This window comes from Cornus florida, unplaced genomic scaffold, assembly GCF_030987335.1.
Source record: "Cornus florida cultivar Cherokee Brave unplaced genomic scaffold, ASM3098733v1 CherokeeBrave_3.0.0_Hap2_Chr08, whole genome shotgun sequence".
NCBI classification, from domain to species: Eukaryota; Viridiplantae; Streptophyta; class Magnoliopsida; order Cornales; family Cornaceae; genus Cornus; species Cornus florida.
The window spans coordinates 15,740,862-15,812,950 of record NW_026775578.1 but is presented as its reverse complement, the minus strand read 5'-3'; the positions used below and the strand labels follow the sequence as shown (position 1 = coordinate 15,812,950).

At 37.5% G+C, this 72,089-nt stretch overlaps 1 long non-coding RNA gene, 1 other non-coding gene and 1 pseudogene across 2 annotated transcripts; all 3 read left to right on the top strand.

Annotated features, from left to right (window-relative positions):
* The first annotated feature begins 20,894 nt into the window (after window positions 1-20,894).
* On the top strand, window positions 20,895-21,001 carry LOC132272069 (small nucleolar RNA R71). Its single transcript, XR_009469959.1, has one exon. It is a non-coding gene; the product is annotated as a small nucleolar RNA R71 (small nucleolar RNA).
* Window positions 21,002-28,726: 7,725 nt separating this feature from the next.
* On the top strand, window positions 28,727-33,276 carry LOC132268436 (uncharacterized). The gene is made up of 3 exons (XR_009469295.1): window positions 28,727-29,234; window positions 29,446-29,499; window positions 32,820-33,276. It is a non-coding gene; the product is annotated as an uncharacterized LOC132268436 (long non-coding RNA).
* Window positions 33,277-64,801: 31,525 nt separating this feature from the next.
* On the top strand, window positions 64,802-64,900 carry LOC132272194 (small nucleolar RNA R71; annotated as a pseudogene).
* The last annotated feature ends 7,189 nt before the right edge of the window (window positions 64,901-72,089 follow it).

The following is a 72,089-nucleotide window of genomic DNA, read 5'->3' as shown; positions in this document are numbered from 1 at the left end:
ATCCACAATAAAAACAAATATATAGAACAAATAAAGTGCAGGTACAACAGAAATATCAAAGCCGACAGGCCGACTGCAAAAATAATAGTACTGTACAGTGACAAGAATAAAGTATCAATAGTAGAGAGGGATCATGAGATAGAAGGACTGGGAACTCAGGAGGATGAGGTAGGACGGGCAGGTCGGGTTCCGCAAATATCTTTGGATAGATCTCAGAACATAGTCGCGACATCCGTACGGAAGGCAGCAAAATCAGCTCTGTGGGTCGTAAGATCAGCTCGTATGGCAACAACAACATCCTCAAGAGTCTGTAGGAATATTCCAAAATCGGGGGTCAGATCTGGAGCCTCAGGTATAGAAGAGTCAGAAGAAAACTCCTGAGTCTGCTCCTGCTCATGAATGGGCGACCCAGCTGGAGAGTACTGCTCTATGGCATCTGCAGGGCGCTCTAAGTCAATATCTATATGCTCGGTAGCTGGATTGACTGGTGCATCATCCGCTGCGGGATCTGCTGCTGCTGCCTGAGCTGTTGCCTAAGCTGCTGCCTCTGCCTCTGCCTCCTCCTTAGCCTCTAGCTCTTCTACAGCCACTACCGCGTGGTCTTGCAGTCTAGAAAAAATGGCGTTGTAGCTCTTGGTCCAGTCCTTCTTCAGAAAGTGACAGGAAACTCTCTCGGGGTGCTCCCGAGGATGAATAGGGTAGCGCTGGTCTATAAGAATCTGGGTGATGAGGTGGCTGAATGGGAGAGACTTAGCCCGCCCAGGCATCTCCTTGCTAATGTACTCATCATATAGGTTCCTCATCATGCTCCAGATGAGCGCGGGAATGGACACCCAGTGCCCGATGCAGAAGGCATAGAGGGCTGTCAAATATTCGCCCCTCCTCTGAATCTTGTGCCCTGCCATATAGATGTTCTTGAAGAGCACGGAATCAGTGAACCACAGGTCATCTGGAAGGAATGTCCAGGTGGTGAAGGTCTCACCAGCGGCATGGTGACCTGTAAGAAAGACTGCCATGTCGGCATAAGAAGGCCTGTATAGCCTCGGATATGTCTCCTGAAGCTCTGGAGGAAAGCGGTGTAGGCAGTGGCAAGAGTGAACTAGCGAGTCCACTGTGATGGTGATCTGATGGCCATCTACAGAAGTGACCAGCTCTACTATGGTACGCGGGGATGGTCGGAGGTTCTGGTAGAACAACCGTACCAGCCGCGGGTAGACTGGCTCTGTGACTGGGGCAAGAATAGCTGCCAGGTCCCTCTAAATGATATCATGGTAAGCTGATCGGGTCAGCACCGATCTGGAGAAAAAGGCCGTGTCGAACACTGACTCATGGTCGACCGCCATATGCGCATATCTAGGCACGGGCTTATCATGCTCCTGAGCTGGCTGGCGTGGTGGAGATGGTACGGTTGAATGCTCAGCTTCAGCATGTGGTGGAGATAGTGATAGAGTAAATGCAGGATGGGCCGCAAAGGTAGATGGAATACGATCATCCTCAGCCTCATGAGATGGTGACTGAGGTGGTGTAGGCTGTACCGGCTCTTCCTGTGCATGAAAGGGCTCTGCTGGCTCCTCTGTCCGTAGTCTGATATGTCGGTGGGGCCCGTGTTGCCTGTTGGCAATGGTCTTCCTCTTAACCATGGGCTACAAAAAGAAAAAGAAAAACTTGCAATGGGAGTTAGTGCCAGAATAAGAAATTTTAAGCATAATATAGAAACATGTATGTCAAGTAAAATAGACAAAACAGATATGACATGAATCTATGTAAGTGGCAGGATGTGAAACATGCTAAACAATGTAAGTATGAAATACATCCAATGTGGAATATCACAGGCATTGGGCATATATAAGATAGCATGAACACAAGATATGAAGAATGAAGTGTGTGTGTGTGAGATTTGTGAAGTTCGATCAATCAGAAAAAGAAGTGAGATCGATCACAAAAGTTGGATCGATCGAAAATAAGTGAGATCAATCTCACAACTTTGATCGATCTGAGACATGAGTTCGATCGATCTCTCAAGATCGATCTGAGATACAAGTTTGATCGATCAAACTGTGTGACGAATGTAAACAGTCACAGATCTGTGACTTTGGAAGTATGGGGCCCACACAAAAGTGTTCGTGGGCCCATCAACATAACAAATCAATCAATTCCATCACTTTTCAAAGCCCAAACTCCCAATTTAAATCGGAATACATAAATACATAAAGACATATATATATACATGTGCACACAGTGTTTCAAAGCTTCAAAAATGGTGGTTTCATCATCTCAATATCATGGATGCAACAAGTAAAGCATGGATGCAACATCTAAGTCATGTATACACGAGGTTGAAGCTTGAATCACAGAGGATGGATTCGAATCTTACCCAAATCGATGAGAGAAGTGGAGATATGAACGAGTGAAGATGAATCTGAGAAGGGAGAGAGAGATTGGCGCTTAGATCTCACCGGAGAACTCGCCGGAGATGAGGGAGATGAGATTGCACAGTGGCAACGAAGAGGGGTTGGGGTTTGGAGGGTTGGATCGATCTAAATGATCGATCTTGAGACCCTCCAGGTCTATTTTAAAAATATTCCCGATAGAGTTCGATCGATCGAACTTCAACTGAGATCGATCAAACTTTGATGAACTCTCTTCAAAGTATTTTTGGATTTTTGAAATTTTTGAAAAATGCAAAACTAAAATTAAAAATTAGAATTAAAAATAAAATAAAATAAACTAGAATAAAATATTTTTGATTTTTTTTTAATTGAATAATCAATAATAATTAAAACAAAATCTTTTTGTATTTTTGAAATATTTTTGAGAAATAAAATAAAATGAAAATGAAATGAAAATAAAATAAAATAAAAGTGAAAATATTTTTGGATTTTTGAAAATTTGAAAAGTCAAAATAATGAAATGAAGAACGGAGATCGATCGGAACAAGAGTTCGATTGATCAGACAAAGAGCAAAAATATGCAGATTTTTGGCTCAGAAAATTGACTAAGTGTTGGAACTTGAAGATTGATCGAACTTGGAAGTTGGATCGATCGAAGAACTTCAGATCGATCTTAGAATGTTTCGATCGATGAGACAGAGAGGTGAAATATGCAGGTTGATGCAGGCTCAAAATTTTTCTAAGCGTTGAATCATGAGATCGATCAAAGTTTAAAGTTGGATTAATCGAAGGTTTCCTGATCGATCTAAGAATTAGTTCGAACGATGGGACAGAGAGGTGATTTGGATGCAAGTTTTTGCAAGTCGAAAATTTTTCTAAGTGTTGGATGCAGAATGGAGTTTGATCGATCGAACTTAGGTTTGAGATCGATCGAACTATGTAGAATGCTTAATAATGACATGAAAGCTCATGCAATCCTCACCAAAGTTCCTTCCAATGCATATAAGAACCAAAAACAAATATCTAGACTTCGCAAGAAATGAAATGAAAGATAGAAATGAGGGAGGAATAGGGTTTTAACACCCTACGAAATGTTTTTGCTAGTCTTTAACGTCTTTAGTAAGACATTGGGCTCTTTTAGCCTGGATCAAAGATCTTATAATGCATCCCCTCCTTGTTGGGGTGATAGATGCTTTGAACTTCACCCAACAAATGGTTCTTTGAAGAACTTGTTGGATTAAGCTCAAAAGAAACTTTTGATCCTTTGTCTATGTAATTACAACCTTTGGGCTTCCATGCCCTTTCAAAGCAAGAATTTGAAACAACACTTTGAGAATGCAAGTTTGAAGATGATCCTTTGGAAGTTTTGGTCTTACACAAAAGCTCATTTCCTTGACATTGAAGATCATGACATTTATCTATAAAATTAACCTCTCCTTCATATTTGTCAAATGAATTGGGTGTGGAATTAAAGATATTCAATTTCACCTTCATGTAGCCAAATGAAATCTTCATTGTCCCCATCCTACAATTGATGTTGGCATTAGTGGTTGCCGAGAAAGGACGTCCAAGGATAATAGGAATTTGGCTCTTAGGATTGGGGACCAGTTCAGTGTCAATGACAACGAAATCAACGGGGAAGAAGAATTTGTCAATCTTAATCAAAACATCCTCAATTATACCCCTAGTCTTCTTAATAGATCGGTCGGCAAGTTGCAAAACTACCGACGTCGGTTTCAATTCACCTAGGCCCAATTTGACATAAACCGAGTATAAAAGAAGGTTAACACTTGCTCTTAAGTCAAGAAGCACCCAATTAATGATATGATCTCCAATAATGCATGATGTAGTGGGTGAACTGGGGTCCTTAAACTTTGACAAAGTGTTATGTTGCAAAATTGAGCTTACTTGTTCGGTCAAAACCACTTTTCTTGGTGCTTGGCTCTTGTTCTTCCGCTTTTGGGTGCACAAGTCTTTCAAGAATTTGGCATAAGCCAGAATTTGCTTGATTGCATCTAATAGTGGAAGATTAAATTTCATTTGCCTAAACATTTCCATAATTTCATTGGTTTTTGCCTTTTACTTGTCTTTTGAAATGGATCATTTTAAGGCATCCGGAAATGGAACTTTTGGTTCAAACACTTTTTCAGAATTTTCTTTTGAACTCTCTTCAACACTAGAAGTTTTTAAATCACTTTGTTTCAAATCATTTTTCAACAAAAATTTTTCAACATTATTTTTCAAAACTTCTTTTTCAAACACATTTTTCAAGACTTTCTCATTCATAAGATCATGTACATGCAATGAAAGAGGAATGGGATGTGAAAAGGGACGGGTGATAAGCGCTGAATACTGTATATTCAGGCGCCCTAAATTACATTAACAAAGTCCATTAATTGATTATTTTATGTAGATTAACTCCATTTGCATGTTTTTGTGCATTTTCAGGTTAAAGTGCAAAAAGGAAGCAAAAATGATGCCTTGTGGAATTATGAACAAAAAGGGTGCCAATTCTGAATTTCTGGCAGCGGTAGAACCTGACTTTTGTTGCCATTTTCGACCTAGCAAACTCAAGAACTGGACTTCCATCATAACATGAAAGATTTAGAGCTCTGAATCAGATTTCCAAATCTTCAAGCAGTTCATCATTCGGAGTTCGGAACAGAGAGTTATGATCTTCTTAACAGAGGTACGCAGAACTGCCTGGCAGCACTGAAGTACTGCCTTTCTCCCCATTTTCGACCAACCAGACTTGAGAATTGGGTCTTCATCAAAACATGAAGTTTTTAAAGCACTGAATCAGCTCTCTAAATCTTCAAACAGATCATCATTCAGAGTTCAGGGCACAAAGTTATAGCAGTTTTACCAAAGTAGGCCAGTGCTAAGCAAGAAGAGCATGTTGCACATTACACTAATTTAGAGTGCTCGAGACCACTCCAGATTGTAGCTCGGAAATGAACCCCTCTTCAGCCCACTTGTGCATTGGTTTCCACATTTCCACCCTCCTTCTTTATGGAGTGGTTGGGAATGTCTTTGGAGGAGAGAGAGAGCTTGGTTGAAAGATATAAGGCAACTAAGGGCCACATGCATTCTATGATTCATTTTTAGAAGATAAGAGGAGAGAGAGGAGAGAAAAGAAAGGAGTTCTTCAAGCTAACAAAGGGGAGCTCGAAAATTGGAGATGGAGTTCAAGCTTCTTATTCATTCTAAGGCTCCAATGGGTAACTAACTCTTCTTCTAGGGAGGTGATGAAGCCTCCCTTGTAAGCATACTCTAGTTTTGTTCTTAATTTGGGGAATGAAGTATGTATATGGTTTTTTTTCATAATCTAGAGCTCTACACATGTTGTAATGGATCTTAATTTCTATTAATGATTATGTTGAGTTTTATCATCTTGTTTTAGGTTATATTCTCTCATGATTTTATAGCTTGCATCTTCATAGTGGGAATGGAGATGAGATTATGAAATGGTTTTCTTGGCATGTCTTGTGAAGGTTTTGATACTCCATTCCTAGGAACGATGAACCATACTACACCCCTAGTTTAATGTAATTAAGTAGATGGTTCATACCAACCGTGGATGGATTATACTTAGTCTTTGATTACATGTGCATTTACCATACAAAGTAAGGGATTTGATAGGCCATTCCTAGGGATTATACTTAGATGGTTTATACTTAGCTCTTGATTGTATGTACTTCTTGAAGATAGTGTAGTTATCATGCATCTCTACATATCATGGTCATTTACATAAGTAGCTCCCCAAGTTAATTGCAAGCTAGCATGTTTATGAGGTGTGTGGTGGATTCATTTCCCTAGTCCTCTTCACCTAAGTTTCACTCCTTTTAATCTCCTTCCATTTATTATTTTATGCATCTTTACATTTATAGCTTAGTGACAAACCAATCAACAACTCTTTATTACACCTTATCACTTTAAAATGACTCTAGATACTTAGGTTGCCATAGATTAGCGCAGTCCCAGTGGTTCGACTTACCCGACCAATAGCCCTATTCTACAATGATTCGTGCTATTGCGAAGGTTGATGTTAATTGACCAACCGATCAATTTTTGGCGCCGTTGCCGGGGACTTGCAAACGGTTTAGCAACCAAAGTTTAGGGTTAAATTTAGTTTGATTGTGAATACTGTGTTTTGTGAATATTTCTTGTGTGTTTTAACCGTCTTTGTGTTGTAAGTGAGATCCTAGGGACTCGAAGCTCGCCGTGGGAATGCTAGCAAATTGTAAGTCTAGAAGACCCCAGGTAAGCCTCGTGACTTCTAGTTTCGAATTGTGGATATTGTGCATGTGTTAAGCTTAGAAGTAGTTAATTTATTTGCAAGCCCTTGTTGAGGCTATATTATTGTTTTAATTTCGTGTTCAAGCATCGGTCCTTGTCGTGGCCATTTATTTTCTATCTTGATAATTAAGGAGAAAGGGAACATCGTATGTGGAGTTGATGATAAAGATTTGTTGTGATGATGTTGTTGTGAATTGTTGATGTTTGGCCGTAGGTCACTCTCTCTACCCACACTTGACTCGCCTATTGATATAAATTCACTTGAAAGAACTCTTAGACGGAACCTTAGAGAACCCACTCTTACAAGGGATCTTGAAACTGAATTCAATACAATGGGGGATAACGTAGGAAATCCGGGGAATGAAAGGGCTGAAATTCCTAATGTAGAACCAATGACTCTTAAAGATCATTTCATTCCTACCACCTATGCTTCTCCTTCTTGTATAGTGATGCCAAACATCGATGCAGCTCAATATGAGATCAAGTCTAGTACCATTCAAATGCTTCCATTATTTCATGGCTTTGATAATGAAGATCCATATAAGCATCTTGATGAGTTCCTTGAAATCTGTTCGACCATCCGGTTGAGAGGTTTTCCGGACAATGCACTTCATTTACATCTTTTCCCATTCTCCCTAAAGGATAGGGCAAAATATTGGTTGAACTCTCTCGCTCCCAATTCCATTACTTCTTGGGCTCAATTGCAACAAGAATTCCTTAAGAAGTATTGTCCAGTGAGTAAAACCAACCAAATGAGGCGTTCCATTCTAAGTTTTTCTCAAGTTGATGAAGAACAACTCCATGAGACTTGGGAAAGGCTACAAGATCTTCTTCGAAAATGTCCTCATCATTTGATCCCAAAATGGCAATTAGTGCAAGCTTTCTATGCCGGCTTGACCGACACCCATAGATTCATGGTTGACTCTTCATGTGGTGGGATGTTCATGTCCAAGAATGCGGATGAGGCTTGGACCTTACTTGAGAATTTGAGTGAAAATTCAATTCAACACAATTCTCGTAGGGCTCTGACCTCAACCACTCCAAACAACACCAACGCTTGTCAACCAAAATCAATAAGGGAGGAATCATCTCAAGTGGATGCCATCGCTCATAAATTCTACCAATTGATGGCACCACATCTTCCTCCTTCATTGTCTCAAAATTCGGCAAGTTCAGTTTGTGCTTCATGTACTAGTCCATTCCATCTCTCGGAAGATTGCCCCACACCGGAGCAATTTCCCAATCCCAACCAAGAGCAAGCTAATGCCATGTTCTCGCGGCCCGGGAACAATCCATATTCCAACACCTACATTCCGGGTTGGCGAGATCATCCGAATTTCTCGTGGCGACAACAAGCCCCACAAAATTCCCAATTCCAAAACCAAGGGCGGCAAAATCAGCCCTCTTCTCAATATCAAGGTAGACCTTTCCAAGCCTCTTCAAGCTACCGTCCTCCTTACAATCCAAATGTCTCCAATCAACCTCCTGTGTGTCCAACTGATGAGCTAGTAGCTGCAAACAAGCAAATAATGGAATCATTAAATAAGCAAATAATGGATGCCAACAAGCAACTCTTGACATCCTTGCAGCCTACTCTCCAAATGGTTCACTCTCATACTCAATCCACAGCTAATCTCGAAAATCAAGTGGGACAAATAGCTAACTCGGTGAATCAATTGCTTCAAAAGGACAAGGGCAAGCTTCCCTCTCAACCTTTTAAAAATCCTAGAGGAATGCATGTGATTGATGAAACCCCTCCTCCAAGTGGGCCGACTCATGAACAAGATCAAGCTATCACCACCCTTCGGAGTGGTAGAGTGGTTAACAACAAGGTTGATGGAGACACAAGTGAAAAAAACTCTCATTTGAAAAATCCAAATCCAAGCTCTTCAAATCCAAATTCAAGCTCTTCTAATCCAAATTCTTGTCCAAATACCATTCACGGAAATCCCACACATGTCACCCCAAATGTGGAAACTACTTATGAGCCAAAAGCTCCGTTTCCTCAACGTCTTCAAGAGTCGACACATTTTGGGAACAAGAATTGTAAAATTCAAGACATGTGGGAAGTTTTCAAGCAAGTGAAGATTAACTTGCCTCTCTTGGATGCTATCAAACAAATCCCCCCCTATGCAAAATTTCTCAAAGATTTGTGCACTCAAAAGCGCACTTCTAAAAATCATTTGCCAAAAAAAGTGAGGTTGACTGAAAATGTTAGTGCTATCATTCAGCACAGCACTCCTCCGAAGTGTAAGGATCCGGGTGCCCCCACAATCTCTTGCGTCATTGGTGACAGCAAAATCGAGAGGGCCCTCATTGACTTAGGAACTAGTGTGAATTTAATTCCATATTCAGTCTACCTACAACTTGGTTTGGGAGATCTTAAGCCGACTTCCGTGGTTTTGCAACTTCTCGATAGATCGGTCAAGCATCCACGAGGTATTCTCGAGGACGTTATCATCAAAGTGGACAAATTCTACTTCCCGGTAGATTTTGTGGTTCTTGATACGGAAGTCCATGACCCAAAAAAACACATTCCCGTGATCCTTGGTAGGCCATTTTTAGCCACAGCTAATGCATCAATTAATTGCCGAACCAGGGTGATGGGCATTACTTTTGGAAACATGCAAGTTAAACTCCACATCTTTCATGCAACTCAACATCCCTCCAATGAGGATGATTGTTTTCTTGTGGATGTCATTGATGAAGTGGTCGAAGAATCTCTCCCCTTCATTCTAAGCAAAGATCCTCTTGAAACTTGCATGTCCCATTTTGACTTCTCAAACTTTGATGTTGATCAAGCCATTCAAGAAGTCAATTCCTTGCTTGATATTAATGCTATCATGGATGTACCTCCTTGGAAAATTCCAAAAGAACCACTTCCCCAACTTTCCACCACTCCTCCGGTCCCATCATTGTTATCTCCGCCACAACTTGAGCTTAAGCCGCTCCCGGCCCATCTCAAGTATGTGTTCCTTGGTCCAAAGCAAACCCTTCTGGTCATTATTGCCTCGGACCTTCAAAAAGACCAAGAGACCAACCTTTTAGCGGTGCTCCAAGAGTATAAAGAAGCTATTGGTTGGACAGTGGCAGATTTGAAAGGAATTGACCCCTCCATTTGTATGCACCGCATTCATATGGAGGATGACGCAAAGCCTACTAGAGAGGTCCAGCGCTGGTTAAATCCAAATATGAAGGAAGTGGTCATGAAAGAGGTGATCAAATTGCTAGATGCGGGAATCATCTACCCTATCTCTGATAGCAAGTGGGTGAGCCCCACACAAGTTGTCCCCAAGAAATCCGGTCTCACCGTTATTGAAAATTCAACGGGTGAGCTCGTGCCACAACGAACCACCACCGGGTGGCGTGTGTGCATTGACTATCGGAAACTCAATTCATCAACTAGGAAGGATCATTTCCCACTCCCATTTATTGATCAAATCCTAGAAAGGTTAGCTGGCTAAAGCTTCTATTGTTTTCTTGATGGTTATTCCGGCTATAACCAAGTGGCAATCGCCCCCCAAGATCAAGAGAAAACAACATTCACATGTCCCTTTGGTACTTTTGCCTATCGACGCATGCCTTTTGGTCTATGCAATGCACCGGCAACGTTCCAAAGGTGCATGATGTCCATATTCTCCGATATGGTTGAAAAGTTCTTGGAAGTTTTCATGGACGATTTTTCCGTATTTGGCTCTTCCTTTGACTTGTGTCTCAAAAATTTATCTCTTGTGCTCCAAAGATGTAAAGAGACGAATCTCATTCTAAGTTGGGAGAAAAGCCACTTCATGGTCCAAGAAGGCATTGTTTTAGGACATGTCATTTCTAAGCGGGGAATCGAGGTAGACAAAGCAAAAGTTGAGTTAATCTCTAATCTTCCTCCTCCGAATTCCGTCCATCAAATCCGTTCTTTTCTTGGCCATGCCGGATTTTATCGTCGCTTCATCAAAGATTTTAGCAAAATCTCACGGCCCTTGTGTAATCTCTTAGCCAAGGATGTTCCGTTCAATTTTGATGACGCTTGCATGGAAGCTTTCATCAAACTTCGCATTCTCCTCTCATCCGCCCCAATCATGAAACACCCTAATTGGTCTCTTCCCTTTGAGATCATGTGTGATGCATCCGACTATGCATTAGGGGCGATTTTGGGCCAATGTGTGGATAAACTTCCGCATGTCATTTATTATGCTAGCAAAACTCTCTGCGATGCCCAATTGAACTACACCACCACTGAAAAAGAATTGCTAGCTGTGGTGTACGCCTTGGATAAATTTCACTCTTATCTTCTTGGCTCCAAGGTCATCGTTTTTTCAGATCATGCCGCTCTTAGGCATTTGTTAGCAAAAAAAAAGACAAAACCCCGTTTAATTCGATGGATCCTCTTACTTCAAGAGTTTGACATTGACATCCGGGACAAAAAAGGGACCGACAATGTTGTCGCCGATCATCTCTCTCGTTTGCTTATTGAGAAATCTTCAGAATTCACAACCATCCGTGATTCCTTTCCAGATGAGCAACTTCTTCAAGTTTCACATTCTACTCTTCCATGGTTTGTGGATATTGTCAATTATCTTGCGGTTGGCAAAATTCCAGCTCATTGGTCCAAACAAGAGAGGGACCGGTTTTTCTCCCAAGTTAAGCATTTCTTTTGGGAAGATCCGGAACTATTCAAGTATTGCCCGGACCAAATCATCCGGCGATGCATTCCTGAAACCGAGGCCACAAGCATTCTAAATTTTTGCCATACTCTTGCTTGTGGAGGCCATTTTAGTGCCAAAAAGACCGCTAACAAAGTTCTTCAAAGCGGATTCTTTTGGCCTACCTTGTTTCGGGATGCATACAATTTTTGCAAATCGTGTGAACGATGTCAAAAACTTGGATCCATGTCCCGAAGAGACATGATGCCCCTTACCAACATTTTAATTGTTGAAATTTTTGATGTGTGGAGGATTGACTTCATGGGACCATTTCCATCTTCTTATGGCTATGAGTACATCCTTGTAGCGGTGGATTATGTGTCTAAATGGGTTGAAGCCGAGGCTACCAAAACCGATGATCATAAAGTCGTGATCCATTTCATTCAGTCTCACATCTTTAGTCGTTTTGGTACGCCCCGAGCAATCATTAGTGATGGTGGATCTCATTTCCGAAATCGTTATCTAAAATCCGTCCTTGCTAAGTATTCCGTCATTCATAAGGTTGCTACACCTTACCACCCTCAAACGAGTGGTCAAGTAGAGATTTCTAACCGGGAGATTAAGCACATTTTGGAAAAAACGGTTAGACCGGACCGCAAAGATTGGTCATTAAGGCTAAACGATGCACTTTGGGCTTACCGGACAGCTTATAAGACACCCATTGGCATGTCACCATATCGACTTGTCTTTGGCAAAGCATGTCATCTCCCGGTAGAATTAGAGTACCGTGCTTATTGGGCCATAAAAAGGTTCAATTTTGATCTCAAACAAGCCGGCTCTAATCGTGCGTTGCAATTAAATGAACTTGAGGAATTGCGTAATGACGCGTATGAAAGCGCAAAAATTTACAAGGCAAAAACTAAAGCTTTTCATGACAAACACATCGTCAAGAAGTCTTTTGCCCCGGGATAAAAGGTCTGGCTTTTCAATTCCCGCTTGAAACTCTTTCCCGGTAAACTCCGGTCAAGATGGGATGGTCCATACATTGTCACTACCGTCTTTCCTCATAGAGCAATCGAACTTCATGATCCTGCAAGTGGATCACTCTTCAAGGTAAATGGCCAACGGCTTAAGCCTTGCATTGACGGCACAATCCTAACCCGAAAAGTTGAGGAAGTCCTCTTGACGGATCCAATTTATGAGGATTAGTGCCTGCTCTAGCTTTGTCTAGCTATCGACATTAAATTTAGCAACTCAAGGGAAGCAATTCTTCCAATTTCCATGCTTCCCTTGTCTTCAATTGCTCGTGCCTTGAAATTTTCTGGGAAACGGTTTGGAAAAGCCAAAAGTTTAATTTTTCTAGAAATATTTTTAGTTGTGTTCCACAATTTTAGACTGGCCTCTTAGATTATCTCAATTCTCACTTTCATTCCTGGAAGTTTCTATCTTAATGCATTAACATGATTCTTGCAAACTTTGAGAATTTTCTCAAAATCATCCATGTATTGGAGAGATTGTGTGCAATTTAAAAATTTTCTTAATTTCATCCAGGCATTAGAAGAGAGGTTAAGCAATTTAAAAAAAAAAATTTCCAGAAATTTTCCATGCATGGCTTGAATTGAAGCTGCTGCTTGCAATGATTTTTCAATGCATGGGAATGACATGAAAAATTTTCCATGTATGGAATGGCATGCAAAGTTTTCAAATATTTTTCCAACTGCCATGCAAAGCTTTAAAAATCTTTCCATGCATGGGAATGGCATGCAAAGTTTTCAAAATTTTCCTAAAAATCTATCCATGCATTGGATTGGAATAGCATGCAAAGTTTCCAATGATTTTCCAATCCAAAGTCTCCATTTCTTCCCATGCATGCCAAGCTTGAAAATTTCATTTTTGAGAAATTCATCCATTTTGCATCATGTTGCAATGTATCAAGCTTGGAAAATTTTCCATTGGCATAATGTTGCAATTATTCAAGAATCCTTCCCAGTGATTTCATCCGCCTAACATGCTCACTGCCTCCAGTTCGAGGGCTCTAGCACCCATTCCGAGTGCTCAGCATTTCATCTCATAAGCCTCTTCATTTTCCCGAGCTTACTGATCCAATTTCGAGCACTCGAATTGCCATTTCGAGTGCTCGACATCCCTCCACATCTTGGCCATTCTCTCTGCCCCAAGCTCGAGCACTCCAGCTTCCTCTTTGGAGTGCTCGAACCATACCTCACAACCATCTCTCTCTCAAAAACTAACCAACCTTCCTCAACTTGCATGCACCTCACAACCAACATACAACACCACCCACCCTCTCATCGACCCACATCTCTCTCAAACCAACAAGCTCTCGGCATTCATCTTCCACCACCATCAACCCTCACACCATGCAACCAATTTCCTCTCTCTACCCAAACCCACAACCATCCAACCTCACCACTCCAACTTCCTATCTCAGCTTCCTTCCACCTCTAAACCAACCTCATCTTAAACCCACCTCAACTCCTTAAGAACAACCATCTCTGCCACCCCTCTCCATGCAAACCAACCCACCCCATGCATTCACAAACCCACCTGCTCGAGCTTGCTCAACCCTCACCTAAGCAAACCTCACACCCTCCTTCACTAACACCAAACCCATCTCGGCAACACCCCGCCACCTTCCTCCTTACTCGAAGCCCTTATCCCTCTCTCACCCTCAACTCTCTGCCTAGCTTTCGAGCACTCGAAGACTAGTTTCGAGTGCTCGAACCAACGCCAATGCCCCCACTTCGACTGCTCGAGCCTTCCCAACTCACCTTCTCTCCACCTCTCCTCCATGCAAGCTCACACCATTACCTCAACCCCACCCTCTCGGCCATCCACCACCATGCATGAGCATCATGCCCCCACCACACCACTCATCTCTCTCATCTAACCATCCCAACAACCTCTCCTTTACCACCCATCAACACCAAACCAACCTTCCCATTCCCCACCTCTCAGCCACCTCAACTCAAACCCAACCCTTCTCTCTTTCTCTCACAACCCATCCCCAAGCCATGCATGCATGCACCTTCAGCATCAAACCCTTCCCATGCACCCACCTGGAGAGTGCTCGAGCACTCTCCCGCAACACTAACCAAACCATGCATGCACCAAACAACTACAATCCACCACTACCCCACTCAACCTCACAACCCCTCACCTCTCGGCTTCCCTCTTCCTCTCTCTCTCAACCCCAGCAACCAAGCATGCACACTATTCATGCTCCATCAACCCTCACATCTCACACATCAACCTCACACACACATCTCACACACCATGCTTTCACCACCCTCACCATGCACACCACCTCACTCACTGTCAAGACTTCGAGCACTCGAAGTCCCATTTCGAGTGCTCGAAGTGTGGAGCACAATGCACCATCCTCAGCCGAGGCCACTGCCCCAATTTCGAGCACTCGAAGACACCCTTTGAGTGCTCGAACCAAGCTTCCCTCTCTCTCTTTTAGAACCAAGCCTCTCTCACTCAACCCTTTCGGCTCCCTCACACCCATCTCACACCCTTCCCTCCTCTTCTTCATCTCTCCATCAACCCACTCTCCATGCCACCCCTACACCATGCACCATGAAGCAACTTATAAACCCATAAACCCATGCACACCCATGCCTGCCATCAACCTCTTCCTGTCTTCCTTCTTGCTCTCGGATACACTAAAATTCAGGTCTGTGACCTCGTCATTTGTTTTTCTTTTCTTTTGTTCATTCATGGTGTTTTACAAGGAGGATGGGCTTGTAATGTTGGAGTTTGGTTCTGTGTTGCTTGTTGTTGATGTTGCTCTATGCTAGAGCCTTGTTTGTGCATAAAATTTTTGGGCTTCATCATCCACCCCACTCATTTTCACCTTCTCCTTTTTGTGGTGCACGCCAGGTGTTCGCCGAAATTCCTCAACCAAGTCCACCTCTCTAAATGTCTCGTGCCGGTCATTCTCGCCCTCCTAGACCCTCTGCGGGTGCCCGTGCTGTCAATCGTGAGCGACCACGTGATCCTTGGGATCGCAAACAACTCAACTACGAGCTTTCTTTTCCGCTCACCGATGCCTTTGATATTCTACCCACAACTTCGTGGGCTGTAGCCGAATTAACTAACCGGCGTCTGCAGCACATTTGCGCGCCCCTTGCCAGGGTTGCCTACCCCCGTGTAGTGCGCCTCTTCTATCAGAATCTCCAATGCCCTAAAGAGCCACCCATTTCTCTCACTACATCCATTAATGGCACCACCTATGCTTTCACTATGACTGACATCATTCAGGTTTCTGGTTGCCCCATTGAGTGCCCCGATGACATTGTCAATCGTGAAAATCTCCCTTTATATGAGGAGCCGGATACATTAACTGTGGAGCAGATTGTCGCTGCCATTTGTACTGTTGACGATCCCAATAGGCCCCGGTCTTTTATCCGCAAAACCAATCTTCCGGAACGCCTCTGCTTCATTGACACTGATTTTAAGCATAATGTCTGCCCTTTGGTGTATAGCACTGAGCATAGGGGCCTCCTTTTGCAAGCCTTATATGCCATGGACCAAGGCCAATGGTTCTCCATCCCAGAGCTCATTTGGACCACATTTATGAAGTTTTGGCATGACGCTCATAATGCACGGGTTCCGTGAGTTGAAAATCGGAAATTGCCTTTACCGTTTTTCATCACTCGGCTCCTTCAGCACAAGGGTTTCGTTGTTCCTCCCCATGAACCAAAAGGTGAAAAGATTAAAATTTTTACCAAGCGCCGGTGGATCAATGTTCTTAGCCATTCTAGTACCCCTCAGCCTGCTGCCCCCCTGTTCATCCAAGCTCCACCTCCTCCTCCTTCTGAGGATGCTTCCACCGCGGCAGCCGCTGCAAGGGTAGAGCCTCCGGTCGGCTCTCACCAGGACCAGGCTTTCATCCGGGCTAGCATTGCCAGTATTCATGAGCGGCTGGATCGTTTTGAGAATTCTTTGTCCGCGTACACTCGGACTCTGTGTGAGACTTCTTCACGTGCTAAAGAAGATCGTCGTCTTGCTGCTGAAGACCGCCGTGTCGCAGCTGAGGAACGTCGTTTGGCTTCCGCCGAACGGCGTAAGACTCAATCTCTCCTCCATTCCATCCTCGCCCGTTTACCCTCCGGACCGTAGCTTGTTGCGAGTGTTGCACCTTCTCTTTTTGTTTCATATGTACATATTTCTCTTGTATCTTTTGTTTTCCTTTTGAACTTCCGGAATTTGCTATGTATAGGTTGCTCTAGTAGACATGATCTATGTACAGCTCTTTTGTAATCATGTAAAAACTCTTTTTGAAATGCAAATTCTCTCTTTTCTGTTAACTTTATGTACATTATTTTTTTATATTTATGCTTGTGCTATTAATGTTTTTTGTGGTTGTTTCTTTTTGTTCTTCGTGATACTCTCCAGGTTGCGCCGTCCAATTCAAGTTTGGAGGTTTTGTCTCCCCATGCCGTTTCCTCCCCCTGGGTATTTTTGTTCCTTTTTATACTCTTTGTCATTTTTGTCTCTAACTTACATCCATGTCCCACATTGAGGACACTGTGTAGTTTAAGTTTGGGGGTGCATCAAAGCATTCTTGGCATAGTTTTGGTATCATATTTTTGAAAAGCAATGATAGTGTAACTTGGAACTTGTCGGAGACAAAGCATATGTTTAATACCTTGTGTATAGAGGCAATTGAGAAATTTTTGAAAATAAAGAAATTTGAAATTGAAGTGATCATTTCAAATACAATGTAGTCTGTATAAATGCCTCGATTAGATTCTTGCTGGATTTACACTCTTATAAGCTTCACAATGCACAGACGCACATTGGAAACTTAACTGTGAGGCATGCAACTTGATCAACCTTGACCTTGGCCTAGTTAATCTGATTTGATGAACCTGATAGATGAATATCTTTGGCATGATTTAAGTTTGAGTTTTTTAAAAAAAAAAAAAAATGAGAAAGAAAGAAAAAAAATGACCAGTTGACGTTCGTAGCCTTTCCAACTTGAGCTATTAAGCCCTTTGGAGTGTCTCTACACTTAACACCCTAAAGCCGTCTGGTTTGGGAGTTGTTGGCTTAACGCTTGCTACAAGGGTTGGTTAGAAAGCTTAAAGGACTTAAACATTGCACAGTCATTCAAAAAAAAATTGTAATAAACATGGTTCGCTAGAGTTCGTAGCCTTTCCAACTTGAGCTATTAAGCCCTTTGGAGTGTCTCTACACTTAACACCCTAAAGCCATCTGGTTTGGGAGTTGTTGGCCTAACGCTTGCTACATAAGTTGGTTAGAAAGCTTAAAGGACTTCAGCATTGCACAACCATTCTATGTTTCGCTTATGAGTTGCAATAAATTGTCAACAAGCAACAAAAGTTGTCTTGTAAATAAAATCATGCCTTAGGGACCTCATTTAAAGGGGAATTCAATGATTTGAAAACTTGTGCTTTGGAATTGGAAAAGAAAGTAAAAGCCGCATATTGAGAATCCAATTCACTTTCACTGGAGTTTGAGTTATTTCCATTTAAGAGATGACAATTGAATTATTTATATGGACTATGATGTTGATGTATGCATGTTGAAATGATTTTTCCCAATTTTTGTATCAATGCTTCATATATGCAAGGTAGTCTTCCCAATGATCCCGTCTCCAGCTCTTTATCTGTTTCAAGTTGTATTCGAGCTATGTTTATGTTTATTTTTGCCATGGTGAATAGTTTTGTAATAGCATTCCCATGTTTTTATTCCATTGAGCTTTGCATTTTGGTTTTGCAAAGGGACTAGCAAAATGTAAGTTTGGGGGTGTGATAAGCGCTGAATACTGTATATTCAGGCGACCTAAATTACATTAACAAAGTCCATTAATTGATTATTTTATGTAGATTAACTCCATTTGCATGTTTTTGTGCATTTTCAGGTTAAAGTGCAAAAAGGAAGCAAAAATGATGCCTTGTGGCATTATGAACAAAAAGGGTGCCAATTCTGAATTTCTGGCAGCGGTAGAACCTGACTTTTGTCACCATTTTCGACCTAGCAAACTCAAGAACTGGACTTCCATCATAACATGAAAGATTTAGAGCTCTGAATCAGCTTTCCAAATCTTCAAGCGGTTCATCATTCGGAGTTCGGAACAGAGAGTTATGATCTTCTTAACAGAGGTACGCAGAACTGCCTGGCAGCACTGAAGTACTGCCTTTCTCCCCATTTTCGACCAACCAGACTTGAGAATTGGGTCTTCATCAAAACATGAAGTTTTTAAAGCACTGAATCAGATCTCTAAATCTTCAAACAGATCATCATTCAGAGTTCGGGGCACAAAGTTATAGTAGTTTTACCAAAGTAGGTCGGTGCTGAGCAAGAAGAGCATGTTGCACATTACACTAATTTAGAGTGCTCGAGACCACTCTTCGAGTGCTCAAAAATCAGCCAGATTGCAGCTCGGAAATGAACCCCTCTTTAGCCCACTTGTGCATTGGTTTCCACATTTCCACCCTCCTTCTTTATGGAGTGGTTGGGAATGTCTTTGGAGGAGAGAGAGAGCTTGGTTGAAAGATATAAGGCAACTAAGGGCCACATGCATTCTATGATTCATTTTTAGAAGATAAGAGGAGAGAGAGGAGAGAAAAGAAAGGAGTTCTTCAAGCTAACAAAGGGGAGCTCGAAAATTGGAGATGGAGTTCAAGCTTCTTCTTCATTCTAAGGCTCCAATGGGTAACTAACTCTTCTTCTAGGGAGGTAATGAAGCCTCCCTTGTAAGCATACTCTAGTTTTGTTCTTAATTTGGAGAATGAAGTATGTATGTGGTTTTTTTTCATAATCTAGAGCTCTACACATGTTGTAATGGATCTTAATTTCTATTAATGATTATGTTGAGTTTTATCATCTTGTTTTAGGTTATATTCTCTCATGATTTTATAGCTTGCATCTTCATAGTGGGAATGGAGATGAGATTATGAAATGGTTTTCTTGGCATGTCTTGTGAAGGTTTTGATAGTCCATTCCTGGGAACGATGAACCATACTACACCCCTAGTTTAATGTAATTAAGTAGATGGTTCATACCAACCGTGGATGGATTATACTTAGTCTTTGATTACATGTGCATTTACCATACAAAGTAAGGGATTTGATAGACCATTCCTAGGGATTATACTTAGATGGTTTATACTTAGCTCTTGATTGTATGAACTTCTTGAAGATAGTGTAGTTATCATGCATCTCTACATATCATGGTCATTTACATAAGTAGCTCCCCAAGTTAATTGCAAGCTAGTATGTTTATGAGGTGTGTGGTGGATTCATTTCCCTAGTCCTCTCCACCTAAGTTTCACTCCTTTTAATCTCCTTCAATTTATTATTTTATGCATCTTTACATTTCTAGCTTAGTGACAAACCAATCAACAACTCTTTATTACACCTTATCACTCTAAAATGACTCTAGACACTTAGGTTGCCATAGATTAGCGCAGTCCCAGTGGTTCGACTTACCCGACCAATAGCCCTATTTTACAATGATTCGTGCTATTGCGAAGGTTGATGTTAATTGACCAACCGATCAATGGGTGACAACTTGAGGTTGCGCCGGTTCACTCTCTTCATTAGACATTTTAACTTGATTGTCCACAATCCTACCACTCTGTAAGGTAGTCACCGCATTAACATGTTCAATGGTGTGGCCTTCCAATGAGGAATGGGTTTCCACAACACATTATTGCTTAGGTGGGGCATTAATAGGCATCTTTCCCTTCTCTCTTGCATTAAGAGTGCTTGTTATTTGCCCTACTTGGGTTTCTAGCTTCGCAATAGATTGAGAGTGAGAATGAAGCAATTGTGTGTTAGCCTCTAAAGTGCCCAAAGCATTCAAAACTTTTTCTTTAAAGGCGGGACTTCTAGTATTTCCTTGGGAATAAGATTGGTTGGGAAAATGAGAATTAGCAACTTAATTTCCTTATGATTGATAAGGTCTATAACCTTGGGATCTTTGGTTTTGAAGTTGAGGTGGAATGTACTTTCCTTGAAAACCGCCTTGGGAAGGGTTTAAGCCCTCTCCTTGGTTTTTCCAAGAGAAATTCGGATGATTCCTCCAACTTGGATTATAGTGAGTACCATAAGGATTGTTCCCTTGGTTCACAAAAGCTGCATTGACTTGTTCATTAGGTTCATTTTGCACTTGTCCATGAGGACAATGAGAAGTAGAATGAAGAACACTAGAACAAGTCATACATGTTTCATTTGATGCACGATGAGAATGGTTAGGGAAGGAAGATACTTGGTTCGCCGAGTTTTGGTTAATCAAAAATTGATCAAACCTTTGAAATAAAGACTTCATTTCGGCGGCTATTTCATTTGAATGGTCGACTTGGTGTAAGCCAACACTCTTCCTACCTTGTGAATTTCTACTATTCTTGGATAATAGTGTTCTATGCAAAGAATTTTTACTCATGCTCTCATAAAGACGCCGCACGTCATCCTCATGCCTATCAATGTATGAGCCACCCATGGAAGCATCAACCATACGCTTATAGTTATCCGATAAGCTCTCAAAGAAATATTGAACTAATTCCCCTTTGGGCATGTCATGATGTGGACACTTCCTAAGCAATTCATTGAAGCGTTCCCATGCCTCATGAAACGTTTCTCCATCCCCATGTGAAAATTCTCAAATTAAGGTTCTCATGGCATTGGTCTTAGAAATCAGATAGTACTTCTTCAAGAACTCTTGTTGCATTTCTGCCCAAGAAGTGATTGAAAAAGGCCTAAGATTGTTAAACCAATACTTTGCCTTGTCTTTTAAGGTGAATGGAAAAAGTTTGAGTCTTAAAACCTCTTCCGACATGTCCGTATATTTTACGGTGGAACATACTTCAAGAAACTCATCCAAATGCTTGTAAGGATCTTCACTTGGAAGTCCATGATAGTCAGGAAGCATTTGAATGGTTTGTGACTTAATTTCATAATGATGTGATCTAAATGGGGGCAATTGGATGCATGTAGGTGCATTATACTCGTTAGGCACACAATGGTCCCTTAAAGCAAGAGGTGGATTAGCTACTTGAGGTACAACATAAACACCTTGGTTTTGAATTCCTTGATTGATGATGGGAGGTTGTGGAGCATACATTGGCCTTGGCATTCCATATGGAACTTAGCCTTGTTGTTGTGGTGGTTGGTGAATGTATGGCCTAGGCATGCCTAATGGTACTTGTATGTTCTCATTGTGCACATTAGGATGAATGATATCTTGTTGGTCTATATGACCAAGGTCCTCAACATAATCATCATTACGGTCATCCATTGATAGATTGGTTATACTTGAACTTCCTCTTCCCCTAGGATTTCTAACGATGAATTCAAGATGCAAATCAAGAGGGATAAGAGTTGGTCTCAATGAACGACATCCATGCATGCATAATGCAAAACACAACAAGCACAAAGAATGACAAACACTATGCCTTCACAACAATGCAATTAGACTTCTTCCACAAACACTTAATTCATACTCCCATGCTTTAACAACAATGATGCAAGAACAATTAAAAATAAGCCTCCATGCAGGCCGACGATTTAACTAAAGGATTGAATAAAGAAAGTCTCACAAAGGTCCTTTAACACTTCAACTCCAAATTTAAAGCTTAGCTTAACAAATTTTTAGAATTTTTAGCTTTTTACTTTCTTTGTTTGCTTGTATGCTCCTTTGCTTGCTTCCTCTCTAACAATGCACCTAGTTAAGTAAGAACAACACAATAAGTAACCAAAAAGAAAAATAAAAATAAAGTAAAGACACGATCAAAAGAGTACTAATCCTAATTGATTCCACAAATCCAACGTTGCCAAATCTAATCAATTAATCCCCAGCAACGACGCCAAAATTTGACGTATGTAAAGCCGCTTGATATACCCCAAAATTGATGTAATGAATGTGCGGTTCAAGAAATGCCTTTTGGGTTAAGTTTAAATTTATAAAAACCACTACCAACACTACTACTAAAGTAGTAAGAGTGAGTACGGATCGTCCCAAGGGATTGTGAGGATCTAGCAAGGTCGTGGAATTGTTATTAGGGCTAGTAGGTCGAGTGATCAAACAATTGGTTGGTTGGTTGATTAGAGAACAACTAAATTAAACTAAGTGATAACAAAGAATGCAATTAAGAGTAAGTAAGAGAGAGAAAGATCTTGGGGTTTAGAGATCACCACCAAGCAATGCATTTCTATATCATTGACAAGTGATTACGAGGGCAAATGATGTGTTGCAATATTGGTATGTGTATGTGTTCGGTTGATTCAACAAGTAAGGATGGCTAGTTAAGCATGTATTGTCTAAACATCATGTGAAAGGCACAATATATCTAGGCAATGAAGTATATATTGTCTAAACAACATGTGAAAGGCACAATAGATCAAAATAAGTCATTAATCCTTTCATTAAGCTCACAATCCAAATACAACACAAGGATAGAGACATATGCTACTTGTATTCAAAAGCTTGGATCATCAAACAACAAGTATAGATTGTCCTCCCATTTAACACTATACTACAACTACACTACATTTACACTACTAGCATGAAAATAAACTAGGGGAGAGGCACAATCTATCAAGGAATAAGTATGAACCATCAAAAGAATCATAGGAGCATTCCTTTAAGCACTATATTTTGACAATCTCTAAATCTATAGCATCAATACACATAGACATGCATCAATAACACAAAATCTAGAGACAAGTACATGAACATCTATTCTAGCATATATAAATATATGATAGAATGAAATGATCAATTGGAAGCATTAAACCACATAAATCATTGAATAAACAAGATCTATATATATCAAAGTGTCAAAACATTAATTACAACACTAATCCCTCAATAATACACAAGATTAAGATATAGAAAGCATGATTGGGGCTAACTCTCTAGCCCCAAGAGGATGTCTAGCCACTCATGGTGATGTTGCTCCAACCTTCAAGGGCTAACTCCATGGAAGAGATTTGCTCCTTGGTTAATGAAGAGTCTCCAATGGTGTCTCTAGCCTCCTCCTCCTCTAAGCTTGCTCTCCAAGAGATTCAGCCCTAGAATAGTCTATTAGCTCCCCTTATAAAAAACAATCCTTATCCTTATATAGGTAGGTCAAAATGACACCCAAAATGAGCTGGGGTCGTGTACACAATATTCTCTAATGATTAGATAAAGGACAACTTTCAATGAGATGGAAATTTAACTTTTTCGCACTGGAGGAAGTTCGATCGATTGAACCTTGGACTTAGATCGATCGAACTTTACTACTTATCACCTTTGGCTTCATTTGCTTCCTTTTTTCTCCACTTTGCTCCTTTCCTTGTTTAATCCCAGAATTGCTTCAATTAAGCTCTTATTTGGCTAAGTTAGCTTATTTTCGGGATAAGTGCCTGAAAATGGAAATAATACGAAATCAATCTAAAATGGTAAAGTAAGATAGATAAAGATATTGGAATGCCTAAGCTTAAGGGGTTTAAATACGCACTTTTCAGTGCTCATCATACCCCCAAACTTAAATATTGCTAGTCCCTAGCAATGAACTAGAAAGTAAAGGAATGAAATAAACAACTATACAACTATGAACTAGAAAACAATAAATGGATAACGCTACTTTCGTAGGGAACACGATTGCACTTAGCATATGCAACAAACTTTTTAAACCCCTAGGTTACTCCTAGTGGACGAATGAAGTCTCGTGAGGGTTTCCAGAAATGGTACCCATAAACATTAAGCTCATTCTTTCTAAAGAGGCACCAATATTGCAAACAAGTATTGGGAGAAAACTACCTCAAGTATGCAATTTTTCAAACATTTCTAAGCAATCTCCCAAAATCTCAACATCAAGCAAGCAAATATGGTCCTTCACACATCAAGAAAATGATCATGCAAATCAAAACAACTCTAGAATCCTTTTTGAGTGGACTGGCATTAAATATGTTTTTATCTTAGCCCACTAAAGAATTAATCACATCTTTACCCTCAAACTAGCACACAAATCTAGTACCGATCATCAAGACAAAAAGTGGACTTTTTATTAAAGCTTTATTATTCTAGGTGCACTTATTCTTTTCACCCGATTTTTTTATTTATTTATTTTTTTTTTTTTTTATGGTCAAAGATGGAAATATGGTGCAATGTGTTGATCTATTAAGCTTTTTAGTGATTCATGAGGTCGAGCGTTAAGTCAATGACTCCCAAACCAGACGACTTTAGGGCATTAGGCATTCAAATACCCCTACAGACTTACAAGTTCAAATCAACTAGGTTACAAATCATGACAACAACAATCTAATCATTTCCCACTTCTCACCTTTTGGGAGAAGTGCTCACTTTTTATTACTTTTGTAACTTTTTTTTTTTTTTTTTTTTTTTGAATAGAATTCAATTATTAACCTAGAGTTTGGGCCCTCCACCTTTCGGCACGAGAAGTTCAGTGTTTGATGAGACTAGAATCCCGGCTACTTAGTGAAAAGGGGTTGTTATCCACCTTTATCAAGAATGAAAGCTTTCAATGCACTACTAGCTCAATTGGGATATAACCAATTCAATAATCAACAAAGCATGTACCCTACAAATGAATGCTAGTGTGCGCTGGTGCTAGTGTAGAATCCTAGAATGAATCTCAAAACAATCATAAAATCAAGATGATGTGGACCACAAGTGCAAGCAAGATATCAATCTTTCGAAAAATTTACTCCTAAATGGCATCCATAAGGCATATAAGGAGTATTGGACTCTCAAGTTAAGCAATTTTTAAATTTTAAGTAATATAGTCCTCAAAAGATCAAAATTATAGCTAGATATGGACCAATCATAGAAATATCCCTCAAATACACAAGTCATGCTCAAAATTTTGAATTTAAAACTAACACTGCAAAGCACCATTCCCCCCAAACTTAAATGGTACAATGTCCTCAATGTGCAAGAAAACAAGAGAAAGAGTATACCAGTGCAAGTAAGCAAGAATGATCGGGACTGAAGTATCCGAAGTAGGTGGCATGGCCCCCCCAAACTTGGGATGAACTGTGGTCCTGAAAATTGGCACTTGGATAAACTCATCAGATAACAAAATGGGATTATCAGTGCACAGTGGACATGGAAGTGTAAATGGGATAAACAGATAAATAGATGAGAGAGGTATAAGGGTGGTTCTGAAAATTGGGTAGCACTCTCTCACTAAAGTCACTGTGATGCACCTGATGGAGTCAAACATACAGATATGAGAATATACTCATATGACATCCACAATAAAAATAGATATATATAAAACAAATAAAGTCACTACAACAAATTTGGGCTCTTGCCACGAAATTTTTTGCCACACGTAAAATTTTGTGGCAAAAAGTATCTTTTGGCCACAAAATTAACTTCTTGTGGCTAATATATGAGTGTTTGCCATGGAATAAATTTTTTGTGGCAAATATTAGTTCTTGCCACGAATATTTGGGACGACCTAAAAATTTATGGTAAAATGCCAATTTTGCCACGACGAAATAGGGACGACATACAAAGTTGTGGCAAAATGCTATTTGTGCCACGGAGTTCTATTCGTGGCAATTGTATGTTTCTTTTGCCACATATATATTTTCATGGCAAATCGCTTTACAATTTGCCATGATATTATTCTCGTGGCAAATATAATTTTTTGGCACGAAGTTTTTTTCTCGTGGCTAAAAGATGGATCTTGCCATGAATTATCAATTGTGGCTATGATATGCTCTATTGCCACGTAACCATTTTCGTGCCAAATCTATTAGTTATTCACAACGTTGCTTTATTCGTGGCAAGTAGTATCTTTTGCCACAAATTTTTAATTCTTGTGGCGAAATGTCATTTTTACAACGAATTTGTTTTCGTGGCAATTAGGAACTATTTTGCCACGAATTTTCAATCCTTGTGGCAAAATGCCATTTTTGCAACGAATTTGTTCTCGTGGCAATTAGGATATCTTTGATGACTATTATTATTTAGTTAGTTTTTGTAATTCCTTAAATAAGAGGCCTAGAACATCGAATCCCTAAGCAAATTAATTAATTGTTAATAAAAATCCAAAGTGGCATTTCCTTTAAATTTGACCTTTTTAAATACCATGGTGTTATTCGTTTGGCAAAAAATGAGAAAAGTGTAATTAACTATTTTCGAGGCAACGATGTTATTCATTTAGCATAATTGTGATTTTTTGTAGTTATAATTTTCTTCTGTTGTGAAATTTTAATATAAAATAACTATGTTTATTTTAATTGTTATATGAGAAAAGTGTAAAGAAATTTATTTGTTACAACTGTTTTGATATAAATAAAATATTTTAACTTATACTAACGATAAACTTATTTATATTCAATTGCTTTAATATTTTTTCTTCATATATAAAAAAAATCTAATTAGAGATGAAAATTGACAGAAGTTTACATAAATTTTCAATGGCCAATCTCAGATAATTTTTTCCACTTTTCTTTATTAGCTTTCCTAGCAATTATTTTGATATAATATAAAAATATTATATCTTATAGTGAAAGATAAACTTATTTAGAAGTAATTAATTTAATATAATTTTTTCTTTATTAGAGAAATTCATATTGTCCAGTTTACTCGATCATTCTAATTAAATGATCTGCCAATATGTTTCAAGGTAACAAATAATTATTGTCCTAAGGTATACCTAGGGGTGTTCAAATAATCCGTCAATCTGGTCTGAATCAATCTGATCCGTGTGATTCGGTTCGGTTTTCATATCTCATGGTTTGGTGATGATTTAGAAAAATAACAATTTGCTATTTGCGGTTCGGTTAACAGATTGGGTCCTGAAAAAATCGATCTGATCCGTTAACTGAACCGACAAATCCGTTTCCTTAATTATATATTAATATATTATATATACACTTACTGTCATTTATTACTGTATTTCTATTTTTTGTTTTTATTCGTTATTTAAGTTAACCCTAGGTCACTAGTTATCTCATTAGTCAATAGAATTTATACTCATTACAGGCCTTGTGCGCCTTACTCCTTAGCCCCATAGTCTTCACTCTTTGCCTCTCTCTTCCTCCTCTTGCCTCCCAATCTCTCGTCTCTCAATCCAGTACCTCTCAATCCATCGTTCACCCTACAATACATCAAAACAACGGTGACCTCTGCGTATCGAAGCAACGACGACCTCTTCGACTGGATTGACCTCTTTTCGGTGAGTTCATAAGATTTTTTTATGGATTTTCTTATTCTTCTCTTATCTGAACAAATCATATTGTTTTTTGTAATGTCCTTACTGATTTCTTCTGTTTGTCTTATTTTTCTAATATTTTTTGAAAAGATTTTATTTTGATTTATTATTTATTTATATAAAGACGTAATTATGATGATTTTTTGGTAGGTTAGGTATTCAGTTATAAAGACGTAAATATAGTTTGATTTTAATTTGTGATTTTTTTTTTTTTTTGAAAGTTATATAATTGGTTTAGATGAGGAATATTAGAATAGGTATTAGTAGCTGAATCTAATGTAACAATTTTTGTTCTTGGCAAATGACAACTATAGAAGATACTAATGTTCCAAGGTTTAAAAAGCTCAATCTGTGGGAACTGAACCGATCTGATATGTTATTTCACGAATCGGCTTGATTCGGATTGAAAGTCCCCACGGATCGGTTAGGTTTCAAATTTAATCAATCCGTGGGGATCGGATTAGATTGAACTTTACCCCCAAACTGAACCGAACCGATCCGTGGTCAGCCCTAGGTATACCAAGGTTAAGTCTCCAGTTCATATTTTGTTGACCAATACTCCCAAGTTCACATCTTTGTTTTAAATTTTATAAAAGGGGTCAAAAAATACACAATCCCCGCCTATTCTAGCAAATTAATTGTTGATGAAAATTCAAAATGGAATATTCTTAAAATTGATCATTTTTAAATCACTCATTGTCATTAAAAAAAGGGTCAAGTGCAAAAAAGCCTAAATGATATACAAAATGTGCAATTAACCCCGTTGTTTCAATTTGTGCAAATAAAGGATATGATAATTTTATCAAACCCGCCCCAACTTCGCCCCGTTACCATCCATATAGAATTGACAAACAATCTTATAATTTTAGGACTCAATTATTCTTTATTATAGCTTTTTAATATATTTTATGTCTATTCCTAATGTATATTTATTACACTACGTAGTGTTGAGTACAATTAAGTAAAAAAATTGAAGTAAAACTACCCCATGATTTTTGCAAGTAATATTAACAAGGGAAAATTACCATCAAGTCCAATTTTTCACATTAAAAAATAAATGTGTCTTAAATATTATCTCTAAGACAAGTAAATCCTACTTTTGAGATTATTTTTTTCCTAAATGACTAAATTTTCCATTTATACCCTTACAAATTAGATATATTATTGCTAAATTAGACATACATTCAGATTCTAACTTTCATACATACCTTTATACATAAATTTGAATAAAAATAAAAGAAAATAAATTTTTTTGAACTTCCCTCCAAAAATTTTCGCTACCGCGCCAAAATGGCTCAGCCACAATTGAAGTCACTTTAAAAATACATATAAAAAAAATAAAAAAGCCCTCAAGCGATATACGAAGCACATCAATTGTATCGATCGGATAGGGATTCCTGCGTCCTATGAGAGAGGTCTCCTATTCGTTCCTATTTAATTCGTTCCAAAAAAGCTTCTGTTCACGTCAAAAATAGGGATCCATTTTTGATCTCGTTGAAAACTTCTGATGATGACCCCGTTAATGGAGATCATGGGGCTGGTCAGGTATGGGGTCTTTTTCTGGGGAAAAATTGGAAACGACGACCTTGCCTCTCTTTATGGGGCCATGTCCACTTAATCAATTCTTTCTATTAGCGTTTCGGGGTGACGAAGTGAGCAGCGAGTGGAGCATGGACGAAGGTACCTTGTTACAGCCGCCTTTCTATGTGATTTTCATCCTTATATCTAACCATTTCATCAATCTCCATCTATCTATAGGGCTAGCATTCTAAACTTTTTCACAAGTTTTTCTCTTACATTTTTTGCACATATGTTTGTGCATATATATATCTATTTGTTTTTGTGTATCAATGTGAATTGATTCGTGATTTGTTTCATTTGAGAAATACAGGACTCATCTGATGCAATTTTGAGGTGAGCTGAGCCAGAGGAGTTAAAAAAACAGGTTAGGGTTTTCAATTTTTCTGATTTATTTATGAAATTAGGGTTTTCAATTTTTCTGATTTATTTATGAAATTGGGTTTTCAGTTTTTATCTTAATGGACACTTCTTAGATAGTCTTAAACTATTGATGGGCTTGCTCTGGTGTTTTTAGGTTGTGTTCCTAGTTCTGTCATCTCTTGCATTAGCAGAGTCGCAATATTATCTCTTAGTCTTGCCAAGAATCAAGCTCCACCACGTCTTCTCATTGGGCTATTTCATTTAATCAGATGGTTGAGATCATTTTGGGCATTAAGTAATTCTTGACTGCAATTATTTTGTCCATTTATTTATATCATGACAAGATACTTGACCTTGGATTTTAATTAAATGAAAAGTGAATTTTAAAAATAAACTATTTTATTATTAACAATTATAACTCAATTAAATTATAAATTTTTGTATCTTAATTACTAGATGATTCGTTCTATAGTAGAAGATATGACAAAATTTTGAAATAATTGCATGCTGAGCCACCTACGTGAAACTTAATGAAAATGTGTACATAACAAATAGTTTTAAATTATTCAATCATGTACATTAAGTCTTTGTACAAGATTTGGATTCAAAATTCTAATTTTAAATAAGCAAACCATAAAGAAATGCTTGAATTCAACTTTTAGAGACAAGCATTTTGATTATTTTACATCACATGGAAGAATTCATGGGACAAAAAAGGGCTGAAAGATTATTAAGAAACCTTTCTTTTAAATTATTACTTCAAGTGCTGGCCATGGTTTTTAAATTATTACTTCAAGTTAAAAGTTGCAGATTTCTCGTACAACTTAATTTGTTGGGAGCATACCCAATGCTTGCTTGGAGTATCTTATCTGTGCCTTCCATCTTTTCTGTTAACCTTCTTTGCTTAATTAATTAATTTGTTTACTCACTAAATACTCAACTACTACTCTGTTCTTGTACATTTTTGTACTCTTACAATGCTCTTTTTATCTTTATGTTTATATATATCAACAAAATCAAAGATTTTACTGAAATCAAAGTCAATTGCCTGTGACATTTTATTAAATTAAATCTTACACAAAGCATAAAACATCTAAAATAAAAATGTATATTTAAATAAAAATAGAAGAGATGAATTTCATAAGAACTAGTATGAGTTACATCAACGTCAATTATATAATTTAAAACTACCCTTCCTCATTAAGGAAACATGAAGGATAATTTATATGAAAGATTCGACTTTTTGCATTACTTTTGCAGAATTGACACTAATTTCAGGACTAATTTTTTATTTTTTATTTTGTTGATTCATTGTTTCGGGTGAATTCGTATTGAGTCAAATTTAATTAAATAATGAGTGATTTGATGAAGTCAAATGTATCCAAATTCTATTTCAAGTCAAATAGTTAACTCTTGAAGAATTGGAGTGGAGACATGAGACAAGTCTTATCATGTATTTGTTAAACAGTTATATCATTGTTCCACATCCTTTTTATTTTTCAATGATTTGGTCTCAAAATTTATATATCAAATTGTTCATTTAGAATTACTTGGTGTCGGGAAAGTAATGGTGAATTGAAAGAGGAATAAATGTTTAGTTGCAGCATTGTGTTTAGGTAACAATTGTACTTTCATATCTAAAACTTAATTTAAAAGATAACAGTTCCAAGTATAGAGATTTCAGTTCTAAAATCAGCATTTTTGATTTCATTTTCCAATACAACTCTTCATTTAAATTTTAACAATTCTTCAACTAATTTAATGCAAATATGAAACCAAAACAAGGCAATAAAAATTAGTAATTCATAACCAAATCTAGAGAAATGAAACTGAGAGCATATCACAATAAACTTAACATACAATACTCTAAAATATTAGGGCAAATCATGAAATTGAATATAGCATTAATCAATTTTATCATTGCACATTTTTAATGCTTTTTACTCATGCTCAAGGGGGTCACGTACTTTTAAATGACCAATTTTGCGGTGTATAGGGGGTCATGTGCCTTAAGTGACTATTTTTTTTTTGTGCATAAATGGAGGTTGGGAAATAGTTGTGGAAGGAGTTTGGTTATCATTTATTGCATTTTAATATAGAATGAGGTAACTGTCTTATGGTCGATCACATGCTACAGAAGCTGACAGATATAAAATTAAATTTAATCATGCTATAAAGCCAAAATCTCTCTATATACACACACACTCCATAAGTCGTGATAGAATTTAAACATTACATGTACTTGTAACTGTCTTCATAAGTCGTGACAAAACATTCAAAATTCTTAGTTTTCTTAGAGTTTTTTTTTCCCTTCAAATTTCAATTTGCACTCATATGTTTAGTTTGAAAGAAACATAGTTACACTAGAAGGGGTTGATGATTTTTTCAATGTTCTAAGAAAAATCATTAAAAAAAAAAAAAATGTTTTAAGAAAAATCAAACACAGATAGTTCTCATAAGATACAAGAAATAAAATGTTTTATCCTGTTTTTTATTGTGATTATATGAAATTGAATTAGAATAATATAAAAGTCCTTATCCTAAAGGATGTACAATAGCTTTAATTTCGCTTTCTTTAATTTGTTTAATAGTTGGATGGACTGTCTAAGGCGTAATGCAAGTTGAGGAAAGTACATTGGTGAAGTTACTTTGAAAAATATACATATGAGTGACATTTTTTCAATTTTTTTTGTAATGTCATGTTCTTTGACAGACATAGGTTTGATCTCCTTAAATGTAAAACCTTGTTTTGCTTGTTATATTATATATGATATAATTTCAGGCCACTCTTTTTTGTTTTGAGTTTCATTAACAGGATGCAAAGCCACAAAAGGTCCGTGATTTATTTCGTGATTGGCTATGAATGCAAGAAGCATGTTTTCTTTTCATGGACGAAAATGAATTCATTTTTATACCAATACTAGGGCATTTTCTGTATATGCCTTAAACACAGTGGTGGAAAGAAGAGTTTTATGGGAGAACATGAGACACTATGGCTCAATTTTTGTGCAGTGATTTATTATACCTACATCCTCTTGTTCATCTTTGTAGGCAAAAACCTACATGGAAATATCAAGACGGAAAAATAAAGAAATATAGGAAGAATTAGTATCTACTTAAGTATTTGATTTTATTAATTTAGTTCTCTCAAATTCTACTAACTTTTCTTCATTTCTCTTTGAAAAAAGTATTCAGAATTCTAAATGAATTTTGTAGTAGCATAACTTTTTTTTGGATTTTTTTTTTTTTTTTTTTTTTTTTTTTTTTTTTTTTTTTTTTTTTGACTTAGGCACTAATTATATCTATTCATTGTTTGTTTTGCAGATTTTTGAATGAGCTCATGTTACAAGACTTGAAGCTCTTTTTGTTTAAGATGGTTTAAGTAGTGTATGTCTAGGTCTTTGAACTCTTTGTTTAGGAATCTATAACTCTTTTTTGTCTAAGATCTTGAAATATTTTATTTAAGATAATAGCTTGCTTTGGTCCAAATTATTGGAGTTGAAATTGTTTTAGATGTTAAGATTTATTTATTTTACGCGATGAGCTTTATTATTTATGTTGTAAACAATACATTTTTTTGTTGGTGTAACTTATGCAATATCAAGTATTTATTTGTTTGCATAATCGTGTTGATGTGATAATTTTTTTTTTTTTTTTTTTTTTTGATATTATTTCTTTTGTTTATAATGTTAATAATTTACAGGTTTGCCACAAATTCTTATCATGTCACGATAAATATGTGGTTTATTTTTGGTATTTGACACAATATATATTTTTGGCTATTAAATTAAATTTTATTTTATTAATAATAGAATAGCTACGGATAAACTCCTTGGCCTATTTTGGATAGTTGTCACAACATATATTTGTGGGCAATTAAAATTATAACCACGAATAAATTCTGTGGCTTATTTTGGGTATTTGCCACGACATATATTTGTGGGCAATTAAATTTATAGCTACGAATAAATTTCGTGGAAAAAAACCTATTCTACCATGATAAATATTTTTGTTGGAAAAGGATTGAATTAGCTACGATTAATTCTTATATCGGGATTGCTACTTGTCACGAAAGTATTGTTATTTAGCGACGAAATAGTTTGTGGCAATAGAAGATATTTTATCACGAGTTCAAATTTGTCGCAAAAGGTCCACATTTTGCCACGAAATTTTTTAGTCGTGGTTATTGGCATTCTGTGACGGGGCTACGTCCACGACCGAGCCACGAGCTATTTCTTGTGGCTAAAAGGCTTTATCCATGAAATTTGAAAGTTTTTGCCACAAAGTGTCTTGTGGCAAGAACCCAAATTTGTTGTAGTGAGTACAGGTACAATAAAAATATGAAAGCCAACAAACCGGCTGTAAAAATAATAATGTACAGTGACAAAAGTAACGTATCAATAGGAGAGAGGGATCGTGATATAGAAGGAATTGGGACTCAGGAGGATGAGGTAGGACGGGCAGGTCGGGCTTTGTGGATGTCTCTGGATAGATCTCGGAACATGGTCGCGACATTTATGCAGAAGGCAGCAAAATCAGCTCTGTGGGCTGTGAGATCAGCTCGGATGGCAACAACAGCATCCTCAAGAGTCTGCAGATGTACTCCAAAGTCGGGGGTCAGATCTGGAGCCTCAGGCATAGATGAATCAGAAGAAAGCTCCTGAGTCTGCTCCTGCTTATGAATGGGTGACCTGGCTGGAGAGTATTGCTCTGTGTCATCTGCAGGGCGCTCCAAGTCAATATCTATATGATCTGTAGCTAGATGGACTGGTGCGTCGTCTGCTGCGGGACCTGCTGCTGCTGCCTCTGTTGGTGCATGTGCCTCGGCCTGTGCCTCCTCCTTCTCTAACTCCGCTACAGCCACTACTGCGTGGTCCTGCAGGCGAGTAATGATGGATCGGTAGCTCTTGTCCCAGTCCTTTTTCAGGAAGTGACATGAACCTCTCTCGGGGTGCTCCCGAGGGTGAATAGGGTAGCGCTGGTCTATGAGAATCTAAGTGATGAGGTGGCTGAATGGAAGAGACTTAGCCCGTTCGGGCGTCTCCTTGCTGATGTACTCGTCATATAGCTTCTTCATTACGCTCCAGATGAGCGCGGGAATGGACACCCAGTGCCCGATGTAGAAGGCATAGAGGGCTGTCAGATAATTGCCCCTCCTCTGAATCTTATGCCCGGCCATGTATATGTTTCGATAGAGAACGGAATCAGTGAACCATAGGTCGTCGGGAAGGAATATTCGGGTGGCGAAGGTCTTGCCACTGGCATGGTGACCTATGAGAAAAACTGCCATGTCGGCATATGAAGGCTTGTATAGCCTCGGATATGTGTCCTGAAGCTCAGGAAGACAGCGGTGTGGACAGCGGCAAGAGCGGGCTAAAGAGTTCACTGTGATGGTGATCGGATGGCCATCGACAGAAGTGACCAGCTCGACTGTGGTACGTGGGGATGACCGAAGGTTCTGGTAGAACAACAGTACCAGCCGCGGGTAGACCGGCTTTGTGACGGGGGCAAGAATAGCGGCCAGGCCCCTCTGAATGATATCACGGAAGGCAGATCGGGTCAGCGCCGATTTAGAGAAGAAGGCCGTGCCAAACACTGACTCATGGTCGATTGTCATATGCGCATATCGAGGCGTGGGCCTATCACGCTCCAGATGAGCTGGCTGAGCTGGTATAGGTGAATGCTCAGCTCTAGTATACGGTGGAGATGGTGATGGAGTGAATGTAGGATGAGCCACAGAAGTGGATGGTATATAGTCATCCTTGGCCTCTTGAGATGGTGACTGAGGTGGGGTAGTGACGACGGCCGTTCCAATACGCCAAACTGAATGTAGTGAATGTGTGGTTCAAGAAAAGCCTTTTATGTCAAATTTAAATTTATAAAAACCACTACCAACACTACTGCTGACGTAGCAAGAGTGAGTAGGGATCGTCCCAAGGGATTATACGTGTTGGAATTTCAACTTCGACTCTAGCGTACCAAATGATTGCAAAAGAGAATTGGGTTGGTTGATTACTTCTAGAAAAGAATTAATTAAAATGCATTAAGATAAAGAGTAAGTAAGAAGGAAAGGTCTTGGGGTGTAGAGATCACCACCAAACAATACTATTCCAAACCATAATCAAGTGACTAATGAGGGAAATGAATGCGTTGCAACAATATTGTGTGTATAAAAGACATTCAATTGGTAAGGGTGACTCAACAAGTGCAAATTGTCTCAATCAACATGTGTGAGGCCACAATACATCTATTGGTAGAGGAATATATTGTCTAGACATCATGTGAAGAGAACAAAATATCAAATCAAGTCATTGAACCTTTCATTAAGCTCATAGTCCAAGCAATCCATAAGGATGACTTAGTTTAACATGCATTATCTAAACATCATGTGAGAGGCCACAATTTATCTATTGGGAGAGGAATAAATTGTCTAAACACATGTGAAAGATACAACATATCATAACTAGTCATTAATCCTTCATTAAGCTCACAATCCACATACAACACAATATTAGAGGAATATGCCATTTGGACTCACAAGCATGGAACATCAAACATCAAGAGTAGATTGTCCTCCCATCTAACATTATACTACCACTACACTAAATCTACACTACTAGCATGAAAATAAAGCTATCTAGACTAGGGGAGAGGCACAAGCCATCAAGAATAGGCATAAACCATCAAATGAACCAAAATAGCATTCATTAAGCATATCATCTTGATAATCTCTAGATCTATTGCATCAATACACATAAACATGCATCAAAAACACTAAATCTAGAGATAAGCACATGAATATCCCACTCTAGCATACATAGACATATGGGTAGAATAGAATAGTCAATTGGAAGCATTAAACCATACAAACCATGAAATAATCAAGATTTATATATACATGAATATCAAGATGTATCATACAACACTAATCCCTCAATAATACACAAGATTAAAGTATAGAAAGCATGCTTGGGGCTAACTCTAGCCCCAAGAGGATGTCTAGACACTCATGGTAGTGATGATCCAACCCTCAAGGGCTAACTCCATGGCTGCTCCTTGTATTTGGTGAAGATCTCCTCCAATGGTGCTCTAGCTTCCCTCCTTCCTCCTCTCCAAGGAGAGCCTCCAAGATGATTTTCAATGTGTGACAAGAGACTCTAGACTCCCCTTCTAAAAAGTGTATCATATTCCTTATATAGGTAGGTCAAATACACCCTATGATGAGCTGTGGTCGTGCAAGGCATATTCTCCAATGATTGGGTGAAGGACGGAATAAATGAGCTGGACTTTAACTTTTTCTCGCTGGAGGAAGTTCGATCGATCGAACCTTAACTTGGATCGATCGAAGATGGGTTCGATCGATCGAACTGCATCTTGGATCGATCGAAGTGGTCTGACTCCTCCGGATAAGGACAAGGCTGAGATATTTCGAAGATATTTATGGGAAAAAGGACAAAAGTGGTTGGTAGGCGTACAGCTGTGGATAAGATCAATCATTTGAATAGGACAAAATAGGGTTCGATCGATCGAAGGTGATGTTGGATCGATCGAACTTGGAATTTCAGCAAAGGCCAAGGTTGGATCTATCGAGAAGTACTGTGATCGATCATAGATGTTCGATCGATCGAACTCTAAGTTGGATCGATCGAACTTTTCAGCTGCACAACTTTGATTCCTTTTTGCTCCTTTCTTTCTCCACTTTGCTCCCTCCTTTAGTTTATCTCAGGATTGCTTCAATTAAGCTCTTATTTGGCTGAGTTAGCTCAATTTTGGGATTAGTGCCTGAAAATATAAATAACACGTAATAAGTCTAAAACGGCAAAGTAAGATAGATAAAGGTACTAGAATGCTTAAGCTTAACGGGTTTAAATGCGCACTTTTCAGTGCTCATCACACCCCCAAACTTAAATATTGCTAGTCCCTAGCAATGAACTAAGAAGTAAATGAATGAAATGAATAACTAAACAAGTATAAACTGGAAAGCAAGTAAAATGATAGCGCCACTTTCGTAGGGAACACGATTGCATTTAGCATATGCAACAAGCCTTTTAAACCCCTAGGTTACCCCTAGTGGACGAGTAATGTCTCGTGAGGGTTTCCAGAAATGGAACCCACAAACATTAAGCTCATTCTTTCAAAAGAGGCACCAATATTGCAAACAAGCATTGGGAGAAAACTACCTCAAGTATGCAATTTTTCAACCGTTTCTAAGCAATCTTCCAAATTTTCAATATCAAGCAAGCAAGCATGGTCCTCCACACATCAAGAAAATGATCATGAAAATCGAAACAAGTCTAGAATCCATGTGAGAGGTCCGGCATCAAGTGTGTTGCTATCTTAGCCAACTAGAGAAGTAATCACATCCTTACCCTCAAACTAGCACACAAATCTAGTACCGATCATCAAGATAAGAGAGTGGACCTTTTATTAAAGCTTTATTGTTCTAGGTGCGCTTATTCTTTTCACTCTATTTATTTTATTTTATTTTATTGAGGATCAAAGATGGAAGTATTGTGCAATGTGTTGATCTCTTAAGCTTTCTAAAAGATTCATGTAGCGAGCTTTAGGTCAATGACTCTCAAACCAGATGGCTTTAGGGCATTAGGTGTTAAGACACCCCTACGGACTTACAAACTCAAATCAACTAGGCTACAAATCAAGACAATAACCATCTAATCATTTCCCACTTCTCACCTTTTGGGAGAAGTCCTCACTTTTATTGCTTTTTTGCAACTTTTTTTTTTTTTTTTCAATTCAATTATTAACCTAGAGTTTGGGCCCTCCACCTTTTGGCGCGAGAAGTTCACTGCTTAATGAGGTAAAAATCCCGGCTACTCAATGAAAAGGGGTTGTTATCCACCTTTATCAAGAATGAAAGCTTTCAATGCACTACTAGCCCAATTGGGATATAACCAATTCAATAATCAACAAAGCATGTACCCCACAATTGAATGCTAGCGTGCGCCGGTGTGATCGGTTGGTCAATTAAACATCAACCTTCGCAATAGCACGAATCATTGTAAAATAGGGCTATTGGTCGGGTAAGTCGAACCACTGGGACTGCGCTAGTCTAAGGCAACCTAAGTGTTTAGAGTCATTCTTAGGATGATGAAGGGGTGTTCATAGAGGTTGTGTTTGTTGTCACTTAACTACAAATTCAGAATGCATACAACAATAAATTGAAGGAGATTAAAAGAGAAGATTTAGAGAAGGAAGTCTAGGGAAGTGAATCCGCTCCATCCCTAAACACATGCTAGATTAGAGCTAAATTGGGGAAACAACATAAATATGTGACCATGGAATGCTACAACCAAAATTGCTACATTCCTTCAAGAAATTCATGAAATCAATGGCAAGTATAACCTATCAAAGATGCACATGTTTGAACTACCTAAACTAGTGTGTAGCCTTGGACATGCTTACTAAGTTAGAGATTATCAAGCCTTTAATCACATGATAGGAGCACATGAAGTCAAGAGTCAAGAATAGTCCATCAAAGGAGGGTCCTAAGCTATGGAATATCAAGATTCTCATACAACATGCCAAGAAACCCATTTCACAATCTCATTTCCAATGTCACTATAGAAATGCAAGGCATACAATCATGAGAAAATATTATCTAAGACAAGATAATACATTCATCATAATCATTTATAAGAAATTATGTTCATTACATCAAGTGTAACTCTAGATTGTGAAATAATCACATATATACATCATTTTCCCCAAAATAAACTAAGGCTAGAACATGCTTACTAGAGAGGGCTTCATCACCTCCCTAGAAGAGGGTTTAGTTACCCATGGTGGCCCTAGATTGAAGAAGAAGCTTGATCCTCATCTCCATTTTCGTGCACCCTCCTTGAAGCTTCAAGAACTCTCCTTCCTTTGCTCTCTTCTCTCTCCTCTAATCTTGTAGAATGAAGCTCAATGATTGTGTGGCTCTTATCCCTCTTATCTACCACCAAAAGGCCACCAACCAACATCTCCAACCACTTCATTAAAGAGGAAAACAAAATGAAGAAACCAAGGTGCAAGTGGGCTGAAATGAGCCATTTCTGAAGGGCATTCTGCCCAAAATTCGAGCACTCTAAGCAAGGCCTCGAGCACTCGAATTTAGTGTAAAAAGCTCCATGCTTCACTTGCTCCGCCTAGACCTACTTTGGTTAAACAGCCATAACTTTGCGCTCCAAACTCCGAATGATGAACCGTTTGAAGATTTAGAAAGCTAATTCAGAGCTCTAAATATTTTATGTTTTGGTGGAGATCCAATTCTCAAGGATGGTTGGTCGAAAATGAAGATCAAGGCAGAATTTCATTGCTGCCAGGCAGTTCTGCGCACCTCTGGTAACAAGGCCATAACTCTCTGCTCCAAGCTCCGAATGACAAACCGTTTGAAGATTTAGAAAGCTAATTCAGAGCTCTAAATCTTTCATGTTATGAGGGAAGTCCAGTTCTCGAGTTTGGAAGGTCAAAATGGCGAGCAAAGTCCAGGTTCTACTGCTGCCAGAATTCAGCATTGGCACCTTTTGTTGCTCAAGATTCCACAAGGCCTTATTCTTGTTCCATTTTGGCCAATGAACCTGAAAATGCATAAAAACATAGAAATGAAGATAATCTACATAAATTAACATACAACGGACTTTACTAATGCAATTTAGGGCGCTTGAATATGTAATATTCGGCGCTTATCACACCCCCAAACTTACATTTTGCTAGTCCCTTAGCAAAACTACAATGAAAAACTTAATGAAAAGACAACCATGGGCTTGCTACTACAAAAATATCATCCATGGTAAAATAAGATATATACATTGCTCAAAAATAACTTGAAATAGAAAAAGAGCTGGAGATGGGGTCATTGGGAAGACTACCTTGCATATATGAAGCATTGATACAAAAATTGGCTAAATACATTTCCACATATATGCATCAACATCAAAGTCTATATAAATAACTCAATTATCATCTCTTGAATGGAAATCAACTCTAGCTTCAGTGAAAGTGAATTGGATTCTCAACATGCGGCTTTTACTGTCTTTTCCAATTCCAAAGCATAAGTTTTCAAATCATTGAATTCCCCTTTAAATGAGGTCCCTAAGGCATGATTTTATTTACAAGACAACTTTTGTTGCTTGTTGACAATTTATTGTAACTCATAAGCGAAACATAGAATGGTTGTGCAATGCTGAAGTCCCTTAAGCTTTCTAACCAACCTATGTAGCAAGCGTTAGGCCAACAACTCCCAAACCAGATGGCTTTAGGGTGTTAAGTGTAGAGACACTCCATAGGGCTTAATAACTCAAGTTGGAAAGTCTACGAACTCCAACGAACCATGTTTATTACCAGTTTATTTTTTGAATGACCGTGCAATGTTTAAGTCCCTTAAGCTTTCTAACCAACCCCTGTAGCAAGCGTTAGGCCAACAACTCCCAAACCAGACGGTTTTAGGGTGCTAAGTGTAGAGACACTCCTAGGGCTTAATAACTCGAGTTGGAAAGGCTACGAACGTCAACTGATCATTATTTTCTTTCTTTCTCAGTTTTTTTTTTTTTTTTTTTTTTTTTTTTTTTTTTTTTAAGATTCATGCCAAAAGTATTCATCCATTAGGTTCATCAAATCAGATTAACTAGGGCAAGGTCAAGGTCAATCAAGTTGCATGCCTCACAGTTAAGTTTCCAATGTGCATCTGTGCATTGTGAAGCTTAAAAGAGTGTCAAATCCAGCGAGAATTTAATTGAGACATTTATACAGACTAATTTGAATCTACATGATCATTTCAACTCAAATTTTCTTTATTTTCAAAAATATCAGCTGCTTCTATGCACAAAGTTTTAAACATATGCTTTCATCTCCAACAGGTTTCAAATTCCATTATCATTGCTTAGCAAAAATGTAAAACCAAAAATACATAAATGCACCCCCAAACTTAAATGTCACATTGTCCTCAATGTGAGAAGATAAGCAAATGAAAATAAGAACAGAGAGGGTTAAAGAACAATAATACCAAGCGGAGTGAGGAAGGCAAAGGTTTCCATCTATGTGAATATGCAAGTGCTTCCCCCAAACTTGGACATGAAGACCTAGCAAAACACAACTAATATACACATGTAAAAGCATAGGCTCTTAAGAAAAATTAAAACAAAATTAAAAACACTAACCTGAATTGTAGTGCAAGATAAAAATCCAAACAAAACACAAATGCAGACATTAGCCACAAGTGTAAAATGGATAGCAAAAGAATGCCAAAAGTGTGCCAATTTTTTTTTTTTTTTTTTTTTTTTTTAAGACATGCATGAGGGTGTTGTGGAGGAATTGAGGATGGGGTTGATTGAGTGTGAAGGGTGGTGGGTGGTTAGGGAGTGAAGGTGCCGAGAGAGAGAAGGCTGGTGTGAGGGTTGGTTGGTGAATGAGAGAAGGGTGAAGGTTGGGGTGGTGGTCGGTTTGGTTGGTGTGTGCATGGTGTTGATGTGAATGGTTGGGATTGTGTTGGGAGGGTGGCCGTGGAAGACATGCATGGTTGAGGATGATGAGGGGTTGCCGAGAGGTTAGTTTGTGGGTTGAGGTGGTGGAAGTTGAGGGAAATGAGGTGTGGGTTGATGATTTGCCGAGAGGGGTGGTGTGGTATGTTGCCGAGAGAGAGGGAGTTTGGTGGTGAGGTTGAGCAATCTCGAGCACTCCAAATAAGAGCTTGGGGTGCTCGAAATTTTGGCAGAGGGCTCGGCTGTTGAGTGAGAGAGCTTGGGTGAGGTTGAGCAATCTCGAGCACTCCAAATAAGAGCTTGGGGTGCTCGAAATTTTGGCAGAGGGCTCGGCTGTTGAGTGAGAGAGCTTGGGTGAGGTTGAGAGGGGGTTCGAGCACTCGAAGTTGGACTTCGAGTGCTCGAAAAACTGGCAGTGGCTGTGGAAGGAGAGGGAGATGCCGAGAGTTGGGTTGTGGGGATGGTGGCATGATTGCATGCATGGGGAAAGGTTTGTGGGTTGGAGTTGAGGTGGTTGTGTGGTTTCTGGGTTGATGGTGGTTGGGTTTGCATGGTAGTTGAGTGTTGCAGAGAGATGGTGTTGGATGGTGGGAGATGAGGGAAGATGGAGGTGCATGCATGCATGGGGCTTGCATGCATGCATGCAGGTCGTGGGGATGGGATCATGCAAGGGGAGTAAGGTGGTTGTTGGGATGGTTGGTTAATGCTTGTTTTGTTGCAGGAGGTTGGTTTGGTTAGTCGAGCAGGTTTCGAGCACTCGAAATGCCTGCTTCGAGTGCTCGAAATACAGGCAGAGAGGAGAATGGTTGCATGGTTGTGTGGGATTGGCGAGCACTCAAAATGGAAGCTAGAGAGCTCGAAGGGAGGGCAGTGAGCTTGGGATGAGATTGGTTCACATTTCGAGCACTCGAAAATGGACTTAGAGCGCTCGAAATACAAGCAGCAGCCTCGGAATGGTTTTGTGCAAGCTTCATAGAGCTTTCGAGCACTCCAAAGAGGAAGTAGAGTGCTCGAAATGAAGGCAGTAGCATTGAGGTTGAGAGATGAATTTTTGCATGCATTGTAACATTATGCAGTGAGGTTGAGAGATGAACTTTGCATGTCATTCCATTAGGTGCCTCATTCTTATGCATTGTGAATGTATACATGATCAACTGAGAGCTGAAGAATTGATAAAACCTTGCAACATGCTTCCAAATCAATGCATGGATGGATTATTTTCACCTTGCATGCATGTAAAATAATGAAACTTTGCATATTAATACAATCCAATGCATGGATGGATAATTGTCAAACTCTACACTTCATTGCAATGCAAGGAAAATTTTGAAAATTTTTCAGATTGTGCAATTTTCCTCCAATGAACTTCATTCCATTCCATGGAAAATTTTGAAAATTTTGTTTTTAAACTTTGCAATTTTTTTTTTTCAAACTTTGCAATCATCTCAAATGCATGGAAATATTTTTTTTTTAAAACTTTGCAACTCCATTTTAATTCAATGCATGGAAAAATTTAAACTTTGCACTTTCATTCCAATGTAATGCATGGATGGAAAATTTTGAAAACTTTTCAACTTCTTTCTAATGCATGGACAATTTGGAAATTTTTTCAAAATGTAGCACCTTTCCAACGCATGGATGATTTTGAGAAACCATGATCCAACAATGCATTGAAGATGAGAGGCTATGCATGTGAGTGCCATGTCAAAAGTCCGAGAAAATTGCCTGATAGAGCCAGAAACTTCCGGGAATGAAAACAAGAGTTGAGAAGGTCTAAGAAGTCAGTCTAAAAATGTGGAACACAACTTAAGATAGTTCCAGAGAAAGTTAAATTTTGGCATTCCTTAACCATTTCCCATAAAATTTTATAGCTCAGGCAATTGAACATTAGGGAGGCATTGAAGTCGAAAGAATTACTCCCCATGGGTGCTAAATTTAACGTCGATAGCTAGATGCACCGAGATCAGGTTAGTCCTCCTTACCCTATACCATGTCTCTCTAGAGAGTCATAGGTCCCCAAATAGGATAGTTCTTTTAAAAGTGGAGGAGGAAGACTTTGAAGACAAAAGTGGAAAAGAGGTAACGGAAAGACCTCAACCCACTCTTCTTTCTCAATGAAGAACTTTGAACTATGGGGATGATTTGGATTATAGGAAGATGGATTAGGTGAGGGTGCACCAAGCAACGACTTATGAAGGGTCATATTGAGCACGGGAATGCTCAATAAGTTATCCTTCAGAATTTCAACATCCTCCCCACACTTATCCGGTGGTTCGGGCTCAACAGTTTGAGATAACTCAAGTGAGGGAATGGGATGAGATGCAAGCTCCCAAGAAAGAGATACATTTGATGTTGACAAAGGAAGAGAATGAATAGGAGGAATATCAAGCAAAGAATTGACCTCGCAAACAGAATTGGCAACATCAAAATCCTCATAATTAAAATGAGCTAAGCATGTTTTTAGAGGATCCTCCATTAAAGGAGGTGCATCAAGCAAGGGATTATGTAGGGGCTGTTTTGGAGTAGGGTAGACAATCTCTACATCATTATTTTTCCCATTTTGAGCCACAATTGCTTCATTTTGATGTGGGGCAACAATTTGATCTTCAACCACCATTTCATCATTTTTACATGTAATAACCACTTGATCATTCTCATGATGAAAGTTACTAGGAGTAATCTCATCATTCATAGAATTTTCTTTTGGATTGGCCATAAATTCAAATGAAAATGTTTCCTGCTCTTCATGATTTTTAGCATTAATCCTTTGTTGAATTTGAGATATTTGGTCATCTATCATTGCACTAACTTGGGAATGAGAATGAGTAGTGGATTGCATGCCAACAATGTCATCCAACATTTGCTTATTGGACTCCATCATTTGCGTGTGGAAAGACTCCATCATTTGTTCATTGGCAGCAATAAATTCATCCAATGAAGACGGTGGACAAGGAGAAGAGGGCGAGAAAGAATGATCATTGGGTTGAAAAGGTTGCATATGAGATTGTGGGGTTGAATTTCCTATGTCATGCCACAAGAAGTTTTGTTGGTCTCCCCAACCCGAGTTATAACCATTGAAGTATGGATCACTACCCGGTTCAAAGAAATTTTCATTTGGTTGCTCTAGATAGAAGTCCGAGAATTGTCTCGTTGGAAGACATTCTCTTGTATGATGTGTATGACTAGAGCAAAATGCACAAAACTCATGTGGTGTGTAGAATTGAGTTGGAAGATAACTACCCTCCATCTAGGACTTAAACATCAACAACACACAACATAATCAACACAACAATTCTTTATCATCAACTCCACATACAATGATATTCCCTTTCTCCTCAATTATCAAGACAAAAATTAAAATGGCCACGACAAGGACCGATGCTTGGAATTGAAAATACACAATTGAAATAGCCTCGACAAGGGTTTGCAATTTATCTACTTCTAAGCTTAACACATGCACGATATTCACAATTCGAAACTAGAAGGTCAAGAGACTTACCCGGGGTCCTCTAGACTTACAATTTGCTAGCATTCCCCATGGCGAGCTTCGAGTTCCTAGAATCTCACTTACAACACAAAAATGGTTAAACCACACAAGAAATATTCAAAAAACACAGTATTCACAATCAAACTAAATTTAACCCTAGAACTTTGGTCGCTAAACCGTTTGCAGTCCCCGGCAACGGCGCCAAAAATTGATCGGTTGATCAACTAAACATCAACCTTCGCAATAGCACGAATCATTGTAAAATAGGGCTATTGGTCGGGTAAGTCGAACCACTGGGACTGCGCTAGTCTAAGGCAACCTAAGTGTTTAGAGTCATTCTTAGGATGATGAAGGGGTGTTCATAGAGGTTGTGTTTGTTGTCACTTAACTACAAATTCAGAATGCATACAACAATAAATTGAAGGAGATTAAAAGAGAAGATTTAGAGAAGGAAGTCTAGGGAAGTGAATCCGCTCCATCCCTAAACACATGCTAGATTAGAGCTAAATTGGGGAAACAACATAAATATGTGACCATGGAATGCTACAACCAAAATTGCTACATTCCTTCAAGAAATTCATGAAATCAATGGCAAGTATAACCTATCAAAGATGCACATGTTTGAACTACCTAAACTAGTGTGTAGCCTTGGACATGCTTACTAAGTTAGAGATTATCAAGCCTTTAATCACATGATAGGAGCACATGAAGTCAAGAGTCAAGAATAGTCCATCAAAGGAGGGTCCTAAGCTATGGAATATCAAGATTCTCATACAATATGCCAAGAAACCCATTTCACAATCTCATTTCCAATGTCACTATAGAAATGCAAGGCATACAATCATGAGAAAATATGATCTAAGACAAGATAATACATTCATCATAATCATTTATAAGAAATTATGTTCATTACATCAAGTGTAACTCTAGATTGTGAAATAATCACATATATACATCATTTTCCCCAAAATAAACTAAGGCTAGAACATGCTTACTAGAGAGGGCTTCATCACCTCCCTAGAAGAGGGTTTAGTTACCCATAGTGGCCCTAGATTGAAGAAGAAGCTTGATCCTCATCTCCATTTTCGTGCACCCTCCTTGAAGCTTCAAGAACTCTCCTTCCTTTGCTCTCTTCTCTCTCCTCTAATCTTGTAGAATGAAGCTCAATGATTGTGTGGCTCTTATCCCTCTTATCTACCACCAAAAGGCCACCAACCAACATCTCCAACCACTTCATTAAAGAGGAAAACAAAATGAAGAAACCAAGGTGCAAGTGGGCTGAAATGAGCCATTTCCGAAGGGCATTCTGCCCAAAATTCGAGCACTCTAAGCAAGGCCTCGAGCACTCGAATTTAGTGTAAAAAGCTCCATGCTTCACTTGCTCCGCCCAGACCTACTTTGGTTAAACAGCCATAACTTTGCGTTCCAAACTCTGAATGATGAACCGTTTGAAGATTTAGAAAGCTAATTCAGAGCTCTAAATATTTTATGTTTTGGTGGAGATCCAATTCTCAAGGATAGTTGGTCGAAAATGAAGATCAAGGCAGAATTTCATTGCTGCCAGGCAGTTCTGCGCACCTCTGGTAACAAGGACATAACTCTCTGCTCCAAGCTCCGAATGACAAAACGTTTGAAGATTTAGAAAGCTAATTCAGAGCTCTAAATCTTTCATGTTATGAGGGAAGTCCAGTTCTCGAGTTTGGAAGGTCAAAATGGCGAGCAAAGTCCAGGTTCTACTGCTGCCAGAATTCAGCATTGGCACCTTTTGTTGCTCAAGATTCCACAAGGCCTTATTCTTGTTCCATTTTGGCCAATGAACCTGAAAATGCATAAAAACATAGAAATGAAGATAATCTACATAAATTAACATACAACGGACTTTACTAATGCAATTTAGGGCGCTTGAATACGTAATATTCGGCGCTTATCACGGTGCTAGTGTAGAATCCTAGAATGAATCTCAAAACAATCACAAATTCAGGATGATGTGGACCACAAATGCAAGCAAGATATCAATCTTTTGAAAAATTTACTCCTAAATGGCATCCTCAAGGCATACAAGGAGTATAGGACTCTCAAGTCAAGCAATTTTTAAATTTTAAGCAATATAGTCCTCAAAAGATCAAAATCATAGCTAACATCAATCTCAAATCTCAATCATGCATTTAAAGCTCTAATCTTAAGTAGAATGCAACAAGACACCTTACCCCCAAACTTAAACCACACATTGTCCTCAATGTGCAATGAGAACAATGGAAAAAAAAGTGGAAAGAGTATACCGTGGTGGTGTAGACATGAAGCCCGGTCATGATCCAATTCGAAAGACGTCTCCCCCAAACTTGGATCAAACAATTTACTTGAATAACCACGCTAGCAAACTCACATCAAATATCAAATGGGATAAGAATAATCAAATCAAGCATTCTAAGGCAATGTAACACATGATGCAAGAGAGATATAAGATCAAGCCCTAACTAAAGCATAAAGTATGCATGACTACACATAAGGGCACAATGATGAATCTTTTTATATTTTTCATTTAATGAAAGCAAGTATATACAAAATGCAAGAAAAACAAAGAATAAAATGCATGAACAAAATATAAAAAGAAAATTAAATAAGGCAAAATGTAATGAAAGAATATGTACAATGCAAGAAATGAAAAAGGAATATGTACAATGTAAAATAAATGGAAAGAATATGTACAATGCAAGTATATACAAAATTTTCTTACTTTTTTTTTTCATTTTTATTTATTTATTTTTTTTATTTATATATATGTGAAAATATGCAAAGAAAAATGAAAAATGTAAGAAATATGCAAAATGGGTGCTAAGTTTAACGTCTCTAGCAAGACGGAATGCTTCTTCGAAAAATCGTCTTTTTTTTATTATTATTTTTTTAGACAAAACAAATATGTACACAAACAAAAATAAAAAGACAAGTGAATAAAAATAAAAATAAAAATGCAAGAAGTAAAAATGTCAGGAAATAAAGAATGCAAATTTTTTTTTTTTTTTTTTTTTTTTTTTTTTTTTTTTGAAATTAAAAATTAAAGTTAAACAAAATATTTTTTGGATTTTTGGAAATAAGATAAAAGGAAATAAAATAAAAGAAAAGAAATATTAGTATTATTTATATATATATATATATATATATTTTTAATACCAAGATAGAAGTAACTAAATAAAATAAAAGAAAATAAAAAATAAAATAAAATAAAAATAGAAATAGAAAAAAGTCAAAAAGTCAAAGGGTCAAAGGGGCAAAGTTGTGATCGACCGGAGATGAAATTCGATCGATCGAACATAGCTGTGATCGATCCGAGATGAAATTCGATCGATCGAACATGTAAAATTTTGGAGATCCCGAGAGCATGCATTTTGGAATTTGGATGCAGGTCCAAAATTTTTCTAAGTGTTGGGACTCAAGTGGAGTTCGATCGATCGAATCCATAGTTGGATCGATCGAAGAACAATTCGATCGATCGAAGGTGCTCTTGTGATTGATCGAATTGGCACCAAATGCCTAATTTTGAACTGAAAGTGCAGAAAATCCTATGCTAAGCCCCAATGATGGTAACAAGAATGAAAATTTGAAAAATAGATGGAAGAATGTACACAAGAATGAAAAATAAAAAGAAATGAGGGAGGAATAGAGTTGTGAAACTCTACGAATACTAGTGTTTAACGTCTCTAGCAAGACGTTAGGTCAACTCACTAATCAAATGAATCAAAAACTGGATATGAAACATCCTTATTGACCCTCTTTTCACTTTTCTCATTTAATGTCCCACTTATGACAATAAAATTATCCTCCAAAAGAATGACTTGAAAAGAAATAAAAGAGATGATATTGTTCCTTTCATCCACGGTCTTGAAAACAAAATCAATCATGGTTAGGCTTGCCTCTTTGTTGTGTTCTTGAAACACATTCAAATGATCATCCATATTGATAATTGGTGAGGCATTGTCTTTCAAAGACTCATTTGGATTAAGAAGAAACACCCTCTCTTCATCCCTCTTATCCTCCTCATAAATTACCATTTCCTCACCTTCTAAGTAAGCTAAGGAGTCCATTAGAGAGTTTATTTCATTTTTAGAGCTTTTAAAGTCAAAACCACAATTTTTATACATTTCCAAAAGACATTCCTCAAGAGGGTCATTAGAGATAATAGAAGGAAGGCCCTCTTCAACAAGTTCCTCCTCCTTCTCTCCTACCTCGAGTGTGGTCAACATCTCCTCACTCTCTAGAGTAGCCATATCATAGATAAAATCATAATCAAAACAAGGAAAGTCCTCATTAATCATGTTATGTTCTATTGGATTAGCCACTAACTCACTTGCCACTTCCTCCTCTATACAAGATAGAGTGCTAGGCATTAGCTCACTTGTTTCATTCTCCTCACTCTCATCATCCTCATCTATATACATTGAAGTTCTTGCCATTTTTTCATTTGCCTCTTCCTCATCCTCTTGATGAGAAAGAGTACTTGCAATTTGCTCAACTTGAGCTTCTAAGTTGGCTAAAGTTTGAGAATGAGAATTAATAAGTGAAGTGTGTGAAATATGCACATCAAGTAAAGCTAACACTTTTTCTTCAAATCCGGGTGAGTACTTAGAAGGTGGTGGAATTGATTCATCATAAAATGGTGGGGGAGGGTAATAGTCACAAGAAGGATTAAATGAGTGATCAAGTCCATAATAAGATGATGCATGAAATGAATTGGACTCAATCTCATAAGGATTAAAACATGATGGAGGAGCATAAGGTGAAGGGATGTAATTCCCCCCCAAACTTGGATCAAACAATTCCTCCATTCACAATTAAAACCCAAATGCAAGAAAAAATTGGCCTCAACAAGGGCCTATGCTTGGACAAAAATTTAGCAATAAAATGAGCCTCAACAAGGGCTATCACAAGCATACAAAGAAGTGAAACAATTAAAATACAAGAGTGCCAAGAATTGCTCACAATGGTCCTTTAGCACTTCAACTCCAAATTTAGCTTTTAAGCTCCAATGATTGCTTTAAGTTCCAAAGTTCACCTTCCTTGTAGTCAAGTACCTAATTGAACAAATAATAATGAGAATCAAGAGAAAAGAATATAAAATGGAAAATAAAATAAAAATAGAAGCAATCTAATGAACACTATTGTCTTGTTTAATTCCAACAAAACCGTTAATCCCCGGCAACGGCACCAAAATCTGACGACGGCCGTTCCAATACGCCAAACTGAATGTAGTGAATGTGTGGTTCAAGAAAAGCCTTTTATGTCAAATTTAAATTTATAAAAACCACTACCAACACTACTACTAACGTAGGAAGAGTGAGTAGGGATCGTCCCAAGGGATTATACGTGTTGGAATTTCAACTTCGACTCTAGCGTACCAAATGATTGCAAAAGAGAATTGGGTTGGTTGATTACTTCTAGAAAAGAATTAATTAAAATGCATTAAGATAAAGAGTAAGTAAGAATGAAAGGTCTTGGGGTGTAGAGATCACCACCAAACAATACTATTCCAAACCATAATCAAGTGACTAATGAGGGAAATGAATGTGTTGCAACAATATTGTGTGTATAAAAGACATTCAATTGGTAAGGGTGACTCAACAAGTGCAAATTGTCTCAATCAACATGTGTAAGGCCACAATACATCTATTGGTAGAGGAATATATTGTCTAGACATCATGTGAAGAGAACAAAATATCAAATCAAGTCATTGAACCTTTCATTAAGCTCATAGTCCAAGCAATCCATAAGGATGACTTAGTTTAACATGCATTATCTAAACATCATGTGAGAGGCCACAATTTATCTATTGGAAGAGGAATAAATTGTCTAAACACATGTGAAAGATACAACATATCATAACTAGTCATTAATCCTTCATTAAGCTCACAATCCACATACAACACAATATTAGAGGAATATGCTATTTGGACTCGCAAGCATGGAACATCAAACATCAAGAGTAGATTGTCCTCCCATCTAACATTATACTACCACTACACTAAATCTACATTACTAGCATAAAAATAAAGCTATCTAGACTAGGGGAGAGGCACAAGCCATCAAGAATAGGCATAAACCATCAAATGAACCAAAATAGCATTCATTAAGCATATCATCTTGATAATCTCTAGATCTATTGCATCAATACACATAGACATGCATAAAAAACACTAAATCTAGAGATAAGCACATGAATATCCCATTCTAGCATGCATAGACATATGGGTAGAATAGAATAGTCAATTGGAAGCATTAAACCATACAAACCATGAAATAATCAAGATTTATATATACATGAATATCAAGATGTATCATACAACACTAATCCCTCAATAATACACAAGATTAAAGTATAGAAAGCATGCTTGGGGCTAACTCTAGCCCCAAGAGGATGTCTAGACACTCATGGTAGTGATGATCCAACCCTCAAGGGCTAACTCCATGGCTGCTCCTTGTATTTGGTGAAGATCTCCTCCAATGGTGCTCTAGCTTCCCTCCTTCCTCCTCTCCAAGGAGAGCCTCCAAGATGATTTTCAATGTGTGACAAGAGACTCTAGACTCCCCCTCTAAAAAGTGTATCATATTCCTTATATAGGTAGGTCAAATACACCCTATGATGAGCTGTGGTCGTGCAAGGCATATTCTCCAATGATTGGGTGAAGGACGGAATAAATGAGCTGGACTTTAACTTTTTCTCGCTGGAGGAAGTTCGATCGATCGAACCTTAACTTGGATCGATCGAAGATGGGTTCGATCGATCGAACTGCATCTTGGATCGATCGAAGTGGTCTGACTCCTCTGGATAAGGACAAGGCTGAGATATTTCGAAGATATTTATGGGGAAAAGGACAAAAGTGGTTGGTAGGCGTACAGCTGTGGATAAGATCAATCATTTGAATAGGACAAAATAGGGTTCGATCGATCGAAGGTGATGTTGGATCGATCGAACTTGGAATTTCAGCAAAGGCCAAGGTTGGATCTATCGAGAAGTACTGTGATCGATCATAGATGTTCGATCGATCGAACTCTAAGTTGGATCGATCGAACTTTTCAGCTGCACAACTTTGATTCCTTTTTGCTCCTTTCTTTCTCCACTTTGCTCCCTCCTTTGGTTTATCTCAGGATTGCTTCAATTAAGCTCTTATTTGGCTGAGTTAGCTCAATTTTGGGATTAGTGCCTGAAAATATAAATAACACGTAATAAGTCTAAAACGGCAAAGTAAGATAGATAAAGGTACTAGAATGCTTAAGCTTAATGGGTTTAAATGCACACTTTTCAGTGCTCATCAGGTAGCCTGTGCTGGCTCCTTCTGTGCGTAAGAGGGCTCTGCTGGCTCCTCTGTCCGTGGCCTAATATGTCGCTGGGGCCCGTGTTTCCTGTTGGCTACCGTCTTCCTCTTAACCATGGCCTGCAAAAAGAAAAAGCAAAACTTGCAATGGGAGTTAGTGCCAGAATAAGAAATTTTAAGCACGATATAAAAACATGTATGTCAAGTAAAATAGACAAAATGAATATGACATGAATCTATGCAAGTGACAGGATATGAAATATGCTAAACAATGTGAGTATGAAATGCATCCAATGTGGAATATCATAGGCATTGGGCATATATGAGATAGCATGATCATAAAATATGATGAATGAAGTGTGTGTGTGAGATCTGTGAAGTTCGATCGACCATAAAAAGAAGTGAGATCGATCACAAAAGTTGGATCGATCGAAAATAAGTGAGATTGATCTCACAACTTCGATCGATTGGAGACATGAGTTCGATCGAACTCTCAAGATTGATCTGAGATATAAGTTTGATCGATCGAACTGTGCGACGATGAAAACTAAAAGGTTACAGATCTGTGACTTTGGAAGCATAGGGCCCATACGAACGTGTTCGTGGGCCCTTCAACACAACAAATCATCCAATCCCATCACCCAATCATGGCCCATACTCCCAAATTGAATAAAATCATCAAAAATATATACACATATATATACATATATACACAAATGCTTCAAGCTTCAATAATGGAGGATTTTGTCATGTATAAAGCATGTATGCATACGATTGAAGCTTAAATCATGAGGGACATTCTCGGATCTTACCTCAAATGATGAGAGAAGTAGAGATGTGGTAGAGTGAAGATGAATCTGAGAAGGGAGAGAGAGATTGATGCTTAGATGCTCGCCGAAAAGTTCACCGGAGGTGGGAGAGGTGATGGGATGCGGGGGCAATGAAGGGGGTTAGGGTTTGCATAGAGGGTGAGATCGATCTAAGGTATCGATTTAGGGAACCCTCGGTTCTATTTTTAAAAACATTCCCGACAGAGTTCGATCGATCGAACTTCAACTGAGATTGATCGAACTTTGATGAACTCTCTTCAAAGTATTTTTGGATTTTTGAAATTTTTGAAAATTACAAAATTAAAATTAAAAATTGGAAAATAAAGTAAAATGAAATAAATTTTTTTTGGTTTTTTTTTTTAATTTAATTTTAATTAAATGTAATTTAGTAAACAATAATAATTAAAAACTAATTAAAATATTTTTGAATTTTTGTAAAATTTTTGAAAAATAAAATAAAATAAAATGAAATGAAAATAAAAATGAAAATATTTTTGGATTTTTGAAAATTTGAAAAGTCAAAATAATGAAATAAAGAACTGAGATCGATCGAAACAAGAGTTTAATTGATCAGACAGAGAGCAAAAATATGCAGATTTTTGGCTTAAAAAATTGGGTCAGTGTTGGAACTTGAAGATCGATCGAACTTGGAAGTTGGATCAATCGAAGAACTTTCAGATCGATCTTGGAATGTTTCGATCGATCAGACAGAGAGGTAAAATATGCAGGTTGATGCAGGCTCAAAATTTTTCTAAGTGTTGAATTATGAGATCGATCGAACTTAGAAGTTGGATCAATCGAAGGTCTCCTAATCGATCTAAGAGTTAGTTCAAACGATGGGACAGAGAGGTGATTTGGATGCAAGTTTCTGCAGGTCGAAAATTTTTCGAAGTGTTGGATGCAGAACAAAGTTCGATTGATCGAACTCAGGTTTGAGATCGATCGAACTATGCAGAATGCTCAGTAATGACATGAAAGCTCATGCAATCCTCACCAAAGTTGCTTTCAATGCATATGAGAACCAAAAATAAGTATTTAGACTTCGTAAGAAATGAAATGAAAGATAGAAATGAGGGAGGAATAGGGTTTTGACACCCTACGAAATGTCTTTGCTGGTTTTTAACGTATCTAGCAAGACATTGGGCTCTTTTAGCCCGGATCAAATATCTTATAATGCATCCCCTCCTTTTTGGGGTGATAGATGCTTTGAACTCCACCCAACAAATGGTTCTTTGAAGAACTTGTTGGATTAAGCTCAAAAAAAACTTTTGGTCCATTGTCTATACAATCACAACCTTTGGGCTTCATGCCCTTTCAAAGCAAGAATTTGAAACAAGACTTTTAGAATGCAAGGTTGAAGATGATCCTTTGGAAGTTTTGGTTTTACACAAAAGCTCATTTCCTTGACATTGTAGATCATGACATTCATCTACAACATTAACCTCTCCTTCATATTTGTCAAATGAATTAGGCATGGGATTAAAGATATTCAACTTCACCTTCATGTGGCCAAATGAGATCTTCATTATCCCCGTCCTACAATTGATGTTGGCATTAGCGGTTGCCAAGAAAGGACGGCCAAGGATAACGGGAATTTGGCTCTTAGGATTGGGGACCGGTTCTGTGTCGATGACAACGAAATCAACCGGGAAGAAGAATTTATCAATTTTAATCAAAACATCCTCAATTATACCCCTAGGCTTCTTAATGGATCAGTCGGCAAGTTACAAAACTACTGATGTCGGTTTCAATTCACCTAGGCCCAATTTGACATAAACCGAGTATGGAAGAAGGTTAACACTTGCTCCTAAGCCAAGAAGCACCCGATTAATGATATGATCACCAATAATGCATGATGTAGTGGGTGAACCGGGGTCCTTAAACTTTGGAAGGGTTTTATGTTGCAAAATTGAGCTTACTTGCTCGGTTAAAACCACTTTTCTTGGTGCTTGGCTCTTGTTCTTCCACTTTTGGGTGCATAAGTCTTTCAAGAATTTGGCATAAGCCGGAATTTTCTTGATTGCATCCAATAGTGGAAGATTAACTTTCACTTGCCTAAACATTTCCATGATTTCATTGGTTTTTGCCTTTTGCTTGTCTTTTGAAATGGATCCTTTTAAGGCATTCGAAAATGGAACTTTTAGTTCAAACACTTTGTCAAAATTTTCTTTTGAACTCTCTTCAACACAAGAAGTTTTCAAATCATTTTTCAACAAAACCTTTTTAACATCATTTTTCAAAACTTATTTTTCAAACACATCTCTCAAAACTTTCTCATTTACAAGGTCATGTATATGCAATAAAGGAGGAATGTGATGTGAAACGGGACGGGTGACAACTTGAGGTTGCACTGGTTTACTCTCTTCATTGGACATTCCAACTTGATTGTCCATAACATTACCACTCCGCAAGGTAGTCACCGCATTAACATGTTCAATGGTGTGGCCTTCCGATGAGGAATGGGTTTCCACAACACATTGTTGCTTAGGTAGGGCATTAATGGGCATCTTTCCCTTTTCTCTTGCATTGAGAGTGCTTGCTATTTGCCCTACTTGGGTTTCTAGCTTTGTAATAGATTGAGAGCGAGAATGAAGCAATTGCGTGTTAGCCTCTAAAGTGCCCAAAGCATTCAAAACTTTTTCTTCAAAGGCGGGACTTCTAGTATTTCCTTGGGAATAAGATTGGTTGGGAAAATGAGAATTAGCAAATTGATTCCCTTGTGATTGATGTAATACCCCTAATTTTAAAAGGATAGTCTCGGTATTTATTTATTTATTTTTATTGTATTTTTTTAATTGTTTAATTGATTATTTGACTAACTGTTTATGTGTTTAATTGAATTAAGTGTTACTTGATTAATTGGCTACTTATTTATGTGTTATTCGTATTTTGTCTAGGTGTTATTTGTATTATTTGTTTAATTAGATTGTGTGCTTAAATGATGTATTTGATTAATTGTAATTAATTGTAAATTAAATGATTAAATGTTTTATTTTATTTTATTTTATGGTTATGGTTAGTGGTAATGGGCTAACTAATTGGGTCTTATGGACTACTTGGATAGGAGGTTAGATGGGTATGGATAATTACCCATAGATAGTTCTATATGTATATATATAGATATTTATGTATATACATATATATAAAAAGGAAAGTAATTTATTAATATTATAGTAACTTTAGTATTAATAAATAATCTGATGTATATATTTTATATATTTATATAATAAGGATACGTAACATGTTTTAAGTTACTTTTTTTTAATATTATGGTAACTTTAGTATAAATAAATAATCTGATGTATATATTTTATTTATTTAATGAGGATATAGATAGATTATATACGTAACATGTTTTAAGTTACCTTTTAATATTATGGTAACTTTAGTATTAATAAATAATCTAATGTATATATTTTATTTAATTAATAAGGATATACATAGATTATATACGTAACATATTTTAAGTTACCTTTTTAATATTTTCATTTTTTATTTTTCTTTATTAAGTTGACTTGGATTGGGAAAAGGAATAGGGTTATTATTTAGTCTATAAATACACAACTATAGGTTGAAAAATGAGTGAAAATATATCACGTAATATATTCTAGAGAGAGAGTTAAAGAGAGAAGGAGAAAGAGGAAGGAAGGAGGAGAAAACCCTTTAGAGAAAAGATCAAGGAAGAAGAAGTTTAACTTTCAATCCGAAAGTTTAAGGCAAGTTCTTCTTCTATCTCTTTCCCTTTGATTCGTGTTTCTGTACATGCCTAGAAAATTCCAGGATTTATTAAACACATAAAATTAAATAATTATGCATGTTTAATTGGGTTAGAACATAGGTTTTATGAAATTGGTTCATATCTGTTCTTGTGTTATGAATTGATAAAATGCATGATTTTGATTTGATTTCTTATGTGAATTTTTACATGTTTAAATTATGTATTTTTCATATCTGTGGAATGATGGAACGTAGAAACATGCCTAAGATTCCTGAACATTAAATAGGGACTATGTTTGGGTTTTAATAAATTTAAATAGACCCAATCATAATGATACTTACTATTTGAATGTTTTAAACAAACGAATGGATTTAATCTTTTAAAATATTTTAGCAATTGAGATTAAATGTGTAGGATGAATTGGATATGGAGAATCCTTATTTAACGGTATAATAAAATATCATCATGTATAAGATTCAGTTTGTGTAGGACATATGATATAGGAAGTTTAAAGAAATAATAAGTCATTCCTATTATGTGATAACTTGATATCATATTTATCATAGTTATTTATGGAATGTTTGATGTATTTCCTTAATTGTTACATCAATTGTTGGATTGTGTGATTTAATGCACCGGTATGGGACGGTGGCATTCTAGGGATGGTTTAACTTATTAGTTAAGTCCTACCTATTTTATATAAGGGAATGGATTAACTAAAATGTTAAGTCCTACTTATATTTAAGTCAGGTCAGCTGAACAAGTTGAATGACTTATGGATGATTAATTTATTATATAAGGGAATGGATTAATTAAAATGTTAAGTCCTACTTATATTCAAGTCAGGTCAGCTGAACAAGTTGAATGACTTATGGAGAATTAATTTATACTGGATAGGATGGTTACTAGATTTTATATATATAAGTATGGTGCCATGATATGAGCTTGAGTCTCAGGATCAATGGTTAGGGCGCGTATATCGCCAGGGATGTGTAGCTAGATATAGTGTAGTTGTGTACCCTGGTAGGTCTAGGTACTCATGCCCACTATACGTGCGTTTTGCATGTTGCCTACTATTCAGGTTGAGACAACCCTATAGTCTAGTGAGGTTCCTTTAGTGTGTATATATATATATATACGGACTACTAGTTACTGTTGGATTGACTAGGATGTATACGTGTATCGGATCTCTGCTTGGACTGTAGTAGAGTAGAACTTGTTTGTGGGCCTGACCCACCATTATTTTTCAGGTGTTCGTCACGAGTAGAGGTTGTTCGTGCTGAGCGGGGATCAGTCTACTTCATTCTTCCGATGCTACATAGGAGTTCCTTTATGATTCAGTTTCCTGTTTTAGATTACTGTCATTTGTTTAGTTTGGATTTTCTAGGGGTCCACACAGTATGGATTCTCGAGTTGTATTTTGGAGGATCAGTTGTATCAGAAGAGTTTATTAATTAATGGAAGTATATTATGAGGTTTATTATCAGATTATCATTTTAGTTTCTTGTCAGCATTTTATTTATTCTTCTTTATTCTTTTGTACTCTGTGTTCGTTTATTATCAATTTGTTTTGATATCCTCGGGTATTCGGGCGTAGGCCTGGCCAACCCGCATTCGGAAATTCGGGGGTATCACAGTTGGTATCAGAGCACTCCAGGTTCAAGTGTCCTTAGGAGTGTCTTTCGTTATGTGACTTCCGCGTTACGTCTCTTAAAACTTAGAGCCCGTATTAGGATTCGTTGTACTCTATTTACGGTTTGTTGGGAAGGAGCTGATGTCAATTATATTCTGTAGTCATAGAATGGTTGGCACTAGGAAAAGGATGGGTTCAAGGCGAAAGCGGTAAAGACCCAAAGGAGTAAAGGAGTACGTTATCGATTTCGTTACCAGAAGGCAAAGTTAGGGATCGATGGTTTAGGTTCATTATGTTGCACATGGAGGAGGAAACTAAGTCTCTTCATTTCCATAAATAAAATGGAATTATTTTTTTAGTCACAATTTGCAACAATTAGCTGTTGCAAGGAAATTGATGACTTATGTAGAGGATGGGAAGATTTCATATTCTTTTGAAGTTAGATAAAGAAGTCGGATTGTCATTAACTTGTCTTAAAAAAAACAAGGTGTGTCAAAGACAAGATGATGAGACCAAATACTTATATAAAGATGAGGTGCATGGTATGTATGGAAATGTCGTAATTTGTTGACTTTTGTTGAGTTAAAGTCATAGTTAACTATTAATAAATTGAATTACCGATTGATTTTTAATATCGGCAAGTTTATCACGGATCAGTGGTGGATAGATTTAGTTACATAATTTGCTTTTGAAGATGCTCCAATTTAAACAATGGGTACAGACGAAAGCTGGTGGTACCGGACTAATGGTACTTTCTGTAGACAAATTTGATGGAGGATGCAAGGATTGAGTTTCACAACTCTTAGTTCTTTATTCACCTTAGTAGAAATATGATGCTTCACAGTATGAAGCAGATGTTTGGAGGACAGGCAGGAAGAGGAATATAGTGTTTTTTCGCTAAGTCTAATATTTATTAAATAGTAGAGATGGACCATCAGAGATCACTGGATTTTTGGAGCTATTTTCTATACTGAAGTGGAAATGACAGAGCATGGTCACGGATTTAGTTGAGGGATTGCTGATTTGATGCAAGGGTCAGGATTCTAGATGGGATATTGGTTGACTGATAAAATTAAATCAGTTTCATTTTGTCTATTTTGATCGAGCTGGTAAGATATCAGTTCATACGAATATAACGGATCACGAGACGGCTTAGATGGATGCAAAGTGTGAATAATAACACTTGTTATTACCAAGGTAGTTCAGGAGGTCAATTTTGAATATCGGAGCTGACCCTAGAGAAGGTGTTACCTTACTCAGATGGAGTTTAAGGTACTGGAGGAGGAGTTAGTAGTTTCTATAAATAGTGATATGACTGTCGGGCGACTGAGATGGAAATTTATAATTTTTCTTGGTACACCCAGACGGTTAGAAGGTACATCATGACATCAAATGTCAGTTTTGGTGTACAGGTACGGATAGGGACGTGTATATAATTGCCCCAAGTGTAAAACCTGCTAAAAAGGTGGAAAGTTGATCATTAGATATCATAGGAATCTTTAGCCACTTCCTATAACAAATATGAAAGTTGAACTAAACAGGAGTGATAGTTGGTGGGAAGGATCGACATTGATTTGGAATTTCAATTTTCCATATGGAATCCGAGTGGTGGATTGAGAAAGATCGCTTGAGGACATAAATTTGAGTGATGCTTATTTTAGAACTTCATAGTAGTTATATAGTTCAGTGATAGTGGTGTTATAGCATGTGGATGTCCATATTAGTGGATGCAAAGTGCTATTTCGAAGGAGCTTTATGAAGATTTTGGAGCAGCAGCTCTACTTCATATATATAGACGGAGGAATTAATCGAGAGATTAAATTAGACCATAAAAGATATGTTTGAGGCGTATATCCTAGATTTTCATGGACTATTGGAAGTGTTTACTTCACTTGTCGAAATTTTGTCTATGATATTATTGGCACAAGGAGGTTAGTGTGACAACTTTGGAGGTTTTGTATTTTTCACAATGCATACCTCTTATTTGTTGGTTGGAAATGGAAGTAAGGGTTGTACAATCAGATCTCGACTTCATTTAAAAATATGTCGGAAATAGATACTTCCCTTTATATTGAACTGCGCGCGGTTGGGAGGCAACAGTAGGATGTTGTAAATAGTTGAACTCGTATACTAGAGTTTTTCTATCAGGGAGTAGTTTGCTCGTTCTGTTTTCTATATAGGAAGAAGGCGATTTTTGGAGAAAGGTAAATTTTACTTATTACATTGACTTTTAGAAGATTATGTTTCGCAATTGAGGCAATCGCCTCTGAATTAGCTTTACCAAATTATCAGCGCTGGGTGCATAGGAGTTTGTGCGTATATTCTATGACACTTGGAGGTCTGTAGATCTTTCCCTTGTCGACATGGGCGGATTACGTTGTTATTTGATACAACCTACGCATCGTATGATTATTGTGTTTCTTAAAATATAGGAACCTTGTCTACCACTTGGTATATTGGAGTTAAGTGGAGCCCTTATAGTGAGGTTGCGTCTACTTGGGAATAGGAAGATGTTTTTCGCTCACAGTTTTCAAACATAATGAAAGAATAATGGAAGGAAGTAAGGGCGAATTCCGAGGACGGAATTCCTTTTGTTAGGGGGGAAGAATGTAATACCCCTAATTTTAAAAGGATAGTCTCGGTATTTATTTATTTATTTTTATTGTATTTTTTTAATTGTTTAATTGATTATTTGACTAACTGTTTATGTGTTTAATTGAATTAAGTGTTACTTGATTAATTGGCTACTTATTTATGTGTTATTCGTATTTTGTCTAGGTGTTATTTGTATTATTTGTTTAATTAGATTGTGTGCTTAAATGATGTATTTGATTAATTGTAATTAATTGTAAATTAAATGATTAAATGTTTTATTTTATTTTATTTTATGGTTATGGTTAGTGGTAATGGGCTAACTAATTGGGTCTTATGGACTACTTGGATAGGAGGTTAGATGGGTATGGATAATTACCCATAGATAGTTCTATATGTATATATATAGATATTTATGTATATACATATATATAAAAAGGAAAGTAATTTATTAATATTATAGTAACTTTAGTATTAATAAATAATCTGATGTATATATTTTATATATTTATATAATAAGGATACGTAACATGTTTTAAGTTACTTTTTTTTAATATTATGGTAACTTTAGTATAAATAAATAATCTGATGTATATATTTTATTTATTTAATGAGGATATAGATAGATTATATACGTAACATGTTTTAAGTTACCTTTTAATATTATGGTAACTTTAGTATTAATAAATAATCTAATGTATATATTTTATTTAATTAATAAGGATATACATAGATTATATACGTAACATATTTTAAGTTACCTTTTTAATATTTTCATTTTTTATTTTTCTTTATTAAGTTGACTTGGATTGGGAAAAGGAATAGGGTTATTATTTAGTCTATAAATACACAACTATAGGTTGAAAAGTGAGTGAAAATATATCACGTAATATATTCTAGAGAGAGAGTTAAAGAGAGAAGGAGAAAGAGGAAGGAAGGAGGAGAAAACCCTTTAGAGAAAAGATCAAGGAAGAAGAAGTTTAACTTTCAATCCGAAAGTTTAAGGCAAGTTCTTCTTCTATCTGTTTCCCTTTGATTCGTGTTTCTGTACATGCCTAGAAAATTCCAGGATTTATTAAACACATAAAATTAAATAATTATGCATGTTTAATTGGGTTAGAACATAGGTTTTATGAAATTGGTTCATATCTGTTCTTGTGTTATGAATTGATAAAATGCATGATTTTGATTTGATTTCTTATGTGAATTTTTACATGTTTAAATTATGTATTTTTCATATCTGTGGAATGATGGAACGTAGAAACATGCCTAAGATTCCTGAACATTAAATAGGGACTATGTTTGGGTTTTAATAAATTTAAATAGACCCAATCATAATGATACTTACTATTTGAATGTTTTAAACAAACGAATGGATTTAATCTTTTAAAATATTTTAGCAATTGAGATTAAATGTGTAGGATGAATTGGATATGGAGAATCCTTATTTAACGGTATAATAAAATATCATCATGTATAAGATTCAGTTTGTGTAGGACATATGATATAGGAAGTTTAAAGAAATAATAAGTCATTCCTATTATGTGATAACTTGATATCATATTTATCATAGTTATTTATGGAATGTTTGATGTATTTCCTTAATTGTTACATCAATTGTTGGATTGTGTGATTTAATGCACCGGTATGGGACGGTGGCATTCTAGGGATGGTTTAACTTATTAGTTAAGTCCTACCTATTTTATATAAGGGAATGGATTAACTAAAATGTTAAGTCCTACTTATATTTAAGTCAGGTCAGCTGAACAAGTTGAATGACTTATGGATGATTAATTTATTATATAAGGGAATGGATTAATTAAAATGTTAAGTCCTACTTATATTCAAGTCAGGTCAGCTGAACAAGTTGAATGACTTATGGAGAATTAATTTATACTGGATAGGATGGTTACTAGATTTTATATATATAAGTATGGTGCCATGATATGAGCTTGAGTCTCAGGATCAATGGTTAGGGCGCGTATATCGCCAGGGATGTGTAGCTAGATATAGTGTAGTTGTGTACCCTGGTAGGTCTAGGTACTCATGCCCACTATACGTGCGTTTTGCATGTTGCCTACTATTCAGGTTGAGACAACCCTATAGTCTAGTGAGGTTCCTTTAGTGTGTATATATATATATATACGGACTACTAGTTACTGTTGGATTGACTAGGATGTATACGTGTATCGGATCTCTGCTTGGACTGTAGTAGAGTAGAACTTGTTTGTGGGCCTGACCCACCATTATTTTTCAGGTGTTCGTCACGAGTAGAGGTTGTTCGTGCTGAGCGGGGATCAGTCTACTTCATTCTTCCGATGCTACATAGGAGTTCCTTTATGATTCAGTTTCCTGTTTTAGATTACTGTCATTTGTTTAGTTTGGATTTTCTAGGGGTCCACACAGTATGGATTCTCGAGTTGTATTTTGGAGGATCAGTTGTATCAGAAGAGTTTATTAATTAATGGAAGTATATTATGAGGTTTATTATCAGATTATCATTTTAGTTTCTTGTCAGCATTTTATTTATTCTTCTTTATTCTTTTGTACTCTGTGTTCGTTTATTATCAATTTGTTTTGATATCCTCGGGTATTCGGGCGTAGGCCTGGCCAACCCGCATTCGGAAATTCGGGGGTATCACAATTGATAAGGTCTATAACCTTGGGATCCTTGGTTTTGAAGTGGAGGTGGAATGTACTTCCCTTGAAAACCGCCTTGGGAAGGGTTTGAGCCCTCTCCTTGGTTTTTCCAAGAGAAATTCGGATGATTCCTCCAACTTGGATTATAATGAGTAACATAAGGATTGTTCCCTTGGTTCACAAAAGCTGTATTAACTTGTTCATTAGGTTCATTTTGCACTTGTCCATGAGGACAATGAGAATTAGAATAAAGAACACTAGAACAAGTCATGCATGTTTCATTTGATGCACGATGAGAATGGTTAGGGAAGGAAGATACTTGGTTCGCCGGGTTTTGGTTAATCAAAAATTGATCAAACCTTTGAGATAAAAACTTCATTTCGGCGGCTATTTCATTTGAATGGTCGACTTGATGTAAGCTAACACTCTTCCTACCTTGTGAATTTCTACCATTCTTGGATGATAGCGTTCTATGCAAAGAATTTTCACTCATGCTCTCATAAAGACGCCACACGTCATCCTCATGTCTATCAATGTATGAGCCACCCATGGAAGCATCAACCATACCCTTATAGTTGTCTGATAAGCTCTCAAAGAAATATTGAACTAATTGCCATTTGGGCATGTCATGATGTGGACACTTCCTAAGCAATTCATTGAAGCGTTCCCATGCCTTATGAAATGTTTCTCCATCCCCATGTGAAAATTCTCGAATTGAGGTTCTCATGGCATTGGTCTTAGAAACCGGATAGTACTTCTTCAAGAATTCTTGTTGCATTTCTGACCAAGAAGTGATTGAAAAAGGCCTAAGATTGTTAAAACAATACTTTGCCTTGTCTTTTAAGGTGAATGGAAAAAGTTTGAGTCTTAAAACTTCTTTCGGCATGTCCGTATATTTTACGGTGGAACATACTTCAAGAAACTCATCCAAATGCTTGTAAGGTTCTTCACTTGGAAGTCCATAATAGTTAGGAAGCATTTGAATGGTTTGTGACTTAATTTCATAATGATGTGCTCTAAATGGGGGCAATTGGATGCATGTAGGTGCATTATACTCGTTAGGCATATAATGGTCTCTTCAAGCAAGAGGTAGATTAGCTACTTGAGGTGTAACATGAACACCTTGGTTTTAAATTCCTTGATTGATGATGGGAGGTTATGGAGCATATATTGGCCTTGGCATTCCATATGGAACTTGGCCTTGTTATTGTGGTGGTTGGTGAATGAATGGCCTAGGCATGCCTAATGGTACTTGTATGTTCTCATTGTGCACATTGGGATAAAGGATACCTTGTTGCTCTATATGACCAAGGTCCTCAACATAATCATTATTATGGTTATCCATTGATAGATTGGTCCTATTTGAACTTCCTCTTCCCCTAGGATTTCTAATGATGAATTCAAGATGCAAATCAAGAGGGACAAGATTGATCTCAATGAACGACGTCCATGCATGCAAAATGCAAAACATAACATGCACAAAGAATGACAAACATTATGCCTTCACAACAATGCAATTAGACTTCTTCCACAAACACTTAATTCATACTCCCATGCTTTAACAACAATGATGCAAGAACAATTAAAAATAAGCCTCCACATGGGCCGATGATTTAACTAAGGGATTGAGTAAAGAAAGTCTCACAAAAGTCCTTTAGCACTTCAACTCCAAATTTAAAGCTTAGCTTAGCAAATTTTTAGAATTTTTAGCTTTTTACTTTCTTTGCTTGCTTGAATGCTCCTTTACTTGTTTCCTCTCTAACAATGCACCTAGTTAAGTAAGAACAACACAATAAGTAACCAAAAAGAAAAATAAAAATAAAGTAAAGACACGATCAAAAGAGTACTATTCCTAATTGATTCCACAAATCCGACGTTGCCAAATCTAATCAATCAATCCCTGGCAACGGCGCCAAAATTTGATGCATGTAAAGCTGCTTGATATACACTAAAATTGATGTAGTGAATGTGCGGTTCAAGAAAAGCCTTTTGGGTCAAGTTTAAATTTATAAAAACCACTACCAACACTACTACTAAAGTAGCAAGAGTGAGTAGGGATCGTCCCAAGGGATTGTGAGGATCGAGAAAGGTCGTGGAATTGTTATTAGGGCTAGTAGGTCGAGTGATCAAACAATTGGTTGGTTGGTTGATTAGAGAACAACTAAATTAAACTAAGTGATAACAAATAATGCAATTAAGAGTAAGTAAGAGAGAGAGAGATCTTGGGGTTTAGAGATCACCACCAAGCAATACATTTCTATATCATTGACAAGTGATTAAGAGGGCAAATGGTGTGTTGCAATATTGGTGTGTGTATGTGTTCGGTTGATTCAACAAGCAAGGATGACTAGTTAAGCATGTATTGTCTAAACATCATGTAAAAGGCACAATATATCTAAGCAATGAAGTATATATTGTCTAAACAACATGTGAAAGGCACAATAGATCAAAACAAGTCATTAATCCTTTCATTAAGCTCACAATCCAAATACAACACAATGATAGAGACATATGCTACTTGTATTCAAAAGCTTGGATCATCAAACAACAAGCATAGATTGTCCTCCCATTTAACACTACACTACAACTACACTACATCTACACTACTAGTATGAAAATAAACTAGGGGAGAGGCACAATCCATCAAGGAATAAGTATGAACCATCAAGAGAATCACTGGAGCATTTCTTTAAGCACTATGTTTTGACAATTTCTAAATCTATAGCATCAATACACATAGACATGCATCAATAACACAAAATCTAGAGACAAGCACATGAACATCTATTCTAGCATACATAGACATATGGATGGAATAAAATGATCAATTGGAAGCATTAAACCACATAAATCATTGAATAAACAAGATCTATATATATCAAAGTGTCAAAACATTGATTACAACACTAATCCCTCAATAATACACAAGATTAAGATATAGAAAGCATGCTTGGGGCTAACTCTAGCCCCAAGAGGATGTCTAGCCATTCATGGTGATGTTGCTCCAACCCTCAAGGGCTAACTCCATGGAAGAGATTTGCGCCTTGCTTGATGAAGAGTCTCCAATGGTGTCTTTAGCCTCCTCTTCCTCTAAGCTTGCTCTCCAAGAGATTCAATCCTAGAATAGTCTATTAGCTCCTCTTGTAAAAAGCAATCCTTATCCTTATATAGGTAGGTCAAAATGACACCCAAAATGAGCTGGGGTCGTGCACACAATATTCTCTAATGATTGGATAAAGGACAACTTTCAATGAGATGGAAATTTAACTTTTTCGCACTGGAGGAAGTTCGATTGATCGAACCTTGGACTTGGATCAATTGAACTTTGCTGCTTGTCACCTTTGGCTTCATTTGCTTCCTTCTTTCTCCACTTTGCTCCTTTCTTTGTTTAATCCCAGAATTGCTTCAATTAAGCTCTTATTTGGCTGAGTTAGCTTATTTTCGGGATAACTGCCTGAAAATGGAAATAATACGAAATCAATCTAAAACGGTAAAGTAAGATAGATAAATGTACTAGAATGCCTAAGCTTAAGGGGTTTAAATACGCACTTTTCAGCGCTCATCACATTACATGACATGTTCAAGTGTTTTATATACTACTTCCAATTATCCCCATGGACATGTGTTTAATGAACACTTTGAATAAGTCAATGCTATATTTGCTTATCCTTATTCAAGTGTGTATGTTCCGGTGTGGAATGAAAATTCAAGTCCCTATCAAGCTAAAAACTCTCAAGGTAAATATATTCCACCTCATAAAAGTAATGAAGGCTTCTAAGGATTTGTTTTTTCTTCTCCTCATCACCAAAGGATGAATCATTTTTCACATCCTCAAATGTATGATTCTCAAATTTGCTCTCATTATCCTCATGCACTTTCTAGCAATTCTACATTTGAAGATAAGGTTTTGATGGCTTTAGGTAGTTTAGAAATGAACACCAATTTGTTGCATTCTCATTCTCAATCAATATCAAAGCTTGAATCCCAAATTGGGACCATAGCTAATGCAATGAATGCAAGAGAGATTGGTAAATTACCTTGCCAACCCGAGAGGAATCCAAAAGCCCAATTTTTTGTGGAAGCAAACCCTACCTTGGGGTATTTTTCCCAAGCACAAGTGTAAGTAATCACCACTTTGAGAAGTGGTAGACAAGTTGACAATAGGGTCGAACAACCAAAGGAAGATAATGAATCAGTGCAATCAAAAGTTGTTACCCGTCCCATTCCCAATCCTATTCCTACTTTCTTGGATGAAAATGTTCCTAATCGGAACTTTCAATCATCTTCATCATTCACTCAAGTTACAAGATCTTATGAGGTAAAAACTCCATTTTCGTATGCTTTAAAAGAAACTTCGCCTTTTGGGAGGCAAGAAGGAAAAATTCATGACATGATGGAGTTGTTTAAACAAGTCAACATAAATCTTCCTCTCTTGGATGCAATTAGGCAAATTCTGCCTTATGCAAAATTTTTGAAAGATCTTTGCATACAAAAGAGGAAGAACAAGGGACAAGGCCTTAAAAAAGTGTTTCTCATGGAGTAAGTGAGCTCCATCATTTAACATAACACTCCACCTAAGTTTAAAGATCCTGATGCTCCGACCATTTCATGTGTGATTAGAAACCATGAAGTTCGTAGAGCTCTTTTTGACTTAGGAGCGAGTGTTAATTTGATTCCTTACTCCGTGTATGTCCAACTAGGTTTGAATGAGTTAAAGCCAACCTCGGTGGTGCTTCAATTGGCCGATAGATGCGTCAAAACACCTAGGGGCATGGTTGAGGACATACTCATCAAAGTTGATAAGTTCTACTTCTCGGTTGATTTTGTAGTACTTGATATCGAACCGGTTGCCAATCCTACCAACCACATCCCAATCATCTTGGGAAGGCCATTTTTTGCCACTGCAAATGTAACAATTAATTGTAGATCCAGGGTTATGGACCTTTCTTTTGGTAATATGATGGTCAAGCTTAATGTTTTCAATGGAAGTCGACATGCCATAGATGAAGACGAGTGTTGTCTTATAGATGTGTTAGATGAGGTTGTTGAGGAATCTATTCCTACTATGGTAATGAGACAATTAACCGAGGACAATCTTTCATCTATCCTCTCCGAGGATCCTCTTGCTTCTTGTCTTCTTGAAATGTATGGTAATTGTGGGTTTGATGATGAAAAATCAATGAATGAAGTAAGCAATCTCATGGAATCTGTTGCAAGCTTGGATTATCCACCTTGGAAAACTCCAATAGAACCTCTTCCTCCACTCTCTAGCACTCCACCGGTCCCATCTTTAGTCTCTCCACTAACTCTTGAGCTTAAAACTCTACCTTCTAATCTTAAGTATGCATTTCTAGGCCCAAAAGAGATTCTTCTAGTTATCATTTCTTCAAGTTTTGAAAAGACCAAGAGAATGCTCTTTTAATTGTGTTTAAAGAAAATAAGGAAGCCATAGGATGGAGTGTGGCGGATCTTAAGGGAATTGACCTTTTTATTTGCATGCATCGCATACTTATAGAAGAGGATGCAAAACCTTTTCGGGATGCCCAAAGAAGACTAAACCCAAACATGAAGGAGGTAGTTAAGAAAGAAGTCAAACTTTTAGATGCCGGAATCATTTACCCAATCTCTGATAGCAAATGGGTGAGTCCAACTCAAGTAGTTCCCAAGAAATCAGGGATTACGATGGTTGAAAATGCAAAAGGTGAAGAAATCTCTAAGTGTATCGCCAATTTGTGGCGTGTATGCATTGATTATTGCAAATTAAATGCCATCACCAGAAAAGATCACTTCTCTTTGCCATTTATTGATCAAATTCTAGAGAGATTGGCAGAGCAACAATATTATTGCTTTCTTAATGGCTATTCGGGTTACAATCAAGTAGCCCTTGACCCCTTGGACCAAGAAAAGACCACCTTTACTTGTCTTTTTAGCACATTTGCTTATAGACGGATGCCATTTGGTTTGTGTAATGCCCTTGCCACATTCCAAAGGTGTATGATGTCAATTTTCTCGAACATAGTAGAGGAATATCTAGAGGTCTTCATGGATGATTTTTCTATCTTCGGGTCTTCATTTGATGCATTCCTCAAAAATCTAAATTTGGTGCTTAAAAGATGCCGTGCAATAAACCTTATTCTTAGTTGGGAAAAGAGCTATTTCATGGTTCAAGAAGGTATTATTTTGGGTCATGTCATCTCAATGAGGGGAATTGAGGTGGATAAAGTGAAAGTTGAGCTTATTGTTGAATTGCCTCCACCTTCAACGGTAAGAGAAGTTTGCTCCTTTCTAGGTTATGCTGGCTTCTATCGCCGTTTCATCAAAGACTTTAGCAAAATTGCTAGACCCTTATGCAATCTTCTCACCAAGGAAACTCCCTTTGTCTTTGATTAAGCATGCCTAGATACTTTCCATAAATTGCGTGATTTACTGTCATCTGCTCCAATTATGCAACAATCCAATTGGTCATTATCATTTGAAATCATGTATGATGCCTCTGATTATGCTATGGGAGCAGTTTTGGGACAAAGAGTAGGAAAGCTTCCATGTGGCATATACTATGCAAGCAAAACTTTCTCAGGAGCTCAATTGAATTACTCCACTACTGAGAAAGAATTACTTGCCGTAGTGTATGCTTTTGATAAATTTTGGTCCTATCTCTTAGGGTCTAAGGTTGTTGTCTATTCTGATCATGCTGCTTTGAGACATCTTTTGACAAAGAAAGAAACAAAACCTTGGTTAATTAGATGGATTTTGCTTCTTCAGGAATTCGATTTTGAAATCAAATACAAGAAAGGCACCGAAAATGTAATTGCCGATCATCTCTCAAGGTTAATGATAGAACCTTCCCCTAGCCCACCAATTCATGACTCTTTTTCAGATGAATAACTTTTTCAAATTTTCAATGGACAAATGCCTTGGTTTGCCAACATTGTAAATTATTTTACAATTGGCAAGCTTCCAACTACTTGGTCAAAGAACGTAAAGAACTATTTCTTTGCCAACATCCGGAATTATTATTGGGAAGATCCTGTCTTGTACCGATATTGTTCGGATCAAATTGTGAGAAGATTCATTATGGAGAGTGAAATTCCAAGTGTTCTTGTGTTTTATCATACCCTTGCATGTGGTGGGCATTTTAGTGCAAAGAAGACCGTCTTGAAGGTTCTTCAAAATGGGCTTTTTTGGCCTACCATTCATAGAGATACTTACAATTTTTGCAAGTCGTGTGAAAGATGTCAAAAGATGGGATCAATTTCAAGAAGGGATATAACGCTTTTGACCAATATTCTTGTTGTAGAGATCTTTGACATATGGAGCATTGATTTTATGGGTCCATTTCCTATGTCCTATGGTTTTTAATATATTCTCCTTGCCGTTGATTATGTTTCCAAGTGGGTGGAGGCTTGTGCTACCAAAACGAATGACCATTCCGTGGTTATTCAATTCATTAAATCCAATATCTTTACTCGTTTTGGTATGCCAAGGGCTATGATAAGTGACGGAGGAAAGCATTTTTGTAATCAATTCTTAAGGCACTTATATCTTAAGTACTCCGTTACTCATAAAGTGGCCATTCCTTACCATCCTCAAACAAGCGGGTAAGTAGAAGTGTCTAACCGGGAGATTAAACATATTCTTGAGAAAACAGTTAACACCACCTAGAAAGATTGGGCACGGAAGTTAAATAATTTTGTGGGCTTACCAGATGACATATAAGACTCCCATTGGCATGCCTCCTTATAGACTTGTATATGGAAAGCCTTACCATCTTCCGGTTGAGCTAGAACATAAAGCCTTGTGGGCGGTTAAAAAGCTCAATCTTGACCTTGATAAAGTCGAAGAGAATCGGTTACTCCAATTGAGTGAATTGGAAGAATTGAGACACAATGCTTATGAGAATGCCAAACTCTA